Source organism: Gobius niger, assembly GCF_951799975.1.
Source record: "Gobius niger genome assembly, chromosome: 22".
NCBI classification, from domain to species: domain Eukaryota; kingdom Metazoa; phylum Chordata; class Actinopteri; order Gobiiformes; family Gobiidae; genus Gobius; species Gobius niger.
The window spans coordinates 21685565-21756445 of record NC_136873.1 but is presented as its reverse complement, the minus strand read 5'-3'; the positions used below and the strand labels follow the sequence as shown (position 1 = coordinate 21756445).

Sequence of the window (70881 nt, the reverse complement as noted above, 5' to 3'; positions counted from 1 at the left end):
TGTAATCGAGGAGTCGCCATCTTGTGCTCCGCCTTGTAATCGAGGAGACGCCATCTTGTGCTCCGCCTTGTAATCGAGGAGACGCCATCTTGTGCTCCGCCTTGTAATCGAGGAGACGCCATCTTGTGCTCCCGCCTTGTAATCGAGGAGACGCCATCTTGTGCTCCGCCTTGTAATCGAGGAGACGCCATCTTGTGCTCCGCCTTGTAATCGAGGAGTCGCCATCTTGTGCTCCGCCTTGTAGTCGAGGAGACGCCATCTTGTGCTCCGCCTTGTAGTCGAGGAGACGCCATCTTGTGCTCCGCCTTGTAATCGAGGAGACGCCATCTTGTGCTCCGCCTTGTAATCGAGGCGGCGCCATCTTGTGCTCCGCCTTGTAGTCGAGGAGTCGCCATCTTGTGCTCCGCCTTGTAGTCGAGGAGTCGCCATCTTGTGCTCCGCCTTGTAGTCGAGGAGTCGCCATCTTGTGCTCCGCCTTGTAATCGAGGAGTCGCCATCTTGTGCTCCGCCTTGTAATCGAGGAGGCGCCATCTTGTGCTCCGCCTTGTAATCGAGGAGTCGCCATCTTGTGCTCCGCCTTGTAATCGAGGAGACGCCATCTTGTGCTCCGCCTTGTAATCGAGGAGACGCCATCTTGTGCTCCGCCTTGTAATGGAGGTGGCGCCATCTTGTGCTCCGCCTTGTAATCGAGGAGTCGCCATCTTGTGCTCCGCCTTGTAATCGAGGAGACGCCATCTTGTGCTCCCGCCTTGTAATCGAGGAGGCGCCATCTTGTGCTCCCGCCTTGTAATCGAGGAGACGCCATCTTGTGCTCCCGCCTTGTAATCGAGGAGACGCCATCTTGTGCTCCCGCCTTGTAATCGAGGAGACGCCATCTTGTGCTCCGCCTTGTAATCGAGGAGACGCCATCTTGTGCTCCCGCCTTGTAATCGAGGAGACGCCATCTTGTGCTCCCGCCTTGTAATCGAGGAGACGCCATCTTGTGCTCCGCCTTGTAATCGAGGAGACGCCATCTTGTGCTCCGCCTTGTAATCGAGGAGTCGCCATCTTGTGCTCCGCCTTGTAATCGAGGAGTCGCCATCTTGTGCTCCCGCCTTGTAATCGAGGAGACGCCATCTTGTGCTCCGCCTTGTAATGGAGGTGGCGCCATCTTGTGCTCCGCCTTGTAATCGAGGAGACGCCATCTTGTGCTCCGCCTTGTAATCGAGGAGTCGCCATCTTGTGCTCCGCCTTGTAATCGAGGAGACGCCATCTTGTGCTCCCGCCTTGTAATCGAGGAGGCGCCATCTTGTGCTCCCGCCTTGTAATCGAGGAGACGCCATCTTGTGCTCCGCCTTGTAATCGAGGAGACGCCATCTTGTGCTCCCGCCTTGTAATCGAGGAGACGCCATCTTGTGCTCCGCCTTGTAATCGAGGAGTCGCCATCTTGTGCTCCCGCCTTGTAATCGAGGAGACGCCATCTTGTGCTCCCGCCTTGTAGTCGAGGAGACGCCATCTTGTGCTCCGCCTTGTAGTCGAGGAGACGCCATCTTGTGCTCCGCCTTGTAATCGAGGAGTCGCCATCTTGTGCTCCGCCTTGTAATCGAGGAGTCGCCATCTTGTGCTCCGCCTTGTAATCGAGGAGGCGCCATCTTGTGCTCCGCCTTGTAATCGAGGAGACGCCATCTTGTGCTCCGCCTTGTAATCGAGGAGACGCCATCTTGTGCTCCGCCTTGTAATCGAGGAGACGCCATCTTGTGCTCCGCCTTGTAATCGAGGAGACGCCATCTTGTGCTCTGCCTTGTAATCGAGGAGACGCCATCTTGTGCTCCGCCTTGTAATCGAGGAGACGCCATCTTGTGCTCCCGCCTTGTAATCGAGGAGGCGCCATCTTGTGCTCCGCCTTGTAATCGAGGTGGCGCCATCTTGTGCTCCCGCCTTGTAATCGAGGAGACGCCATCTTGTGCTCCGCCTTGTAATCGAGGAGACGCCATCTTGTGCTCCGCCTTGTAATCGAGGAGTCTCCATCTTGTGCTCCGCCTTGTAATCGAGGAGACGCCATCTTGTGCTCCGCCTTGTAATCGAGGAGTCTCCATCTTGTGCTCCGCCTTGTAGTCGAGGAGTCGCCATCTTGTGCTCCGCCTTGTAATCGAGGAGTCGCCATCTTGTGCTCCGCCTTGTAATCGAGGAGTCGCCATCTTGTGCTCCCGCCTTGTATTCGAGGAGACGCCATCTTGTGCTCCGCCTTGTAATCGAGGAGACGCCATCTAGTGCTCCCGCCTTGTAATCGAGGAGACGCCATCTTGTGCTCCGCCTTGTAATCGAGGAGACGCCATCTTGTGCTCCGCCTTGTAATCGAGGAGTCGCCATCTTGTGCTCCCGCCTTGTAATCGAGGAGACGCCATCTTGTGCTCCGCCTTGTAATCGAGGAGACGCCATCTTGTGCTCCCGCCTTGTAATCGAGGAGACGCCATCTTGTGCTCCGCCTTGTAATCGAGGAGTCGCCATCTTGTGCTCCGCCTTGTAATCGAGGTGGCGCCATCTTGTTCTCCGCCTTGTAATCGAGGCGGCGCCATCTTGTGCTCCGCCTTGTAATCGAGGAGACGCCATCTTGTGCTCCGCCTTGTAGTCGAGGAGACGCCATCTTGTGCTCCGCCTTGTAATCGAGGAGTCGCCATCTTGTGCTCCGCCTTGTAATCGAGGAGACGCCATCTTGTGCTCCCGCCTTGTAATCGAGGAGACGCCATCTTGTGCTCCGCCTTGTAATCGAGGAGACGCCATCTTGTGCTCCGCCTTGTAATCGAGGAGTCGCCATCTTGTGCTCCGCCTTGTAATCGAGGAGTCGCCATCTTGTGCTCCGCCTTGTAATCGAGGAGACGCCATCTTGTGCTCCGCCTTGTAATCGAGGAGACGCCATCTTGTGCTCCGCCTTGTAATCGAGGAGTCGCCATCTTGTGCTCCGCCTTGTAATCGAGGAGACGCCATCTTGTGCTCCCGCCTTGTAATCGAGGAGACGCCATCTTGTGCTCCGCCTTGTAATCGAGGAGTCGCCATCTTGTGCTCCGCCTTGTAGTCGAGGAGACGCCATCTTGTGCTCCGCCTTGTAGTCGAGGAGACGCCATCTTGTGCTCCGCCTTGTAATCGAGGAGACGCCATCTTGTGCTCCGCCTTGTAATCGAGGCGGCGCCATCTTGTGCTCCGCCTTGTAGTCGAGGAGTCGCCATCTTGTGCTCCGCCTTGTAGTCGAGGAGTCGCCATCTTGTGCTCCGCCTTGTAATCGAGGTGGCGCCATCTTGTGCTCCGCCTTGTAATCGAGGCGGCGCCATCTTGTGCTCCGCCTTGTAATCGAGGAGACGCCATCTTGTGCGCCGCCTTGTAATCGAGGAGGCGCCATCTTGTGCTCCGCCTTGTAATCGAGGAGACGCCATCTTGTGCTCCGCCTTGTAGTCGAGGAGACGCCATCTTGTGCTCCGCCTTGTAATCGAGGAGGCGCCATCTTGTGCTCCGCCTTGTAATCGAGGAGTCGCCATCTTGTGCTCCGCCTTGTAGTCGAGGAGACGCCATCTTGTGCTCCGCCTTGTAATCGAGGCGGCGCCATCTTGTGCTCCGCCTTGTAATCGAGGAGACGCCATCTTGTGCTCCGCCTTGTAGTCGAGGAGACGCCATCTTGTGCTCCGCCTTGTAATCGAGGCGGCGCCATCTTGTGCTCCGCCTTGTAATCGAGGAGTCTCCATCTTGTGCTCCGCCTTGTAATCGAGGAGACGCCATCTTGTGCTCCGCCTTGTAATCGAGGCGGCGCCATCTTGTGCTCCGCCTTGTAGTCGAGGAGTCGCCATCTTGTGCTCCGCCTTGTAGTCGAGGAGTCGCCATCTTGTGCTCCGCCTTGTAATCGAGGTGGCGCCATCTTGTGCTCCGCCTTGTAATCGAGGTGGTGCCATCTTGTGCTCCGCCTTGTAATCGAGGTGGTGCCATCTTGTGCTCCGCCTTGTAATCGAGGTGGTGCCATCTTGTGCTCCCGCCTTGTAATCGAGGAGGCGCCATCTTGTGCTCCCGCCTTGTAATCGAGGAGACGCCATCTTGTGCTCCGCCTTGTAATCGAGGAGACGCCATCTTGTGCTCCGCCTTGTAATCGAGGAGACGCCATCTTGTGCTCCCGCCTTGTAATCGAGGAGACGCCATCTTGTGCTCCGCCTTGTAATCGAGGAGGCGCCATCTTGTGCTCCGCCTTGTAATCGAGGAGGCGCCATCTTGTGCTCCGCCTTGTAATCGAGGAGACGCCATCTTGTGCTCCGCCTTGTAATCGAGGAGTCGCCATCTTGTGCTCCGCCTTGTAATCGAGGAGTCGCCATCTTGTGCTCCGCCTTGTAATCGAGGAGACGCCATCTTGTGCTCCGCCTTGTAATCGAGGAGGCGCCATCTTGTGCTCCGCCTTGTAATCGAGGAGTCGCCATCTTGTGCTCCGCCTTGTAATCGAGGAGTCGCCATCTTGTGCTCCCGCCTTGTATTCGAGGAGACGCCATCTTGTGCTCCGCCTTGTAATCGAGGAGACGCCATCTAGTGCTCCCGCCTTGTAATCGAGGAGACGCCATCTTGTGCTCCGCCTTGTAATCGAGGAGACGCCATCTTGTGCTCCGCCTTGTAATCGAGGAGTCGCCATCTTGTGCTCCCGCCTTGTAATCGAGGAGACGCCATCTTGTGCTCCGCCTTGTAATCGAGGAGACGCCATCTTGTGCTCCCGCCTTGTAATCGAGGAGACGCCATCTTGTGCTCCGCCTTGTAATCGAGGAGTCGCCATCTTGTGCTCCGCCTTGTAATCGAGGTGGCGCCATCTTGTTCTCCGCCTTGTAATCGAGGCGGCGCCATCTTGTGCTCCGCCTTGTAATCGAGGAGACGCCATCTTGTGCTCCGCCTTGTAGTCGAGGAGACGCCATCTTGTGCTCCGCCTTGTAATCGAGGAGTCGCCATCTTGTGCTCCGCCTTGTAATCGAGGAGACGCCATCTTGTGCTCCCGCCTTGTAATCGAGGAGACGCCATCTTGTGCTCCGCCTTGTAATCGAGGAGACGCCATCTTGTGCTCCGCCTTGTAATCGAGGAGTCGCCATCTTGTGCTCCGCCTTGTAATCGAGGAGTCGCCATCTTGTGCTCCGCCTTGTAATCGAGGAGACGCCATCTTGTGCTCCGCCTTGTAATCGAGGAGACGCCATCTTGTGCTCCGCCTTGTAATCGAGGAGACGCCATCTTGTGCTCCCGCCTTGTAATCGAGGAGACGCCATCTTGTGCTCCCGCCTTGTAATCGAGGAGACGCCATCTTGTGCTCCCGCCTTGTAATCGAGGAGACGCCATCTTGTGCTCCGCCTTGTAATCGAGGAGACGCCATCTTGTGCTCCGCCTTGTAATCGAGGAGGTGCCATCTTGTGCTCCGCCTTGTAATCGAGGAGACGCCATCTTGTGCTCCGCCTTGTAATCGAGGAGACGCCATCTTGTGCTCCCGCCTTGTAATCGAGGAGACGCCATCTTGTGCTCCGCCTTGTAATCGAGGAGTCGCCATCTTGTGCTCCGCCTTGTAGTCGAGGAGACGCCATCTTGTGCTCCGCCTTGTAGTCGAGGAGACGCCATCTTGTGCTCCGCCTTGTAATCGAGGAGACGCCATCTTGTGCTCCGCCTTGTAATCGAGGCGGCGCCATCTTGTGCTCCGCCTTGTAGTCGAGGAGTCGCCATCTTGTGCTCCGCCTTGTAGTCGAGGAGTCGCCATCTTGTGCTCCGCCTTGTAATCGAGGTGGCGCCATCTTGTGCTCCGCCTTGTAATCGAGGCGGCGCCATCTTGTGCTCCGCCTTGTAATCGAGGAGACGCCATCTTGTGCGCCGCCTTGTAATCGAGGAGGCGCCATCTTGTGCTCCGCCTTGTAATCGAGGAGACGCCATCTTGTGCTCCGCCTTGTAGTCGAGGAGACGCCATCTTGTGCTCCGCCTTGTAATCGAGGAGGCGCCATCTTGTGCTCCGCCTTGTAATCGAGGAGTCGCCATCTTGTGCTCCGCCTTGTAGTCGAGGAGACGCCATCTTGTGCTCCGCCTTGTAATCGAGGCGGCGCCATCTTGTGCTCCGCCTTGTAATCGAGGAGACGCCATCTTGTGCTCCGCCTTGTAATCGAGGCGGCGCCATCTTGTGCTCCGCCTTGTAATCGAGGAGTCTCCATCTTGTGCTCCGCCTTGTAATCGAGGAGACGCCATCTTGTGCTCCGCCTTGTAATCGAGGCGGCGCCATCTTGTGCTCCGCCTTGTAGTCGAGGAGTCGCCATCTTGTGCTCCGCCTTGTAGTCGAGGAGTCGCCATCTTGTGCTCCGCCTTGTAATCGAGGTGGCGCCATCTTGTGCTCCGCCTTGTAATCGAGGTGGTGCCATCTTGTGCTCCGCCTTGTAATCGAGGTGGTGCCATCTTGTGCTCCGCCTTGTAATCGAGGTGGTGCCATCTTGTGCTCCCGCCTTGTAATCGAGGAGGCGCCATCTTGTGCTCCCGCCTTGTAATCGAGGAGACGCCATCTTGTGCTCCGCCTTGTAATCGAGGAGACGCCATCTTGTGCTCCGCCTTGTAATCGAGGAGACGCCATCTTGTGCTCCCGCCTTGTAATCGAGGAGACGCCATCTTGTGCTCCGCCTTGTAATCGAGGAGGCGCCATCTTGTGCTCCGCCTTGTAATCGAGGAGGCGCCATCTTGTGCTCCGCCTTGTAATCGAGGAGACGCCATCTTGTGCTCCGCCTTGTAATCGAGGAGTCGCCATCTTGTGCTCCGCCTTGTAATCGAGGAGTCGCCATCTTGTGCTCCGCCTTGTAATCGAGGAGACGCCATCTTGTGCTCCGCCTTGTAATCGAGGAGGCGCCATCTTGTGCTCCGCCTTGTAATCGAGGAGTCGCCATCTTGTGCTCCGCCTTGTAATCGAGGAGTCGCCATCTTGTGCTCCGCCTTGTAATCGAGGAGACGCCATCTTGTGCTCCGCCTTGTAATCGAGGAGACGCCATCTTGTGCTCCGCCTTGTAATCGAGGAGACGCCATCTTGTGCTCCCGCCTTGTAATCGAGGAGACGCCATCTTGTGCTCCGCCTTGTAATCGAGGAGACGCCATCTTGTGCTCCCGCCTTGTAATCGAGGAGACGCCATCTTGTGCTCCGCCTTGTAATCGAGGAGACGCCATCTTGTGCTCCCGCCTTGTAATCGAGGAGTCGCCATCTTGTGCTCCGCCTTGTAATCGAGGAGTCGCCATCTTGTGCTCCGCCTTGTAATCAAGGAGTCGCCATCTTGTGCTCCCGCCTTGTAATCGAGGAGACGCCATCTTGTGCTCCGCCTTGTAATCGAGGAGACGCCATCTTGTGCTCCGCCTTGTAATCGAGGAGACGCCATCTTGTGCTCCCGCCTTGTAATCGAGGAGACGCCATCTTGTGCTCCGCCTTGTAATCGAGGAGTCGCCATCTTGTGCTCCGCCTTGTAGTCGAGGAGACGCCATCTTGTGCTCCGCCTTGTAGTCGAGGAGACGCCATCTTGTGCTCCGCCTTGTAATCGAGGAGACGCCATCTTGTGCTCCGCCTTGTAATCGAGGCGGCGCCATCTTGTGCTCCGCCTTGTAGTCGAGGAGTCGCCATCTTGTGCTCCGCCTTGTAGTCGAGGAGTCGCCATCTTGTGCTCCGCCTTGTAGTCGAGGAGTCGCCATCTTGTGCTCCGCCTTGTAATCGAGGTGGCGCCATCTTGTGCTCCGCCTTGTAATCGAGGCGGCGCCATCTTGTGCTCCGCCTTGTAATCGAGGAGACGCCATCTTGTGCGCCGCCTTGTAATCGAGGAGGTGCCATCTTGTGCTCCGCCTTGTAGTCGAGGAGACGCCATCTTGTGCTCCGCCTTGTAGTCGAGGAGACGCCATCTTGTGCTCCGCCTTGTAGTCGAGGAGACGCCATCTTGTGCTCCGCCTTGTAATCGAGGAGACGCCATCTTGTGCTCCGCCTTGTAATCGAGGAGACGCCATCTTGTGCTCCCGCCTTGTAATCGAGGAGACGCCATCTTGTGCTCCCGCCTTGTAATCGAGGAGACGCCATCTTGTGCTCCCGCCTTGTAATCGAGGAGACGCCATCTTGTGCTCCCGCCTTGTAATCGAGGAGACGCCATCTTGTGCTCCGCCTTGTAATCGAGGTGGTGCCATCTTGTGCTCCGCCTTGTAATCGAGGTGGTGCCATCTTGTGCTCCGCCTTGTAATCGAGGTGGTGCCATCTTGTGCTCCGCCTTGTAATCGAGGTGGTGCCATCTTGTGCTCCCGCCTTGTAATCGAGGAGGCGCCATCTTGTGCTCCCGCCTTGTAATCGAGGAGACGCCATCTTGTGCTCCGCCTTGTAATCGAGGAGACGCCATCTTGTGCTCCGCCTTGTAATCGAGGAGACGCCATCTTGTGCTCCCGCCTTGTAATCGAGGAGACGCCATCTTGTGCTCCGCCTTGTAATCGAGGAGGCGCCATCTTGTGCTCCGCCTTGTAATCGAGGAGGCGCCATCTTGTGCTCCGCCTTGTAATCGAGGAGACGCCATCTTGTGCTCCGCCTTGTAATCGAGGAGTCGCCATCTTGTGCTCCGCCTTGTAATCGAGGAGTCGCCATCTTGTGCTCCGCCTTGTAATCGAGGAGACGCCATCTTGTGCTCCGCCTTGTAATCGAGGAGGCGCCATCTTGTGCTCCGCCTTGTAATCGAGGAGTCGCCATCTTGTGCTCCGCCTTGTAATCGAGGAGTCGCCATCTTGTGCTCCCGCCTTGTATTCGAGGAGACGCCATCTTGTGCTCCGCCTTGTAATCGAGGAGACGCCATCTAGTGCTCCCGCCTTGTAATCGAGGAGACGCCATCTTGTGCTCCGCCTTGTAATCGAGGAGACGCCATCTTGTGCTCCGCCTTGTAATCGAGGAGTCGCCATCTTGTGCTCCCGCCTTGTAATCGAGGAGACGCCATCTTGTGCTCCGCCTTGTAATCGAGGAGACGCCATCTTGTGCTCCCGCCTTGTAATCGAGGAGACGCCATCTTGTGCTCCGCCTTGTAATCGAGGAGTCGCCATCTTGTGCTCCGCCTTGTAATCGAGGTGGCGCCATCTTGTTCTCCGCCTTGTAATCGAGGCGGCGCCATCTTGTGCTCCGCCTTGTAATCGAGGAGACGCCATCTTGTGCTCCGCCTTGTAGTCGAGGAGACGCCATCTTGTGCTCCGCCTTGTAATCGAGGAGTCGCCATCTTGTGCTCCGCCTTGTAATCGAGGAGACGCCATCTTGTGCTCCCGCCTTGTAATCGAGGAGACGCCATCTTGTGCTCCGCCTTGTAATCGAGGAGTCGCCATCTTGTGCTCCGCCTTGTAATCGAGGAGACGCCATCTTGTGCTCCGCCTTGTAATCGAGGAGTCGCCATCTTGTGCTCCGCCTTGTAATCGAGGAGTCGCCATCTTGTGCTCCGCCTTGTAATCGAGGAGACGCCATCTTGTGCTCCGCCTTGTAATCGAGGAGACGCCATCTTGTGCTCCGCCTTGTAATCGAGGAGACGCCATCTTGTGCTCCCGCCTTGTAATCGAGGAGACGCCATCTTGTGCTCCCGCCTTGTAATCGAGGAGACGCCATCTTGTGCTCCCGCCTTGTAATCGAGGAGACGCCATCTTGTGCTCCGCCTTGTAATCGAGGAGACGCCATCTTGTGCTCCGCCTTGTAATCGAGGAGGTGCCATCTTGTGCTCCGCCTTGTAATCGAGGAGACGCCATCTTGTGCTCCGCCTTGTAATCGAGGAGACGCCATCTTGTGCTCCCGCCTTGTAATCGAGGAGACGCCATCTTGTGCTCCGCCTTGTAATCGAGGAGTCGCCATCTTGTGCTCCGCCTTGTAGTCGAGGAGACGCCATCTTGTGCTCCGCCTTGTAGTCGAGGAGACGCCATCTTGTGCTCCGCCTTGTAATCGAGGAGACGCCATCTTGTGCTCCGCCTTGTAATCGAGGCGGCGCCATCTTGTGCTCCGCCTTGTAGTCGAGGAGTCGCCATCTTGTGCTCCGCCTTGTAGTCGAGGAGTCGCCATCTTGTGCTCCGCCTTGTAATCGAGGTGGCGCCATCTTGTGCTCCGCCTTGTAATCGAGGCGGCGCCATCTTGTGCTCCGCCTTGTAATCGAGGAGACGCCATCTTGTGCGCCGCCTTGTAATCGAGGAGGCGCCATCTTGTGCTCCGCCTTGTAATCGAGGAGACGCCATCTTGTGCTCCGCCTTGTAGTCGAGGAGACGCCATCTTGTGCTCCGCCTTGTAATCGAGGAGGCGCCATCTTGTGCTCCGCCTTGTAATCGAGGAGTCGCCATCTTGTGCTCCGCCTTGTAGTCGAGGAGACGCCATCTTGTGCTCCGCCTTGTAATCGAGGCGGCGCCATCTTGTGCTCCGCCTTGTAATCGAGGAGACGCCATCTTGTGCTCCGCCTTGTAGTCGAGGAGACGCCATCTTGTGCTCCGCCTTGTAATCGAGGCGGCGCCATCTTGTGCTCCGCCTTGTAATCGAGGAGTCTCCATCTTGTGCTCCGCCTTGTAATCGAGGAGACGCCATCTTGTGCTCCGCCTTGTAATCGAGGCGGCGCCATCTTGTGCTCCGCCTTGTAGTCGAGGAGTCGCCATCTTGTGCTCCGCCTTGTAGTCGAGGAGTCGCCATCTTGTGCTCCGCCTTGTAATCGAGGTGGCGCCATCTTGTGCTCCGCCTTGTAATCGAGGTGGTGCCATCTTGTGCTCCGCCTTGTAATCGAGGTGGTGCCATCTTGTGCTCCGCCTTGTAATCGAGGTGGTGCCATCTTGTGCTCCCGCCTTGTAATCGAGGAGGCGCCATCTTGTGCTCCCGCCTTGTAATCGAGGAGACGCCATCTTGTGCTCCGCCTTGTAATCGAGGAGACGCCATCTTGTGCTCCGCCTTGTAATCGAGGAGACGCCATCTTGTGCTCCCGCCTTGTAATCGAGGAGACGCCATCTTGTGCTCCGCCTTGTAATCGAGGAGGCGCCATCTTGTGCTCCGCCTTGTAATCGAGGAGGCGCCATCTTGTGCTCCGCCTTGTAATCGAGGAGACGCCATCTTGTGCTCCGCCTTGTAATCGAGGAGTCGCCATCTTGTGCTCCGCCTTGTAATCGAGGAGTCGCCATCTTGTGCTCCGCCTTGTAATCGAGGAGACGCCATCTTGTGCTCCGCCTTGTAATCGAGGAGGCGCCATCTTGTGCTCCGCCTTGTAATCGAGGAGTCGCCATCTTGTGCTCCGCCTTGTAATCGAGGAGTCGCCATCTTGTGCTCCGCCTTGTAATCGAGGAGACGCCATCTTGTGCTCCGCCTTGTAATCGAGGAGACGCCATCTTGTGCTCCGCCTTGTAATCGAGGAGACGCCATCTTGTGCTCCCGCCTTGTAATCGAGGAGACGCCATCTTGTGCTCCGCCTTGTAATCGAGGAGACGCCATCTTGTGCTCCCGCCTTGTAATCGAGGAGACGCCATCTTGTGCTCCGCCTTGTAATCGAGGAGACGCCATCTTGTGCTCCCGCCTTGTAATCGAGGAGTCGCCATCTTGTGCTCCGCCTTGTAATCGAGGAGTCGCCATCTTGTGCTCCGCCTTGTAATCAAGGAGTCGCCATCTTGTGCTCCCGCCTTGTAATCGAGGAGACGCCATCTTGTGCTCCGCCTTGTAATCGAGGAGACGCCATCTTGTGCTCCGCCTTGTAATCGAGGAGACGCCATCTTGTGCTCCCGCCTTGTAATCGAGGAGACGCCATCTTGTGCTCCGCCTTGTAATCGAGGAGTCGCCATCTTGTGCTCCGCCTTGTAGTCGAGGAGACGCCATCTTGTGCTCCGCCTTGTAGTCGAGGAGACGCCATCTTGTGCTCCGCCTTGTAATCGAGGAGACGCCATCTTGTGCTCCGCCTTGTAATCGAGGCGGCGCCATCTTGTGCTCCGCCTTGTAGTCGAGGAGTCGCCATCTTGTGCTCCGCCTTGTAGTCGAGGAGTCGCCATCTTGTGCTCCGCCTTGTAGTCGAGGAGTCGCCATCTTGTGCTCCGCCTTGTAATCGAGGTGGCGCCATCTTGTGCTCCGCCTTGTAATCGAGGCGGCGCCATCTTGTGCTCCGCCTTGTAATCGAGGAGACGCCATCTTGTGCGCCGCCTTGTAATCGAGGAGGTGCCATCTTGTGCTCCGCCTTGTAGTCGAGGAGACGCCATCTTGTGCTCCGCCTTGTAGTCGAGGAGACGCCATCTTGTGCTCCGCCTTGTAGTCGAGGAGACGCCATCTTGTGCTCCGCCTTGTAATCGAGGAGACGCCATCTTGTGCTCCGCCTTGTAATCGAGGAGACGCCATCTTGTGCTCCCGCCTTGTAATCGAGGAGACGCCATCTTGTGCTCCCGCCTTGTAATCGAGGAGACGCCATCTTGTGCTCCCGCCTTGTAATCGAGGAGACGCCATCTTGTGCTCCCGCCTTGTAATCGAGGAGACGCCATCTTGTGCTCCGCCTTGTAATCGAGGTGGTGCCATCTTGTGCTCCGCCTTGTAATCGAGGTGGTGCCATCTTGTGCTCCGCCTTGTAATCGAGGTGGTGCCATCTTGTGCTCCGCCTTGTAATCGAGGTGGTGCCATCTTGTGCTCCCGCCTTGTAATCGAGGAGGCGCCATCTTGTGCTCCCGCCTTGTAATCGAGGAGACGCCATCTTGTGCTCCGCCTTGTAATCGAGGAGACGCCATCTTGTGCTCCGCCTTGTAATCGAGGAGACGCCATCTTGTGCTCCCGCCTTGTAATCGAGGAGACGCCATCTTGTGCTCCGCCTTGTAATCGAGGAGGCGCCATCTTGTGCTCCGCCTTGTAATCGAGGAGGTGCCATCTTGTGCTCCGCCTTGTAATCGAGGAGACGCCATCTTGTGCTCCGCCTTGTAATCGAGGAGTCGCCATCTTGTGCTCCGCCTTGTAATCGAGGAGTCGCCATCTTGTGCTCCGCCTTGTAATCGAGGAGACGCCATCTTGTGCTCCGCCTTGTAATCGAGGAGGCGCCATCTTGTGCTCCGCCTTGTAATCGAGGAGTCGCCATCTTGTGCTCCGCCTTGTAATCGAGGAGTCGCCATCTTGTGCTCCGCCTTGTAATCGAGGAGACGCCATCTTGTGCTCCGCCTTGTAATCGAGGAGACGCCATCTTGTGCTCCGCCTTGTAATCGAGGAGACGCCATCTTGTGCTCCCGCCTTGTAATCGAGGAGACGCCATCTTGTGCTCCGCCTTGTAATCGAGGAGACGCCATCTTGTGCTCCCGCCTTGTAATCGAGGAGACGCCATCTTGTGCTCCGCCTTGTAATCGAGGAGACGCCATCTTGTGCTCCGCCTTGTAATCGAGGAGTCGCCATCTTGTGCTCCGCCTTGTAGTCGAGGAGACGCCATCTTGTGCTCCGCCTTGTAGTCGAGGAGACGCCATCTTGTGCTCCGCCTTGTAATCGAGGAGACGCCATCTTGTGCTCCGCCTTGTAATCGAGGCGGCGCCATCTTGTGCTCCGCCTTGTAGTCGAGGAGTCGCCATCTTGTGCTCCGCCTTGTAGTCGAGGAGTCGCCATCTTGTGCTCCGCCTTGTAGTCGAGGAGTCGCCATCTTGTGCTCCGCCTTGTAATCGAGGTGGCGCCATCTTGTGCTCCGCCTTGTAATCGAGGCGGCGCCATCTTGTGCTCCGCCTTGTAATCGAGGAGACGCCATCTTGTGCGCCGCCTTGTAATCGAGGAGGTGCCATCTTGTGCTCCGCCTTGTAGTCGAGGAGACGCCATCTTGTGCTCCGCCTTGTAGTCGAGGAGACGCCATCTTGTGCTCCGCCTTGTAGTCGAGGAGACGCCATCTTGTGCTCCGCCTTGTAATCGAGGAGGCGCCATCTTGTGCTCCGCCTTGTAATCGAGGAGTCGCCATCTTGTGCTCCGCCTTGTAGTCGAGGAGACGCCATCTTGTGCTCCGCCTTGTAATCGAGGAGGCGCCATCTTGTGCTCCGCCTTGTAGTCGAGGAGACGCCATCTTGTGCTCCGCCTTGTAATCGAGGAGACGCCATCTTGTGCTCCCGCCTTGTAATCGAGGAGACGCCATCTTGTGCTCCCGCCTTGTAATCGAGGAGACGCCATCTTGTGCTCCCGCCTTGTAATCGAGGAGACGCCATCTTGTGCTCCGCCTTGTAATCGAGGAGTCGCCATCTTGTGCTCCCGCCTTGTAATCGAGGAGACGCCATCTTGTGCTCCGCCTTGTAATCGAGGAGTCGCCATCTTGTGCTCCGCCTTGTAGTCGAGGAGTCGCCATCTTGTGCTCCGCCTTGTAATCGAGGAGTCGCCATCTTGTGCTCCGCCTTGTAATCGAGGAGTCGCCATCTTGTGCTCCCGCCTTGTATTCGAGGAGACGCCATCTTGTGCTCCGCCTTGTAATCGAGGAGACGCCATCTAGTGCTCCCGCCTTGTAATCGAGGAGACGCCATCTTGTGCTCCGCCTTGCAATCGAGGAGACGCCATCTTGTGCTCCGCCTTGTAATCGAGGAGTCGCCATCTTGTGCTCCCGCCTTGTAATCGAGGAGACGCCATCTTGTGCTCCGCCTTGTAATCGAGGAGACGCCATCTTGTGCTCCCGCCTTGTAATCGAGGAGACGCCATCTTGTGCTCCGCCTTGTAATCGAGGAGTCGCCATCTTGTGCTCCGCCTTGTAATCGAGGTGGCGCCATCTTGTTCTCCGCCTTGTAATCGAGGCGGCGCCATCTTGTGCTCCGCCTTGTAATCGAGGAGACGCCATCTTGTGCTCCGCCTTGTAGTCGAGGAGACGCCATCTTGTGCTCCGCCTTGTAATCGAGGAGTCGCCATCTTGTGCTCCGCCTTGTAATCGAGGAGACGCCATCTTGTGCTCCCGCCTTGTAATCGAGGAGACGCCATCTTGTGCTCCGCCTTGTAATCGAGGAGACGCCATCTTGTGCTCCGCCTTGTAATCGAGGAGTCGCCATCTTGTGCTCCGCCTTGTAATCGAGGAGTCGCCATCTTGTGCTCCGCCTTGTAATCGAGGAGACGCCATCTTGTGCTCCGCCTTGTAATCGAGGAGACGCCATCTTGTGCTCCGCCTTGTAATCGAGGAGACGCCATCTTGTGCTCCCGCCTTGTAATCGAGGAGACGCCATCTTGTGCTCCCGCCTTGTAATCGAGGAGACGCCATCTTGTGCTCCCGCCTTGTAATCGAGGAGACGCCATCTTGTGCTCCGCCTTGTAATCGAGGAGTCGCCATCTTGTGCTCCCGCCTTGTAATCGAGGAGACGCCATCTTGTGCTCCGCCTTGTAATCGAGGAGACGCCATCTTGTGCTCCGCCTTGTAATCGAGGAGACGCCATCTTGTGCTCCCGCCTTGTAATCGAGGAGACGCCATCTTGTGCTCCGCCTTGTAATCGAGGAGTCGCCATCTTGTGCTCCGCCTTGTAGTCGAGGAGACGCCATCTTGTGCTCCGCCTTGTAGTCGAGGAGACGCCATCTTGTGCTCCGCCTTGTAATCGAGGAGACGCCATCTTGTGCTCCGCCTTGTAATCGAGGAGTCGCCATCTTGTGCTCCCGCCTTGTAATCGAGGAGACGCCATCTTGTGCTCCGCCTTGTAATCGAGGTGGCGCCATCTTGTGCTCCGCCTTGTAATCGAGGAGGCGCCATCTTGTGCTCCGCCTTGTAATCGAGGTGGCGCCATCTTGTGCTCCGCCTTGTAATCGAGGAGTCTCCATCTTGTGCTCCGCCTTGTAATCGAGGAGACGCCATCTTGTGCTCCGGCTTGTAATCGAGGAGACACCATCTTGTGCTCCGCCTTGTAATCGAGGAGTCTCCATCTTGTGCTCCGCCTTGTAATCGAGGAGACGCCATCTTGTGCTCCGCCTTGTAGTCGAGGAGGCGCCATCTTGTGCTCCCGCCTTGTAATCGAGGAGTCGCCATCTTGTGCTCCGCCTTGTAATCGAGGAGACGCCATCTTGTGCTCCGCCTTGTAATCGAGGAGACGCCATCTTGTGCTCCGCCTTGTAATCGAGGAGTCGCCATCTTGTGCTCCGCCTTGTAATCGAGGAGACGCCATCTTGTGCTCCGCCTTGTAATCGAGGAGTCGCCATCTTGTGCTCCGCCTTGTAATCGAGGAGTCGCCATCTTGTGCTCCGCCTTGTAATCGAGGAGTCGCCATCTTGTGCTCCGCCTTGTAATCGAGGAGACGCCATCTTGTGCTCCGCCTTGTAATCGAGGAGACGCCATCTTGTGCTCCGCCTTGTAGTCGAGGAGACGCCATCTTGTGCTCCGCCTTGTAATCGAGGAGTCGCCATCTTGTGCTCCCGCCTTGTAATCGAGGAGACGCCATCTTGTGCTCCGCCTTGTAATCGAGGAGGCGCCATCTTGTGCTCCGCCTTGTAGTCGAGGAGACGCCATCTTGTGCTCCGCCTTGTAATCGAGGAGTCGCCATCTTGTGCTCCGCCTTGTAATCGAGGAGGCGCCATCTTGTGCTCCGCCTTGTAATCGAGGAGTCGCCATCTTGTGCTCCGCCTTGTAATCGAGGAGACGCCATCTTGTGCTCCGCCTTGTAATCGAGGAGACGCCATCTTGTGCTCCGCCTTGTAATGGAGGTGGCGCCATCTTGTGCTCCGCCTTGTAATCGAGGAGACGCCATCTTGTGCTCCGCCTTGTAATCGAGGAGTCGCCATCTTGTGCTCCGCCTTGTAATCGAGGAGACGCCATCTTGTGCTCCCGCCTTGTAATCGAGGAGGCGCCATCTTGTGCTCCCGCCTTGTAATCGAGGAGACGCCATCTTGTGCTCCGCCTTGTAATCGAGGAGACGCCATCTTGTGCTCCCGCCTTGTAATCGAGGAGACGCCATCTTGTGCTCCCGCCTTGTAATCGAGGAGACGCCATCTTGTGCTCCGCCTTGTAATCGAGGAGACGCCATCTTGTGCTCCCGCCTTGTAATCGAGGAGACGCCATCTTGTGCTCCGCCTTGTAATCGAGGAGTCGCCATCTTGTGCTCCGCCTTGTAATCGAGGAGTCGCCATCTTGTGCTCCCGCCTTGTAATCGAGGAGACGCCATCTTGTGCTCCGCCTTGTAATGGAGGTGGCGCCATCTTGTGCTCCGCCTTGTAATCGAGGAGACGCCATCTTGTGCTCCGCCTTGTAATCGAGGAGTCGCCATCTTGTGCTCCGCCTTGTAATCGAGGAGACGCCATCTTGTGCTCCCGCCTTGTAATCGAGGAGGCGCCATCTTGTGCTCCCGCCTTGTAATCGAGGAGACGCCATCTTGTGCTCCGCCTTGTAATCGAGGAGACGCCATCTTGTGCTCCGCCTTGTAATCGAGGAGACGCCATCTTGTGCTCCGCCTTGTAGTCGAGGAGACGCCATCTTGTGCTCCCGCCTTGTAATCGAGGAGACGCCATCTTGTGCTCCGCCTTGTAATCGAGGAGTCGCCATCTTGTGCTCCCGCCTTGTAATCGAGGAGGCGCCATCTTGTGCTCCCGCCTTGTAATCGAGGAGTCGCCATCTTGTGCTCCGCCTTGTAATCGAGGAGACGCCATCTTGTGCTCCGCCTTGTAATCGAGGAGACGCCATCTTGTGCTCCGCCTTGTAATCGAGGAGTCGCCATCTTGTGCTCCGCCTTGTAATCGAGGAGACGCCATCTTGTGCTCCGCCTTGTAATCGAGGAGTCGCCATCTTGTGCTCCGCCTTGTAATCGAGGAGTCGCCATCTTGTGCTCCGCCTTGTAATCGAGGAGTCGCCATCTTGTGCTCCGCCTTGTAATCGAGGAGACGCCATCTTGTGCTCCGCCTTGTAATCGAGGAGACGCCATCTTGTGCTCCCGCCTTGTAGTCGAGGAGACGCCATCTTGTGCTCCGCCTTGTAGTCGAGGAGACGCCATCTTGTGCTCCGCCTTGTAATCGAGGAGTCGCCATCTTGTGCTCCGCCTTGTAATCGAGGAGTCGCCATCTTGTGCTCCGCCTTGTAATCGAGGAGGCGCCATCTTGTGCTCCGCCTTGTAATCGAGGAGACGCCATCTTGTGCTCCGCCTTGTAATCGAGGAGACGCCATCTTGTGCTCCGCCTTGTAATCGAGGAGACGCCATCTTGTGCTCCGCCTTGTAATCGAGGAGACGCCATCTTGTGCTCTGCCTTGTAATCGAGGAGACGCCATCTTGTGCTCCGCCTTGTAATCGAGGAGACGCCATCTTGTGCTCCCGCCTTGTAATCGAGGAGGCGCCATCTTGTGCTCCGCCTTGTAATCGAGGTGGCGCCATCTTGTGCTCCGCCTTGTAATCGAGGAGTCTCCATCTTGTGCTCCGCCTTGTAATCGAGGAGACGCCATCTTGTGCTCCGCCTTGTAATCGAGGAGTCTCCATCTTGTGCTCCGCCTTGTAATCGAGGAGACGCCATCTTGTGCTCCGCCTTGTAATCGAGGAGGCGCCATCTTGTGCTCCCGCCTTGTAATCGAGGAGTCGCCATCTTGTGCTCCGCCTTGTAATCGAGGAGTCGCCATCTTGTGCTCCGCCTTGTAATCGAGGAGACGCCATCTTGTGCTCCGCCTTGTAATCGAGGAGACGCCATCTTGTGCTCCGCCTTGTAATCGAGGAGTCGCCATCTTGTGCTCCGCCTTGTAATCGAGGAGACGCCATCTTGTGCTCCGCCTTGTAATCGAGGAGTCGCCATCTTGTGCTCCGCCTTGTAATCGAGGAGTCGCCATCTTGTGCTCCCGCCTTGTAATCGAGGAGACGCCATCTTGTGCTCCGCCTTGTAATCGAGGAGACGCCATCTTGTGCTCCGCCTTGTAATCGAGGAGACGCCATCTTGTGCTCCCGCCTTGTAATCGAGGAGACGCCATCTTGTGCTCCGCCTTGTAATCGAGGAGTCGCCATCTTGTGCTCCCGCCTTGTAATCGAGGAGACGCCATCTTGTGCTCCGCCTTGTAATCGAGGAGACGCCATCTTGTGCTCCCGCCTTGTAATCGAGGAGACGCCATCTTGTGCTCCGCCTTGTAATCGAGGAGTCGCCATCTTGTGCTCCCGCCTTGTAATCGAGGAGACGCCATCTTGTGCTCCGCCTTGTAATCGAGGAGTCGCCATCTTGTGCTCCGCCTTGTAGTCGAGGAGTCGCCATCTTGTGCTCCGCCTTGTAATCGAGGAGTCGCCATCTTGTGCTCCGCCTTGTAATCGAGGAGTCGCCATCTTGTGCTCCCGCCTTGTATTCGAGGAGACGCCATCTTGTGCTCCGCCTTGTAATCGAGGAGACGCCATCTAGTGCTCCCGCCTTGTAATCGAGGAGACGCCATCTTGTGCTCCGCCTTGTAATCGAGGAGACGCCATCTTGTGCTCCGCCTTGTAATCGAGGAGTCGCCATCTTGTGCTCCCGCCTTGTAATCGAGGAGACGCCATCTTGTGCTCCGCCTTGTAATCGAGGAGACGCCATCTTGTGCTCCCGCCTTGTAATCGAGGAGACGCCATCTTGTGCTCCGCCTTGTAATCGAGGAGTCGCCATCTTGTGCTCCGCCTTGTAATCGAGGTGGCGCCATCTTGTTCTCCGCCTTGTAATCGAGGCGGCGCCATCTTGTGCTCCGCCTTGTAATCGAGGAGACGCCATCTTGTGCTCCGCCTTGTAGTCGAGGAGACGCCATCTTGTGCTCCGCCTTGTAATCGAGGAGTCGCCATCTTGTGCTCCGCCTTGTAATCGAGGAGACGCCATCTTGTGCTCCCGCCTTGTAATCGAGGAGACGCCATCTTGTGCTCCGCCTTGTAATCGAGGAGACGCCATCTTGTGCTCCGCCTTGTAATCGAGGAGTCGCCATCTTGTGCTCCGCCTTGTAATCGAGGAGTCGCCATCTTGTGCTCCGCCTTGTAATCGAGGAGACGCCATCTTGTGCTCCGCCTTGTAATCGAGGAGACGCCATCTTGTGCTCCGCCTTGTAATCGAGGAGACGCCATCTTGTGCTCCCGCCTTGTAATCGAGGAGACGCCATCTTGTGCTCCTGCCTTGTAATCGAGGAGACGCCATCTTGTGCTCCCGCCTTGTAATCGAGGAGACGCCATCTTGTGCTCCGCCTTGTAATCGAGGAGACGCCATCTTGTGCTCCGCCTTGTAATCGAGGAGGTGCCATCTTGTGCTCCGCCTTGTAATCGAGGAGACGCCATCTTGTGCTCCGCCTTGTAATCGAGGAGACGCCATCTTGTGCTCCCGCCTTGTAATCGAGGAGACGCCATCTTGTGCTCCGCCTTGTAGTCGAGGAGACGCCATCTTGTGCTCCGCCTTGTAGTCGAGGAGACGCCATCTTGTGCTCCGCCTTGTAATCGAGGAGTCGCCATCTTGTGCTCCGCCTTGTAGTCGAGGAGACGCCATCTTGTGCTCCGCCTTGTAGTCGAGGAGACGCCATCTTGTGCTCCGCCTTGTAATCGAGGAGACGCCATCTTGTGCTCCGCCTTGTAATCGAGGCGGCGCCATCTTGTGCTCCGCCTTGTAGTCGAGGAGTCGCCATCTTGTGCTCCGCCTTGTAGTCGAGGAGTCGCCATCTTGTGCTCCGCCTTGTAATCGAGGTGGCGCCATCTTGTGCTCCGCCTTGTAATCGAGGCGGCGCCATCTTGTGCTCCGCCTTGTAATCGAGGAGACGCCATCTTGTGCGCCGCCTTGTAATCGAGGAGGCGCCATCTTGTGCTCCGCCTTGTAATCGAGGAGACGCCATCTTGTGCTCCGCCTTGTAGTCGAGGAGACGCCATCTTGTGCTCCGCCTTGTAATCGAGGAGGCGCCATCTTGTGCTCCGCCTTGTAATCGAGGAGTCGCCATCTTGTGCTCCGCCTTGTAGTCGAGGAGACGCCATCTTGTGCTCCGCCTTGTAATCGAGGCGGCGCCATCTTGTGCTCCGCCTTGTAATCGAGGAGACGCCATCTTGTGCTCCGCCTTGTAGTCGAGGAGACGCCATCTTGTGCTCCGCCTTGTAATCGAGGCGGCGCCATCTTGTGCTCCGCCTTGTAATCGAGGAGTCTCCATCTTGTGCTCCGCCTTGTAATCGAGGAGACGCCATCTTGTGCTCCGCCTTGTAATCGAGGCGGCGCCATCTTGTGCTCCGCCTTGTAGTCGAGGAGTCGCCATCTTGTGCTCCGCCTTGTAGTCGAGGAGTCGCCATCTTGTGCTCCGCCTTGTAATCGAGGTGGCGCCATCTTGTGCTCCGCCTTGTAATCGAGGTGGTGCCATCTTGTGCTCCGCCTTGTAATCGAGGTGGTGCCATCTTGTGCTCCCGCCTTGTAATCGAGGAGGCGCCATCTTGTGCTCCGCCTTGTAATCGAGGTGGTGCCATCTTGTGCTCCCGCCTTGTAATCGAGGAGGCGCCATCTTGTGCTCCGCCTTGTAATCGAGGTGGTGCCATCTTGTGCTCCCGCCTTGTAATCGAGGAGGCGCCATCTTGTGCTCCCGCCTTGTAATCGAGGAGACGCCATCTTGTGCTCCGCCTTGTAATCGAGGAGACGCCATCTTGTGCTCCGCCTTGTAATCGAGGAGACGCCATCTTGTGCTCCCGCCTTGTAATCGAGGAGACGCCATCTTGTGCTCCGCCTTGTAATCGAGGAGGCGCCATCTTGTGCTCCGCCTTGTAATCGAGGAGGCGCCATCTTGTGCTCCGCCTTGTAATCGAGGAGACGCCATCTTGTGCTCCGCCTTGTAATCGAGGAGTCGCCATCTTGTGCTCCGCCTTGTAATCGAGGAGTCGCCATCTTGTGCTCCGCCTTGTAATCGAGGAGACGCCATCTTGTGCTCCGCCTTGTAATCGAGGAGGCGCCATCTTGTGCTCCGCCTTGTAATCGAGGAGTCGCCATCTTGTGCTCCGCCTTGTAATCGAGGAGTCGCCATCTTGTGCTCCGCCTTGTAATCGAGGAGACGCCATCTTGTGCTCCGCCTTGTAATCGAGGAGACGCCATCTTGTGCTCCGCCTTGTAATCGAGGAGACGCCATCTTGTGCTCCCGCCTTGTAATCGAGGAGACGCCATCTTGTGCTCCGCCTTGTAATCGAGGAGACGCCATCTTGTGCTCCCGCCTGTTAATCGAGGAGACGCCATCTTGTGCTCCGCCTTGTAATCGAGGAGACGCCATCTTGTGCTCCCGCCTTGTAATCGAGGAGTCGCCATCTTGTGCTCCGCCTTGTAATCGAGGAGTCGCCATCTTGTGCTCCGCCTTGTAATCGAGGAGTCGCCATCTTGTGCTCCCGCCTTGTAATCGAGGAGACGCCATCTTGTGCTCCGCCTTGTAATCGAGGAGACGCCATCTTGTGCTCCGCCTTGTAATCGAGGAGACGCCATCTTGTGCTCCGCCTTGTAATCGAGGAGACGCCATCTTGTGCTCCGCCTTGTAATCGAGGAGACGCCATCTTGTGCTCCGCCTTGTAATCGAGGAGTCGCCATCTTGTGCTCCGCCTTGTAGTCGAGGAGACGCCATCTTGTGCTCCGCCTTGTAGTCGAGGAGACGCCATCTTGTGCTCCGCCTTGTAATCGAGGAGACGCCATCTTGTGCTCCGCCTTGTAATCGAGGCGGCGCCATCTTGTGCTCCGCCTTGTAGTCGAGGAGTCGCCATCTTGTGCTCCGCCTTGTAGTCGAGGAGTCGCCATCTTGTGCTCCGCCTTGTAGTCGAGGAGTCGCCATCTTGTGCTCCGCCTTGTAATCGAGGTGGCGCCATCTTGTGCTCCGCCTTGTAATCGAGACGGCGCCATCTTGTGCTCCGCCTTGTAATCGAGGAGACGCCATCTTGTGCGCCGCCTTGTAATCGAGGAGGTGCCATCTTGTGCTCCGCCTTGTAGTCGAGGAGACGCCATCTTGTGCTCCGCCTTGTAATCGAGGAGACGCCATCTTGTGCTCCGCCTTGTAATCGAGGAGACGCCATCTTGTGCTCCGCCTTGTAATCGAGGAGACGCCATCTTGTGCTCCCGCCTTGTAATCGAGGAGACGCCATCTTGTGCTCCCGCCTTGTAATCGAGGAGACGCCATCTTGTGCTCCCGCCTTGTAATCGAGGAGACGCCATCTTGTGCTCCCGCCTTGTAATCGAGGAGACGCCATCTTGTGCTCCGCCTTGTAATCGAGGTGGTGCCATCTTGTGCTCCGCCTTGTAATCGAGGTGGTGCCATCTTGTGCTCCGCCTTGTAATCGAGGTGGTGCCATCTTGTGCTCCGCCTTGTAATCGAGGTGGTGCCATCTTGTGCTCCCGCCTTGTAATCGAGGAGGCGCCATCTTGTGCTCCCGCCTTGTAATCGAGGAGACGCCATCTTGTGCTCCGCCTTGTAATCGAGGAGACGCCATCTTGTGCTCCGCCTTGTAATCGAGGAGACGCCATCTTGTGCTCCCGCCTTGTAATCGAGGAGACGCCATCTTGTGCTCCGCCTTGTAATCGAGGAGGCGCCATCTTGTGCTCCGCCTTGTAATCAAGGAGGTGCCATCTTGTGCTCCGCCTTGTAATCGAGGTGGTGCCATCTTGTGCTCCCGCCTTGTAATCGAGGAGACGCCATCTTGTGCTCCGCCTTGTAATCGAGGTGGTGCCATCTTGTGCTCCGCCTTGTAATCGAGGAGTCGCCATCTTGTGCTCCGCCTTGTAATCGAGGAGTCGCCATCTTGTGCTCCGCCTTGTAATCGAGGAGTCGCCATCTTGTGCTCCGCCTTGTAATCGAGGAGACGCCATCTTGTGCTCCGCCTTGTAATCGAGGAGTCGCCATCTTGTGCTCCGCCTTGTAATCAAGGAGGTGCCATCTTGTGCTCCCGCCTTGTAATCGAGGAGACGCCATCTTGTGCTCCGCCTTGTAATCGAGGTGGTGCCATCTTGTGCTCCGCCTTGTAATCGAGGAGTCGCCATCTTGTGCTCCGCCTTGTAATCGAGGAGACGCCATCTTGTGCTCCGCCTTGTAATCGAGGAGTCGCCATCTTGTGCTCCGCCTTGTAATCGAGGAGTCGCCATCTTGTGCTCCGCCTTGTAATCGAGGAGACGCCATCTTGTGCTCCGCCTTGTAATCGAGGAGGCGCCATCTTGTGCTCCGCCTTGTAATCGAGGAGTCGCCATCTTGTGCTCCGCCTTGTAATCGAGGAGTCGCCATCTTGTGCTCCGCCTTGTAATCGAGGAGACGCCATCTTGTGCTCCGCCTTGTAATCGAGGAGACGCCATCTTGTGCTCCGCCTTGTAATCGAGGAGACGCCATCTTGTGCTCCCGCCTTGTAATCGAGGAGACGCCATCTTGTGCTCCGCCTTGTAATCGAGGAGACGCCATCTTGTGCTCCGCCTTGTAATCGAGGAGACGCCATCTTGTGCTCCGCCTTGTAATCGAGGAGTCGCCATCTTGTGCTCCGCCTTGTAATCGAGGAGACGCCATCTTGTGCTCCGCCTTGTAATCGAGGAGACGCCATCTTGTGCTCCGCCTTGTAATCGAGGAGTCGCCATCTTGTGCTCCGCCTTGTAGTCGAGGAGACGCCATCTTGTGCTCCGCCTTGTAGTCGAGGAGACGCCATCTTGTGCTCCGCCTTGTAATCGAGGAGACGCCATCTTGTGCTCCGCCTTGTAATCGAGGCGGCGCCATCTTGTGCTCCGCCTTGTAGTCGAGGAGTCGCCATCTTGTGCTCCGCCTTGTAGTCGAGGAGTCGCCATCTTGTGCTCCGCCTTGTAGTCGAGGAGTCGCCATCTTGTGCTCCGCCTTGTAATCGAGGTGGCGCCATCTTGTGCTCCGCCTTGTAATCGAGGCGGCGCCATCTTGTGCTCCGCCTTGTAATCGAGGAGACGCCATCTTGTGCGCCGCCTTGTAATCGAGGAGGTGCCATCTTGTGCTCCGCCTTGTAGTCGAGGAGACGCCATCTTGTGCTCCGCCTTGTAGTCGAGGAGACGCCATCTTGTGCTCCGCCTTGTAATCGAGGAGGCGCCATCTTGTGCTCCGCCTTGTAATCGAGGAGTCGCCATCTTGTGCTCCGCCTTGTAGTCGAGGAGACGCCATCTTGTGCTCCGCCTTGTAATCGAGGAGGCGCCATCTTGTGCTCCGCCTTGTAGTCGAGGAGACGCCATCTTGTGCTCCGCCTTGTAATCGAGGAGGCGCCATCTTGTGCTCCGCCTTGTAATCGAGGAGTCGCCATCTTGTGCTCCCGCCTTGTAATTGAGGAGACGCCATCTTGTGCTCCGCCTTGTAGTCGAGGAGACGCCATCTTGTGCTCCGCCTTGTAATCGAGGTGGTGCCATCTTGTGCTCCGCCTTGTAATCGAGGCGGCGCCATCTTGTGCTCCGCCTTGTAGTCGAGGAGTCGCCATCTTGTGCTCCGCCTTGTAATCGAGGTGGCGCCATCTTGTGCTCCGCCTTGTAATCGAGGAGTCTCCATCTTGTGCTCCCGCCTTGTAGTCGAGGAGACGCCATCTTGTGCTCCGCCTTGTAATCGAGGCGGCGCCATCTTGTGCTCCGCCTTGTAATCGAGGAGACGCCATCTTGTGCTCCCGCCTTGTAGTCGAGGAGTCGCCATCTTGTGCTCCCGCCTTGTAATTGAGGAGACGCCATCTTGTGCTCCGCCTTGTAGTCGAGGAGACGCCATCTTGTGCTCCGCCTTGTAATCGAGGAGACGCCATCTTGTGCTCCGCCTTGTAATCGAGGAGACGCCATCTTGTGCTCCGCCTTGTAATCGAGGCGGCGCCATCTTGTGCTCCGCCTTGTAGTCGAGGAGTCGCCATCTTGTGCTCCGCCTTGTAGTCGAGGAGTCGCCATCTTGTGCTCCGCCTTGTAATCGAGGTGGCGCCATCTTGTGCTCCGCCTTGTAATCGAGGCGGCGCCATCTTGTGCTCCGCCTTGTAATCGAGGAGACGCCATCTTGTGCTCCGCCTTGTAATCGAGGAGACGCCATCTTGTGCTCCCGCCTTGTAATCGAGGAGACGCCATCTTGTGCTCCGCCTTGTAATCGAGGAGGTGCCATCTTGTGCTCCGCCTTGTAATCGAGGAGGTGCCATCTTGTGCTCCCGCCTTGTAATCGAGGTGGTGCCATCTTGTGCTCCTTCTTGTAATCGAGGTGGTGCCATCTTGTGCTCCCGCCTTGTAATCGAGGAGACGCCATCTTGTGCTCCCGCCTTGTAATCGAGGTGGTGCCATCTTGTGCTCCTTCTTGTAATCGAGGAGGTGCCATCTTGTGCTCCCGCCTTGTAATCGAGGAGACGCCATCTTGTGCTCCGCCTTGTAATCGAGGTGGTGCCATCTTGTGCTCCTTCTTGTAATCGAGGTGGTGCCATCTTGTGTTCCGCCTTGTAATCGAGGAGACGCCATCTTGTGCTCCGCCTTGTAGTCGAGGAGACGCCATCTTGTGCTCCGCCTTGTAATCGAGGAGACGCCATCTTGTGCTCCGCCTTGTAATCGAGGAGACGCCATCTTGTGCTCCGCCTTGTAGTCGAGGAGACGCCATCTTGTGCTCCGCCTTGTAATTGAGGAGTCGCCATCTTGTGCTCCGCCTTGTAATCGAGGAGGCGCCATCTTGTGCTCCGCCTTGTAATCGAGGAGTCGCCATCTTGTGCTCCGCCTTGTATTCGAGGAGACGCCATCTTGTGCTCCGCCTTGTAATCGAGGAGACGCCATCTTGTGCTCCGCCTTGTAGTCGAGGAGTCGCCATCTTGTGCTCCGCCTTGTAATCGAGGCGGCGCCATCTTGTGCTCCGCCTTGTAGTCGAGGAGTCGCCATCTTGTGCTCCGCCTTGTAATCGAGGAGACGCCATCTTGTGCTCCGCCTTGTAATCGAGGTGGTGCCATCTTGTGCTCCCGCCTTGTAATCGAGGAGGCGCCATCTTGTGCTCCGCCTTGTAATCGAGGTGGTGCCATCTTGTGCTCCCGCCTTGTAATCGAGGAGGCGCCATCTTGTGCTCCGCCTTGTAATCGAGGTGGTGCCATCTTGTGCTCCCGCCTTGTAATCGAGGAGGCGCCATCTTGTGCTCCCGCCTTGTAATCGAGGAGACGCCATCTTGTGCTCCGCCTTGTAATCGAGGAGACGCCATCTTGTGCTCCGCCTTGTAATCGAGGAGACGCCATCTTGTGCTCCCGCCTTGTAATCGAGGAGACGCCATCTTGTGCTCCGCCTTGTAATCGAGGAGGCGCCATCTTGTGCTCCGCCTTGTAATCGAGGAGGCGCCATCTTGTGCTCCGCCTTGTAATCGAGGAGACGCCATCTTGTGCTCCGCCTTGTAATCGAGGAGTCGCCATCTTGTGCTCCGCCTTGTAATCGAGGAGTCGCCATCTTGTGCTCCGCCTTGTAATCGAGGAGACGCCATCTTGTGCTCCGCCTTGTAATCGAGGAGGCGCCATCTTGTGCTCCGCCTTGTAATCGAGGAGTCGCCATCTTGTGCTCCGCCTTGTAATCGAGGAGTCGCCATCTTGTGCTCCGCCTTGTAATCGAGGAGACGCCATCTTGTGCTCCGCCTTGTAATCGAGGAGACGCCATCTTGTGCTCCGCCTTGTAATCGAGGAGACGCCATCTTGTGCTCCCGCCTTGTAATCGAGGAGACGCCATCTTGTGCTCCCGCCTGTTAATCGAGGAGACGCCATCTTGTGCTCCGCCTTGTAATCGAGGAGACGCCATCTTGTGCTCCCGCCTGTTAATCGAGGAGACGCCATCTTGTGCTCCGCCTTGTAATCGAGGAGACGCCATCTTGTGCTCCCGCCTTGTAATCGAGGAGTCGCCATCTTGTGCTCCGCCTTGTAATCGAGGAGTCGCCATCTTGTGCTCCGCCTTGTAATCGAGGAGTCGCCATCTTGTGCTCCCGCCTTGTAATCGAGGAGACGCCATCTTGTGCTCCGCCTTGTAATCGAGGAGACGCCATCTTGTGCTCCGCCTTGTAATCGAGGAGACGCCATCTTGTGCTCCGCCTTGTAATCGAGGAGACGCCATCTTGTGCTCCGCCTTGTAATCGAGGAGACGCCATCTTGTGCTCCGCCTTGTAATCGAGGAGTCGCCATCTTGTGCTCCGCCTTGTAGTCGAGGAGACGCCATCTTGTGCTCCGCCTTGTAGTCGAGGAGACGCCATCTTGTGCTCCGCCTTGTAATCGAGGAGACGCCATCTTGTGCTCCGCCTTGTAATCGAGGCGGCGCCATCTTGTGCTCCGCCTTGTAGTCGAGGAGTCGCCATCTTGTGCTCCGCCTTGTAGTCGAGGAGTCGCCATCTTGTGCTCCGCCTTGTAGTCGAGGAGTCGCCATCTTGTGCTCCGCCTTGTAATCGAGGTGGCGCCATCTTGTGCTCCGCCTTGTAATCGAGACGGCGCCATCTTGTGCTCCGCCTTGTAATCGAGGAGACGCCATCTTGTGCGCCGCCTTGTAATCGAGGAGGTGCCATCTTGTGCTCCGCCTTGTAGTCGAGGAGACGCCATCTTGTGCTCCGCCTTGTAATCGAGGAGACGCCATCTTGTGCTCCGCCTTGTAATCGAGGAGACGCCATCTTGTGCTCCGCCTTGTAATCGAGGAGACGCCATCTTGTGCTCCCGCCTTGTAATCGAGGAGACGCCATCTTGTGCTCCCGCCTTGTAATCGAGGAGACGCCATCTTGTGCTCCCGCCTTGTAATCGAGGAGACGCCATCTTGTGCTCCCGCCTTGTAATCGAGGAGACGCCATCTTGTGCTCCGCCTTGTAATCGAGGTGGTGCCATCTTGTGCTCCGCCTTGTAATCGAGGTGGTGCCATCTTGTGCTCCGCCTTGTAATCGAGGTGGTGCCATCTTGTGCTCCGCCTTGTAATCGAGGTGGTGCCATCTTGTGCTCCCGCCTTGTAATCGAGGAGGCGCCATCTTGTGCTCCCGCCTTGTAATCGAGGAGACGCCATCTTGTGCTCCGCCTTGTAATCGAGGAGACGCCATCTTGTGCTCCGCCTTGTAATCGAGGAGACGCCATCTTGTGCTCCCGCCTTGTAATCGAGGAGACGCCATCTTGTGCTCCGCCTTGTAATCGAGGAGGCGCCATCTTGTGCTCCGCCTTGTAATCAAGGAGGTGCCATCTTGTGCTCCGCCTTGTAATCGAGGTGGTGCCATCTTGTGCTCCCGCCTTGTAATCGAGGAGACGCCATCTTGTGCTCCGCCTTGTAATCGAGGTGGTGCCATCTTGTGCTCCGCCTTGTAATCGAGGAGTCGCCATCTTGTGCTCCGCCTTGTAATCGAGGAGACGCCATCTTGTGCTCCGCCTTGTAATCGAGGAGTCGCCATCTTGTGCTCCGCCTTGTAATCGAGGAGACGCCATCTTGTGCTCCGCCTTGTAATCGAGGTGGCGCCATCTTGTGCTCCGCCTTGTAATCGAGGAGACGCCATCTTGTGCTCCGCCTTGTAATCGAGGAGTCGCCATCTTGTGCTCCGCCTTGTAATCAAGGAGGTGCCATCTTGTGCTCCCGCCTTGTAATCGAGGAGACGCCATCTTGTGCTCCGCCTTGTAATCGAGGTGGTGCCATCTTGTGCTCCGCCTTGTAATCGAGGAGTCGCCATCTTGTGCTCCGCCTTGTAATCGAGGAGACGCCATCTTGTGCTCCGCCTTGTAATCGAGGAGTCGCCATCTTGTGCTCCGCCTTGTAATCGAGGAGTCGCCATCTTGTGCTCCGCCTTGTAATCGAGGAGACGCCATCTTGTGCTCCGCCTTGTAATCGAGGAGGCGCCATCTTGTGCTCCGCCTTGTAATCGAGGAGTCGCCATCTTGTGCTCCGCCTTGTAATCGAGGAGTCGCCATCTTGTGCTCCGCCTTGTAATCGAGGAGACGCCATCTTGTGCTCCGCCTTGTAATCGAGGAGACGCCATTTTGTGCTCCGCCTTGTAATCGAGGAGACGCCATCTTGTGCTCCCGCCTTGTAATCGAGGAGACGCCATCTTGTGCTCCGCCTTGTAATCGAGGAGACGCCATCTTGTGCTCCGCCTTGTAATCGAGGAGACGCCATCTTGTGCTCCGCCTTGTAATCGAGGAGTCGCCATCTTGTGCTCCGCCTTGTAATCGAGGAGACGCCATCTTGTGCTCCGCCTTGTAATCGAGGAGACGCCATCTTGTGCTCCGCCTTGTAATCGAGGAGTCGCCATCTTGTGCTCCGCCTTGTAGTCGAGGAGACGCCATCTTGTGCTCCGCCTTGTAGTCGAGGAGACGCCATCTTGTGCTCCGCCTTGTAATCGAGGAGACGCCATCTTGTGCTCCGCCTTGTAATCGAGGCGGCGCCATCTTGTGCTCCGCCTTGTAGTCGAGGAGTCGCCATCTTGTGCTCCGCCTTGTAGTCGAGGAGTCGCCATCTTGTGCTCCGCCTTGTAGTCGAGGAGTCGCCATCTTGTGCTCCGCCTTGTAATCGAGGTGGCGCCATCTTGTGCTCCGCCTTGTAATCGAGGCGGCGCCATCTTGTGCTCCGCCTTGTAATCGAGGAGACGCCATCTTGTGCGCCGCCTTGTAATCGAGGAGGTGCCATCTTGTGCTCCGCCTTGTAGTCGAGGAGACGCCATCTTGTGCTCCGCCTTGTAGTCGAGGAGACGCCATCTTGTGCTCCGCCTTGTAATCGAGGAGGCGCCATCTTGTGCTCCGCCTTGTAATCGAGGAGTCGCCATCTTGTGCTCCGCCTTGTAGTCGAGGAGACGCCATCTTGTGCTCCGCCTTGTAATCGAGGAGGCGCCATCTTGTGCTCCGCCTTGTAGTCGAGGAGACGCCATCTTGTGCTCCGCCTTGTAATCGAGGAGGCGCCATCTTGTGCTCCGCCTTGTAATCGAGGAGTCGCCATCTTGTGCTCCCGCCTTGTAATTGAGGAGGCGCCATCTTGTGCTCCGCCTTGTAATCGAGGAGACGCCATCTTGTGCTCCGCCTTGTAGTCGAGGAGACGCCATCTTGTGCTCCGCCTTGTAATCGAGGTGGTGCCATCTTGTGCTCCGCCTTGTAATCGAGGCGGCGCCATCTTGTGCTCCGCCTTGTAGTCGAGGAGTCGCCATCTTGTGCTCCGCCTTGTAATCGAGGTGGCGCCATCTTGTGCTCCGCCTTGTAATCGAGGAGTCTCCATCTTGTGCTCCCGCCTTGTAGTCGAGGAGACGCCATCTTGTGCTCCGCCTTGTAATCGAGGCGGCGCCATCTTGTGCTCCGCCTTGTAATCGAGGAGACGCCATCTTGTGCTCCCGCCTTGTAGTCGAGGAGTCGCCATCTTGTGCTCCCGCCTTGTAATTGAGGAGACGCCATCTTGTGCTCCGCCTTGTAGTCGAGGAGACGCCATCTTGTGCTCCGCCTTGTAATCGAGGAGACGCCATCTTGTGCTCCGCCTTGTAATCGAGGAGACGCCATCTTGTGCTCCGCCTTGTAATCGAGGCGGCGCCATCTTGTGCTCCGCCTTGTAGTCGAGGAGTCGCCATCTTGTGCTCCGCCTTGTAGTCGAGGAGTCGCCATCTTGTGCTCCGCCTTGTAATCGAGGTGGCGCCATCTTGTGCTCCGCCTTGTAATCGAGGCGGCGCCATCTTGTGCTCCGCCTTGTAATCGAGGAGACGCCATCTTGTGCGCCGCCTTGTAATCGAGGAGGTGCCATCTTGTGCTCCCGCCTTGTAATCGAGGAGACGCCATCTTGTGCTCCGCCTTGTAATCGAGGTGGTGCCATCTTGTGCTCCTTCTTGTAATCGAGGTGGTGCCATCTTGTGTTCCGCCTTGTAATCGAGGAGACGCCATCTTGTGCTCCGCCTTGTAGTCGAGGAGACGCCATCTTGTGCTCCGCCTTGTAATCGAGGAGACGCCATCTTGTGCTCCGCCTTGTAGTCGAGGAGACGCCATCTTGTGCTCCGCCTTGTAATTGAGGAGTCGCCATCTTGTGCTCCGCCTTGTAATCGAGGAGGCGCCATCTTGTGCTCCGCCTTGTAATCGAGGAGTCGCCATCTTGTGCTCCGCCTTGTATTCGAGGAGACGCCATCTTGTGCTCCGCCTTGTAATCGAGGAGACGCCATCTTGTGCTCCGCCTTGTAGTCGAGGAGTCGCCATCTTGTGCTCCGCCTTGTAATCGAGGCGGCGCCATCTTGTGCTCCGCCTTGTAGTCGAGGAGTCGCCATCTTGTGCTCCGCCTTGTAATCGAGGAGACGCCATCTTGTGCTCCGCCTTGTAATCGAGGAGACGCCATCTTGTGCTCCGCCTTGTATTCGAGGAGACGCCATCTTGTGCTCCGCCTTGTAATCGAGGAGACGCCATCTTGTGCTCCGCCTTGTAGTCGAGGAGTCGCCATCTTGTGCTCCGCCTTGTAATCGAGGCGGCGCCATCTTGTGCTCCGCCTTGTAGTCGAGGAGTCGCCATCTTGTGCTCCGCCTTGTAATCGAGGAGACGCCATCTTGTGCTCCGCCTTGTAATCGAGGCGGCGCCATCTTGTGCTCTGCCTTGTAGTCGCCATCTTGTGCTCCGCCTTGTAGTCGAGGAGTCGCCATCTTGTGCTCCGCCTTGTAATCGAGGAGACGCCATCTTGTGCGCCGCCTTGTAATCGAGGAGGTGCCATCTTGTGCTCCCGCCTTGTAATCGAGGAGACGCCATCTTGTGCTCCGCCTTGTAATCGAGGTGGTGCCATCTTGTGCTCCGCCTTGTAATCGAGGTGGTGCCATCTTGTGCTCCGCCTTGTAATCGAGGTGGTGCCATCTTGTGCTCCGCCTTGTAATCGAGGTGGTGCCATCTTGTGCTCCGCCTTGTAATCGAGGTGGTGCCATCTTGTGCTCCCGCCTTGTAATCGAGGTGGTGCCATCTTGTGCTCCGCCTTGTAATCGAGGTGGTGCCATCTTGTGCTCCGCCATGTGCCCGTGAGAGATCGTGAGCAAAGCATTCGTCATGTTCATGGTTAAAAGATCATATTTGTTTTTATTGATTTAAGGAAATAATTTGTCCTATTTTGATAAAAAACTACTGTTTTATTTTTTACAAGAATGTACATTTTATTTCACTAGAAATATTGAAAAGGAAAATAAGTGTTTGACAGCAATGCTCATGTTTTTACATTTTCACTTTTATGTTTAATTGTAAACACGGTTAATGTTACAATAAGTGCTTTTTCGAGCTAACAAATGGTAAAATGTGATTATTTAGAGATTCATTGTATTTTATGATGCTGTTGTTGACAGGTCAGGTTTGAAGATGACGTTGGTGAACTTTGAAGACGAGCCGATCCCCTTGAAGAGCCAGTCGACTTCTACCACGTGGTCCAGTGTGGTCAGCCGCAACAGAGTTTCAGCCATTCTGACACCGTTTTAAGCCCAGGGGTTTATTCATCTGAAAAACTAACCCAGCGACTAAAAAGTCCTCAGAAAATCCAGATTAAAGACATACAGCATGTTTATATTGAGGGAAAATGAGCTGCAGCAGAACAATGAAAACGCTGTAGCTACTCGCTAAGTTACTACAAACACACGAGAAAATCTACAGGAGCTGAAGTAAAGACGAAAAGAGACCATTTAAGTAACATCTCAACACTATTGTTAAATAAAAATACATAAATGAATACAGGGCTCCAGACTAACTTTTATTTTAGCAGCGCTGGTGCCACCAACTTTTTCATTTGGTCGCACAGACTCGAGACACAATATCAAAATTCATCATTTTATTAAATTAAAACAAGAACATTTAAACATTTAAACATGTCCAAAATCAAACAAGTTTTCTTAATTGAAGTCATACCAGCTCTTATAGTGGGGCCTCCTTTTATGCTGGCCAGACTTCCTCCATGTCTTCACTTCTTCTTTGGCCTCATAGTCAGCCAGCTCTGGTCCCTCTGATACAGGGGTGCCCAAAGTGGGCCAGAGGGTGACCTACTTTTGCGCCGCATCTGGTTAATAACTCTCTCTCCCGTTCATTCTCAATGGTGAATATGGATGCAGTTCACTTTTTGTCCACCAGCGTCAAATTGGGGGCGCTGTTTCTCTCCTTTCACAAAGTTAAGGAAACACTGTTCTGGTGTCTTGGTGTCTATCAGTCACAGCGTCGTAGCATCAACTTTCACAGTTTAACAACATAAAAATGACTAAAAAATGACAAAAAATGACTAAAAAATGACAAAAAAATGACAAAAAAATGACAAAAATGTGACAAAAAATTGTCAAAAAATGAGAAAAAATGACAAAAAAATGACAAAAAAATGACAAAAAATGACAAAAAAATGACAAAAAATGACAAAAATGACAAAAATGTGATGAAAATGTGATGAAAAATCGACTAAATTTTGACAAAAAATGACAAAAATGTGACAAAAAAATGACAAAAAATGACAAAAAAATGACTAAAAAATGACTAAAAAATGACAAAAATGTGACAAAAATGTGACAAAAAAATGACAAAAATGTGACATAAAAGATACATAAAAGTTACATAAATGAGTTGAATACCAAACAAAACAATGATGGAATAAAACTGTGATGACGTGAAGAAAAGGATCCTCTCGGTTCAGGCGGGAGTTAAGAGGTTAAATGCATAGATTGAATTAAAAGCAAAGCTAAACCAAAAAAGAAAATAAAGTCACTTTTATTATTTGCAGTCACATGTTTCACGCTGACATGGCCGTGTTTGGCCCGCGACCCACAGGCACTTTTTCATTTTGGCCCCGGAGACAAAAAGTCTGAGGATCTAATACAACATCCATCATAAACTAAAGGTCAACATGTTCTAGTCGTAGAAATGTTTTGTCCCCGTGAGAAAGTTATTATTATTTACAGTTTATGGCAGGACATTCAGACACATATAGTGAGGGCCTGTGTGGTGAGTGTGGGACGAGGGTGGACATTCAGACACATATAGTGAGGGCCTGTGTGGTGAGTGTGGGACGAGGGTGGACATTCAGACACATATAGTGAGGGCCTGTGTGGCGAGTCTGGGACGAGGGTGGACATTCAGACACATATAGTGAGGGCCTGTGTGGTGAGTGTGGGACGAGGGTGGACATTCAGACATATAGTGAGGGCCTGTGTGGCGAGTCTGGGACGAGGGTGGACATTCAGACACATATAGTGAGGGCCTGTGTGGTGAGTGAGGGGGACGAGGGTGGACATTCAGACACATATAGTGAGGGCCTGTGTGGTGAGTGAGGGGGACGAGGGTGAACGTTCAGACACATATAGTGAGGGCCTGTGTGGTGAGTGAGGGGGACGAGGGTGGACATTCAGACACATATAGTGAGGGCCTGTGTGGTGAGTGTGGGACGAGGGTGGACATTCAGACACATATAGTGAGGGCCTGTGTGGCGAGTCTGGGACGAGGGTGGACATTCAGACACATATAGTGAGGGCCTGTGTGGTGAGTGAGGGGGACGAGGGTGGACATTCAGACACATATAGTGAGGGCCTGTGTGGTGAGTGAGGGGGACGAGGGTGAACGTTCAGACACATATAGTGAGGGCCTGTGTGGTGAGTGAGTGACGAGGGTGGACATTCAGACACATATAGTGAGGGCCTGTGTGGTGAGTGAGGGACGAGGGTGGACATTCAGACACATATAGTGAGGGCCTGTGTGGTGAGTGAGGGGGACGAGGGTGGACATTCAGACACATATAGTGAGGGCCTGTGTGGTGAGTGAGGGGGACGAGGGTGAACGTTCAGACACATATAGTGAGGGCCTGTGTGGTGAGTGAGGGGGACGAGGGTGGACATTCAGACACATATAGTGAGGGCCTGTGTGGTGAGTGAGGGGGACGAGGGTGGACATTCAGACACATATAGTGAGGGCCTGTGTGGTGAGTGAGGGACGAGGGTGGACATTCAGACACATATAGTGAGGGCCTGTGTGGTGAGTGAGGGGGACGAGGGTGGACATTCAGACACATATAGTGAGGGCCTGTGTGGTGAGTGAGGGGGACGAGGGTGGACATTCAGACACATATAGTGAGGGCCTGTGTGGTGAGTGAGGGACGAGGGTGAACGTTCAGACACATATAGTGAGGGCCTGTGTGGTGAGTGAGGGACGAGGGTGGACATTCAGACACATATAGTGAGGGCCTGTGTGGTGAGTGAGGGGGACGAGGGTGGACATTCAGACACATATAGTGAGGGCCTGTGTGGTGAGTGAGGGGGACGAGGGTGGACATTCAGACACATATAGTGAGGGTCTGTGTGGTGAGTGAGTGACGAGGGTGAACGTTCAGACACATATAGTGAGGGCCTGTGTGGTGAGTGAGGGACGAGGGTGGACATTCAGACACATATAGTGAGGGTCTGTGTGGTGAGTGAGGGACGAGGGTGGACATTCAGACACATATAGTGAGGGCCTGTGTGGTGAGTGAGGGGGACGAGGGTGGACATTCAGACACATATAGTGAGGGCCTGTGTGGTGAGTGAGGGGGACGAGGGTGGACATTCAGACACATATAGTGAGGGCCTGTGTGGTGAGTGAGGGGGACGAGGGTGAACGTTCAGACACATATAGTGAGGGCCTGTGTGGTGAGTGAGGGGGACGAGGGTGAACGTTCAGACACATATAGTGAGGGCCTGTGTGGTGAGTGAGGGACGAGGGTGGACATTCAGACACATATAGTGAGGGCCTGTGTGGTGAGTGAGGGGGACGAGGGTGAACGTTCAGACACATATAGTGAGGGCCTGTGTGGTGAGTGAGGGGGACGAGGGTGGACATTCAGACACATATAGTGAGGGCCTCTGTGGTGAGTGAGGGACGAGGGTGGACATTCAGACACATATAGTGAGGGCCTGTGTGGTGAGTGAGGGGGACGAGGGTGAACGTTCAGACACATATAGTGAGGGCCTGTGTGGTGAGTGAGGGACGAGGGTGGACATTCAGACACATATAGTGAGGGCCTGTGTGGCGAGTCTGGGACGAGGGTGGACATTCAGACACATATAGTGGGGCCTGTGTGGTGAGTGAGGGGGACGAGGGTGGACATTCAGACACATATAGTGAGGGCCTGTGTGGTGAGTGAGGGGGACGAGGGTGAACGTTCGGACACATATAGTGAGGGCCTGTGTGGTGAGTGAGGGACGAGGGTGGACATTCAGACACATATAGTGAGGGCCTGTGTGGTGAGTGAGGGACGAGGGTGGACGTTCAGACACATATAGTGAGGGCCTGTGTGGTGAGTGAGGGACGAGGGTGGACATTCAGACACATATAGTGAGGGCCTGTGTGGTGAGTGAGGGGGACGAGGGTGGACATTCAGACACATATAGTGAGGGCCTGTGTGGTGAGTGAGGGGGACGAGGGTGGACATTCAGACACATATAGTGAGGGTCTGTGTGGTGAGTGAGTGACGAGGGTGAACGTTCAGACACATATAGTGAGGGCCTGTGTGGTGAGTGAGGGGGACGAGGGTGGACATTCAGACACATATAGTGAGGGCCTGTGTGGTGAGTGAGGGGGACGAGGGTGGACATTCAGACACATATAGTGAGGGCCTGTGTGGTGAGTGAGGGGGACGAGGGTGAACGTTCAGACACATATAGTGAGGGCCTGTGTGGTGAGTGAGGGGGACGAGGGTGAACGTTCAGACACATATAGTGAGGGCCTGTGTGGTGAGTGAGGGACGAGGGTGGACATTCAGACACATATAGTGAGGGCCTGTGTGGTGAGTGAGGGGGACGAGGGTGAACGTTCAGACACATATAGTGAGGGCCTGTGTGGTGAGTGAGGGGGACGAGGGTGGACATTCAGACACATATAGTGAGGGCCTCTGTGGTGAGTGAGGGACGAGGGTGGACATTCAGACACATATAGTGAGGGCCTGTGTGGTGAGTGAGGGGGACGAGGGTGAACGTTCAGACACATATAGTGAGGGCCTGTGTGGTGAGTGAGGGACGAGGGTGGACATTCAGACACATATAGTGAGGGCCTGTGTGGCGAGTCTGGGACGAGGGTGGACATTCAGACACATATAGTGGGGCCTGTGTGGTGAGTGAGGGGGACGAGGGTGGACATTCAGACACATATAGTGAGGGCCTGTGTGGTGAGTGAGGGGGACGAGGGTGAACGTTCGGACACATATAGTGAGGGCCTGTGTGGTGAGTGAGGGACGAGGGTGGACATTCAGACACATATAGTGAGGGCCTGTGTGGTGAGTGAGGGACGAGGGTGGACGTTCAGACACATATAGTGAGGGCCTGTGTGGTGAGTGAGGGACGAGGGTGGACATTCAGACACATATAGTGAGGGCCTGTGTGGTGAGTGAGGGACGAGGGTGGACGTTCAGACACATATAGTGAGGGCCTGTGTGGTGAGTGAGGGGGACGAGGGTGGACATTCAGACACATATAGTGAGGGCCTGTGTGGTGAGTGAGGGACGAGGGTGGACGTTCAGACACATATAGTGAGGGCCTGTGTGGTGAGTGAGGGACGAGGGTGGACATTCAGACACATATAGTGAGGGCCTGTGTGGTGAGTGAGGGGGACGAGGGTGGACATTCAGACACATATAGTGAGGGCCTGTGTGGTGAGTGAGGGACGAGGGTGGACGTTCAGACACATATAGTGAGGGCCTGTGTGGTGAGTGAGGGGGACGAGGGTGGACATTCAGACACATATAGTGAGGGCCTGTGTGGTGAGTGAGGGACGAGGGTGGACGTTCAGACACATATAGTGAGGGCCTGTGTGGTGAGTGTGGGGGACGAGGGTGGACATTCAGACACATATAGTGAGGGCCTCTGTGGTGAGTGAGGGGGACGAGGGTGGACATTCAGACACATATAGTGAGGGCCTGTGTGGTGAGTGAGGGGGACGAGGGTGGACATTCAGACACATATAGTGAGGGCCTGTGTGGTGAGTGAGGGGGACGAGGGTGGACATTCAGACACATATAGTGAGGGCCTCTGTGGTGAGTGAGGGACGAGGGTGGACATTCAGACACATATAGTGAGGGCCTGTGTGGTGAGTGAGGGACAAGGGTGGACATTCAGACACATATAGTGAGGGCCTGTGTGGTGAGTGTGGGCTTAAGGTCCTCAGAGCAGGAGGAACAGGTCAGTGTGTGGTGAGTGTGGGATTGTAACCAGTGAAGAGGAGCTGCTGAAGATGTTCACAGATGTTCTACTCGGGCCCTTCATGGCGTCTCGTGTGGTGGAGACACAGCCAGCCTCGTGCTGATTGGCTAAAAGGAGAGTCATGTGATCTTCCATCAGAGCCAGAACGGTCCTGGCTCTGATTGGTCGGCTCTGATCTGAGCGACTGGGATGAAGAGGAGCAGAGACGACACGTCACTCTGGGATGAAGAGGTTTTGTTCAGTTTTATTGTTTTTTTTTGTCTAATACATGAATCAACTCATAAAAGTCAAATATTATAAAAGAAGCAGAATCAGCAGGAAATACGTCATCAGTGAAAGATACAAGATTAAAAGTATAAACTGAGGATTAACATCAGGAAATAAATGACACCGTTTCAAAAAACTTTGGTTATTTACAAAATCTCTCATTTCTGCTGTTTTTGATCAGTTCAGACGGGGCTGGTCGTCAATAAAACGGCTTCAAATACTGATGTCGCCACAAAAAAACTATAAATTATAATTTCAAAAACTGATCGTTTTAAGTCCTGGTTTAACAGAGTTTAAATAATTCAACTTTGATTCATTTTCATGTTACATCAAAGTCTTGTTACTGACGTTTATTCTGTGGAAATATTTTTTTAAGGAAGAGTTTTTTTTTATTTAAAATGATGTTTCTCGATAAGAAATCACAATGACTCGTGAACTCATAAAGTACTTATAAAGTAGTACTAATAAAGTACTTATAAAGTACTGATAAAGTACTGATAAAGTACTTATAAAGTACTTATAAAGTACTCATGTACTTGATGAACTCAGTACAGACTCTTGTCTTGCCCATATATGGATGTTTAGAGGCGTGTCTTTGTGCATCGTCAATAGATACAGACGACATGGCGTCATAGAAGGGGGCGTGGCCTCACCGAGGGGGAAACACAGTTTTTTACTCATGTTTTCATCTTCTGACGAGAAATAAACTCATTTATCACGTACAAACTAAGTCAGAAGCAAAAAACTAGCTAACTCTGGCTATTTATGGGCTGCTGAACCTCTTTGCTCTTTGTCTCCATGTCTTTGTATCTTTATTTAGTAGAAACTATTTTCATAACTGAGCGTTTGTTAAAGCAGTTTCTGAATAATTAGAGAAAGTTTCGGTTTTTCGCCGCTTCAAAGGAAGAGACTTCCTGTTCCGTCTGTGCGACTCTTGTGGGACGTTTTGTGGATGAGAATTAGACTGGAGTCTAAACAAGTGTGACGACCAGCCCCGCTCTCTCTCCCCTAATGCACGTTTCAATCTGTCACAAACCAAACGTTTCACAGCAGAAAACACTTCAACATCAGTAACACACAAAAGTCAAACTCTTAAAGCCGTAAAACTCCATTCACATCATGACCACTGCATCTGAGTCTAGACCAGGGGTTCCCAAAGTGTGGCCCGCGGGACAAATGTGGCCAGAACAATCCCATTGTCCAGAGAGTGACCTCCTTTTGAGCCTCATCTGCTTAAGGCCAACTCTCTCCCATTCATTCTCAATGGTAAATGTGGGTGCAGTACACTGTTTGGCCACCAGCGTCATATTGGGGGCGCTGTTTCACTCCTTTGTGGCGTCTTGGTGTTTATCACAGAGCGTTAGTGTAGCATCGACATCAGACATGACTTATAAAATAATGTTGATAATGATCTAATGTGGCTTTTTCTTTGAGGTCAGTGAATGAGGTCAAGTCACTGTCGCTGCTGTAGATACAGGCTGTTGATTCTGTTCCACTAAAACCAGGCTTTTGCCAGAGTTAAAGGGACTGGATGAGTGTTGGTCCTTTTGATGCTCACTACTGCCCCCTCAGGTCTTATGTGTAACTGCAGCTTCTATGTTAAGGGGAGGAACATACTTCACCTGAACATGTAGGGGAGGAACATACTTCATCTGAACATGTAGGGGAGGAACATACTTCATCTGAACATGTAGGGGAGGAACATACTTCACCTGAACATGTAGGGGAGGAACATACTTCATCTGAACATGTAGGGGAGGAACATACTTCATCTGAACATGTAGGGGAGGAACATACTTCATCTGAACATGTAGGGGAGGAACATACTTCATCTGAACATGTAGGGGAGGAACATACTTCATCTGAACATGTAGGGGAGGAACATACTTCATCTGAACATGTAGGGGAGGAACATACTTCATCTGAACATGTAGGGGAGGAACATACTTCATCTGAACATGTAGGGGAGGAACATACTTCACCTGAACATGTAGGGGAGGAACATACTTCATCTGAACATGTAGGGGAGGAACATACTTCATCTGAACATGTAGGAGAGGAACATACTTCACCTGAACATGTAGGGGAGGAACATACTTCATCTGAACATGTAGGAGAGGAACATACTTCACCTGAACATGTAGGGGAGGAACATACTTCACCTGAACATGTAGGAGAGGAACATACTTCATCTGAACATGTAGGAGAGGAACATACTTCATCTGAACATGTAGGGGAGGAACATACTTCATCTGAACATGTAGGAGAGGAACATACTTCATCTGAACATGTAGGAGAGGAACATACTTCATCTGAACATGTAGGAGAGGAACATACTTCATCTGAACATGTAGGGGAGGAACATACTTCATCTGAACATGTAGGGGAGGAACATACTTCATCTGAACATGTAGGAGAGGAACATACTTCATCTGAACATGTAGGAGAGGAACATACTTCATCTGAACATGTAGGGGAGGAACATACTTCATCTGAACATGTAGGGGAGGAACATACTTCACCTGAACATGTAGGGGAGGAACATACTTCATCTGAACATGTAGGAGAGGAACATACTTCACCTGAACATGTAGGGGAGGAACATACTTCATCTGAACATGTAGGAGAGGAACATACTTCACCTGAACATGTAGGGGAGGAACATACTTCATCTGAACATGTAGGGGAGGAACATACTTCATCTGAACATGTAGGGGAGGAACATACTTCATCTGTGGCCTCGGAGACTAACAGTTTGGGCCCCCCTGATCTGACCTGATGCAGTGGCTGAAAACAAAGGATCCTAAAAGTGAATAAAACGTCTAAAGTTATTTACAATATTTATCCGTGTGTCTCTGTCGTCTCCTTCTGTATCAGCCGTGAAAGTTACTCTGAACTTTTCACAAAGAACCAGGAAAACACACAGTGATAAATCTCTATGACCCGCTCGGTCGTACAGAAGGATGTTCAGTCTTCGTCTGGACTCTGCAGTTTGTGAGAATAAAGAGGCGGGACCAGGACGGGTCACTTTACTGTGGCCGACCGAGAGGCTTCAACTGCAGAGTCCAGACGACAACTCAAGAACCTTCGACAATTCTACATCAGTGTTTGTATTTGGTAATAATGATAATAATAATAGTAATAATAATAATGATAATAATGATAATGATAATAATAATAATAATAATAATAATAATAATAATAATAATAATAATAATAAACATGTCTTTATCTCTATAGATCTAAAACCACTAAAACTAAATATCCAGTTTTGCTTCCTGATTCTCCAAGTGAACTCACCCTTAGCCCCTCCCACTCCCCTCCTCTTAACCCTTGTGTCGTCCCCAGGGCCACTTTGTCGATGTGTTTCTCTGTCATAGTTTTATCAAATGGTCTGAGTTTTCGGATATGCGTTAACATCCATGACTTGTACCAGTAATTTTTTTTTGCATTTTTTGATGAAGTGATTACAATGTTATGAGAAAGAGTTACACTCGTGGTCACCTGGGGTCATTTTGTTTCTCTAATATCTCAGCCATAAAATATCATTTTTCAATAAGTTTGGGTTCTATCTCTAGTGTAGCTTCAGACTAATGGCCTGATACAAAAAATGTGGGTTTTTTATGTAAAAATGTTTATGTAAAAAAACAAAACAAATCCTGAACAAACAACTGTCATAAAATATCAAAAATCTACTTCTGAGGATAACTCGGACTCTCTGGTCAGTTTCCAAGTGGAAATAGTCAAACTTTTGTGTTAATGCAATTTTTGAATTTTCTCATTCATTTGAATGAGAACAAATAGTTACACTCGTGGTCACCATTTTGTTTCTCTAATATTTCACTCATAAAATCACATTTTGAAATAAATGTGGTTCTATCTTTAGTTTGACTTCATAAAAATGCACTGATAGTAAATTTACCAGTTTTTATTATGTTTTGAGTCGGTGGAACATGTTTATGTAAAAAAAGTCAAATTTTGAGCCAAAAATGTCCCTGTAACACTGAAAATCCTGAAGTGGATGTAACTGGAAGTATTTGGTGACTTGGGCACTGGGAGAGGCTCAAAGGTAGAGCAGGTTCTGTTTCTGAAAAATGTTTCATTTTTGAATGAGAGCAAATAGTTACACTCGTGGTGTAACTATTTGATGATTTTGTATAAATAAATGTGCATTTGTTTGGTGTTTATAGAATATCAGTTGTTTGTATAACTTTTACAGCTTTGTTTTTCCAAACACATTCTGCTCTACTGTACTTTACTTTCACTGTCAAACTGCACTGAACATTTAATATTTTGATAAAAGTTCATGAAATAAGATGTACGAGTGTAACTATTTGCTCTCATTCAAAAATGAAACATTTTTCAAAAACAGAACCTGCTCTACCTTTGAGCCTCTCCCAGGGCCCAATTCACCAAATACTTCCAGTTACATCCACTTCAGGATTTTCAGTGTTACAGGGACATTTTTGGCTCAAAATGTGACTTTTTTTACATAAACATGTTCCACCGACTCAAAACATAATAAAAACTGGTAAATTTACTATCAGTGCATTTTTATGAAGTCAAACTAAAGATAGAACCACATTTATTTGAAAATGTTATTTTATGAGTGAAATATTAGAGAAACAAAATGGTGACCACGAGTGTAACTCTGCTTTATGGGGCAACAAGGGTTAAATAAAGGGTGTTTTAAATAAACGTTCTGCTCTTGGTGACAGAACACATTTATGACCCGGGGAAAGCTCTGACCTTTGACCCTGTTCTGAAAGAGTAAAAGTCTAATGATTATTGATCTGCTGTGAGAAGTTTGTCCGTCACATCTGGTCGAAGACGACGTCAGTGCGTTCTTCTTCTTCAGGGCGGGCTCTGCGTCTCCTGGCTCTCTGGTTCCTCTCGCGCCCCCTGGTGGCCTGAAACCACAGCGCACAGGAGAGTTAGGCTTCGGTTTTAGTGTGTAACCACGGTAACGAGGGTCAGGAGTGAGGACGTGAGCTCGTACCCGGCGGTAGAAGAAGTACGGGATGAAGTTCAGCGGCATCAGCAGGAGGAGGACCAGAACTCGGACCAAGGTCTGGAGTCCGGACACTGGAACACACGGGACACACGTCACTGAAGCGGGAGGAACCGGGAGGAACCGGGACAAACCGGGACAAACCGGGACCAACCGGGACCAACCGGGACAAACCGCAGTAATATCTGAGTGGTATCAGGGTTTCACTGATCGTCCTGTGACGGCGCTGACACTGATAAACTGCAGCCTCAGTTCCACTTTAAAGAGAAATGCTGTGTTTTACAGATGGAGCAACATCTGCGTCACTGAGGAGGTTAGCGCCCCCTGTGGGTGAGACAGAAAACCCCGTCCATTGACATGAATGGGCAGAGATGGTCTGAGCACTTCATTTACAGATTGTTTTGTTTCTTTCTGTGAAAAGGAAGCCATGGAAGTGACCTGTGGCTTCAGATCATTCACAGACGTTTCTCTTTAATGTCACTGCAGCTTCAGCTTTGATTCTGTCCCTTTAAGTTGTTATTAAAGCAAACGTCTGCAGCCCATGAGGTGGTTTGGTTTCTTCTGAGAGCAGATGGTTCAGGTTCTGCTGCTGCTGTCACAGACGTCTGAGGGTCAGGCTGAGGAACGGCAGATGTGATGGAAGTTGTTTCACTCACACTGATCTTACACATCCTTTTAGAAACTAGAAGGTCTTGGCTTTCAAATGAGGATCACACTGGCATATAGGCTGTAAAGTCTCAGGTCAAAACACTTTTAGACTTGGATATGCACAGTTACTAACCCTAACCCTAACCCCGTGATCAGGGGACGGCAAGTGTGAGAAGTAAAGGCCCTGATACACTCGCCTGGCCCGACAGAAACACTTCTTTATCTTTATGTTTCAAACATGACTGGCCAGGCTAATGACACACGGCCACCAGGGGGAGCTCTTCCCCCATAATGACTGGACAGAGTGGAGTTTATATACAGTATATCTGCTCATAGCGTGTAACGTTACCCCGGACCCCTTACCTCCTGGGTGGATGTAGAGGGAGCTGTTGGAGGTGAAGCTGTGGTTGAACACCTGCAGGAGGTAAACACAGGTGTAGTTCCCTTTGTGGGCGGGGCTCACGTCAGTAAACAGGAAGTGGGCGGAGTGATTGACGGCCGGCATGGTGAGGTTGAGAGTGGGAGAGAGCAGCTGGAAGGAGCCTCCCGGGTACTGCGGCTCCACGGAGCATTTGACCCGGAAATGTGCCCCCATCTGCACCCAGGCCCCGCCCTCTCCCGGCGACGCCCACTCACCCTCCTGTGCCCACGGCCCCAAGAGCTCGCCCTCTGCCCGCGGAGCCCACACCCCCTCAGACACAGACACCTCCGGGACCTTCAGCAGATCTGAGGAGACAAAGGGGGAGACGCTCAGAGCGTCAGGGAGACCAGGATTTATGTTTCAGTTTGAGGGAAAAACCAATAATCCATAAACACTGGTCAGAGAGAAGAAGATCAGATACACAATAACTACTGTACAAGTAAAAGTACTGCGTGATTCACTACTTAAGCCCCGCCTCAACCCAGCACAGCTTCTCCACTTTGGCTTTACCCAAATCTAAAGCTTCAACAGCGACAAAACAGAGACAAAAATCAGATGAAAAAGAACTTTAAAAAAGTGGCGACGACTCAACAACAACGAAAAGATGAAGATCAGTTAGTTCTTAGCTTTCAAATGAGGCGTTACTCTTGCCTATAGGCTGTGATCTCCAGTCCTGAAGCTTTAGATTTGGGTAAAGCCGAGCTGGTGAACATGTGCTGGGTTAAAGCAGGGGGTAAGAGGTTAAATAAAAGTACTGGAGTAAAAGTAAGTGAGTACTCCCCGCCTCGGCCAATGGGAGCAGAGGATTATCTGTGTCCTCCTCTAGGGGGCGTCGCCACATTCAGTGAACTGACTCTGAGCAGAGACTGAGAGAAGAAGAGACTCTGGATTCAAACCAACCTGAACAAACCACGAGGCGGCGGGAATCAGATAAGTAATAATAGCGGAGACAGTCTCTCACAGCAGATCTTTTCTTCACACAGTCAGTCTCGACCAACCACACTTCACTCCACTTAAACCCGTCTCTCTTTTCTGCATAAACAGTTGATCCACAGTCCAGGCCTCGACACACGGCGGCCGCCGCCTCCAGGTCCCAGGGGTCAAAGGTCACCACTGGTCTCCACTCTCCTCCGAGCTCCGCCTCCACCGTCCCCTCACAGCGACTGGCCCCTCCCACCAGCCTCAGCGGCTCTGGACACAAACACAGGTGAGCCCCGCCGCTCTACAGGCCCCGCCCCTGGCCCCGCCCCTTACCTGCACAGGTGAGGTTGAGAGTGGGGCAGGTCTCTGGGCCGGTCCTGGTCCGGGGACAGTCCATCAGCTTAGACTCGTTGCCCTCACAGTGGAACGTCTGCCCCAGAGGAGAGAGCGCCCCCTGGAGGAGAGGAGCCCCACAGCCCAGCTCCCTGCACAGCACCTCTGCCCCGCGACGGTCCAAGGCCCCTTCACAGACCCCGGCCCAGGACTGGTTCTGGATCTGAGGAGATCCTGAACACAGGCTCCGCCCCCCGACCAGCCGCGCCGAGTCTGTGTATGAAGATGAGGTCACAGTCTGAACCGCTCTGCAGGAAGTCTCTCCTTTATGTAGCACCATTCACTCACACCTTTCTTTATGTCTTTATGTCTAAATGTTCTTGTTCCCATTGACTTCCATTAGAAACACATTCAGGACTTCCACTTTTCTTTGCTCTCCTGTCTCCGTATAAAAGTCACATGTTTTCCAAAGATCTTAGACATTACAATAAGAAAACACATACATGAAGAATTCAATCTAAATGATGCCTGACCGACAGGGGTTTAGGCTGAAGCTGAGACTTATTCTGCCTCTAAACCCTTTTACAAACTGTGACTCTGTGTCCAAAGAGACACATTATACACTTTCTCTAATACCAACGATGGAAACACTTAAGCACAAAACTTAAACTTCAACAATCACAAATGATGCTTTGTTTCCTCGATCCACTTCTTTTCTAATGCTCTTCATTCAAGTGTTCTATACTTCTCCATCATGTTTAACTTATACATTTTCTTAAAGGCTTTAATAGTTTTGGAGCCTTAAGTTGAATAAACCGTTCCATAGATCAACGCCTTTGACTGATACATTTGGAAGAACAAGAGTCAGGTTTGACATTTTGACTGTATTTCTTCAGTTTGGACCTTGTTCCTGTCGTCCAGATCAATGAAATCCTGTTATTTTCCCATGAGGATATAATGGAGCCATGGCAGAACCTGGACTTTTCTCACATCAAACTTCACATTTTAAATCTCACTGTAATACAGGAAAAAGTCTCATATCTGTGATGTCAGCGTTTCATTTGGAAGAAAAGGAGCTGAACTTCACATTTTCACTGCATTTCAGACTTTTCCACTTTTCTAACATTGTAACAGACGCTGTATCTTCAGTCAGCTCATACTGAAGCCCAGGGGAAACTACAGGATTAGTTATATATGAATATTATAAAAGTAACAAGTGATTTATCCACAGTAATGTTTAGTCACAGTCAGTGAGGTAACACAGACACAGCCTCAGCTCCACATGTGATTATTACAAACATCATCACACTCAAGTGTTCATGTGGTTTATGCAAAAAGAAGTGGAACAAAATCTGTAAAAATGTAGATGTTATGTCTGTTTTTAGGCGTGTACATGTTTGTCCACTAGGGGGCGCACGTGAGCAAAGTTATAAATCTGTCACTACAGAAAAACTACAAATGATTCAAATCCATTTTTGTTTCATGTTTGACTCGTCCAAGGCCCTAAAATCCAGCGAAGTCCAGCTCTGACCTGCTCATTATTGAAAGAGAATCAGGTTTTTATGTTGTTTTGTAACAAACAAAGGGTTCAAATCCCCAAATCAAAACATGTTTGGGAGTTTTGAGAAGGTGAGAAGTGATTCTGGAGATTTATGAACAAAATGAAAGTCTGTGTTTTTTATAGCAGTTTGAAAAGCATGTACATGTTTGTCCACTAGGGGGCGCACGTGTAGAAAATGCTCCAAAATAAAAGACATGGGAGAAAAACAAACTCTGGATTCAGAGAATTTGGCTCGAAAGAACATTTTGAGTTTTTTCATCAAATGAAGAAACAAAACATGTCCATTGGGCGACACAGGCTCTGCAGACACGTCTTTATGTGGGAACTTCAGAGACACTTTCATATTTTAAACTTTACATTGTTTGTTTTGTTTGTAAAACAAGTTAAAAAGTCATATTTTAATCATTTTCTTATTATTCCAGTTTGCACATCAGATATATTTTGTAATAACTTTACCCATAATGCATCATTTCTGTCTAAATGTGTAAATAATGTGACACATGTTGTATTTTAAGTGATGTCTTTAAACATATGTTTCCGCTTGGCCTGCACGGCCTCGTGTTCTTCCTGAAGCACAAACTTAAAACTTTATTCATTGTGAGATAAACAATGTTCCAGTCTCAGAGAAAGAGATGAAGCTACAGCCGGATCAGCCCTCGCTCAGCCCTCGCTCAGCCCTCGCTCCGCCCTCGCTCAGCCCTCGCTCAGTCTCGCTCAGCCCTCGCTCAGCCCTCGCTCAGCCCTCACTCAGCGCTCGCTCAGCCCTCGCTCAGCCCTCGCTCAGCCCTCGCTCAGTCTCGCTCAGTGCTCGCTCAGCCCTCGCTCAGTCTCGCTCAGTCTCGCTCAGTCTCGCTCAGCCCTCGCTCAGCCCTCGCTCAGCCCTCGCTCAGTCTCGCTCAGTCTCGCTCAGCCCTCGCTCAACCCTCGCTCAGCGCTCGCTCAGCCCTCACTCAGCCCTCGCTCAGCCCTCGCTCAGGCCTTGCTCAGCCCTCGCTCAGCCCTCGCTCAGTCCTCGCTCAACCCTCGCTCAGCCCTCGCTCAACCCTCGCTCAACCCTCGCTCAACCCTCGCTCAGCGCTCGCTCAGCGCTCGCTCAGCGCTCGCTCAGCGCTCGCTCAGCGCTCGCTCAGCCCTCGCTCAGCCCTCGCTCAGCCCTCGCTCAGCCCTCGCTCAGTCTCGCTCAATCCTCGCTCAGCCCTCGCTCAGCGCTCGCTCAGCGCTCGCTCAGCCCTCGCTCAGCCCTCGCTCAGTCCTCGCTCAGCCCTCGCTCAGCCCTCGCTCAGTCCTCGCTCAGCCCTCGCTCAGCCCTCGCTCAGCCCTCGGTCAGTCTCGCTCAGCCCTCGCTCAGCCCTCGCTCAGCCCTCGCTCAGTCTCGCTCAGTCTCGCTCAGTCCTCGCTCAGCCCTCACTCAGCCCTCGCTCAACCCTCGCTCAGCCCTTGCTCAGTCTCGCTCAGTCTCGCTCAGTCCTCGCTCAGTCTCGCTCAGTCTCGCTCAGCCCTCGCTCAGCCCTCGCTCAGCCCTCGCTCAGCCCTCGCTCAGCCCTCGCTCAACCCTCGCTCAACCCTTGCTCAGTCTCGCTCAGCCCTCGCTCAGTCTCGCTCAGACCTCGCTCAGCCCTCGCTCAGTCTCACTCAGCCCTCGCTCAGCGCTCGCTCAGTCTCGCTCAGTCTCGCTCAGCAACGACCCCTCTCCCCCAACGACCCCTCTCCCCAACGACCCCTCCCCCTCTCAAATACTGTGACTTTTACTGAAAGTACTTATGAAAGTAGGTACTTGGATACTTTTACTTCAGTGAAGTATTTTCTCCTGTGTCTGGTCGCCATGGTTACTGTCCTTTAAGTCACTGAAAACTATGAGTAGGATTATTTATGACTGTGGTGTTTCAGACTCACCTGAACAGGTCAGATCCAGAGTGAAGGGAGAGCGACGAGTGTCAGACTCAAAACAGGTGATCAGTGAAGAGTCGACACAGCGACGATCGAGATCAACGACTTCTCTGTATGAACCTCTTTTGTACTTCTGACTCACAATTGACCCACAATCCAGCTCCAAACACACTCTGTTTAAAAACCACAGAGGGGGGTAGTACCGAGGAAACACATCAGTCCAGTCCTGTCCCGCCCTCTGCACCTGCAGCCGCCCCTGACACCGACTCTGACCATCGACCAACCTCAGACTGGACGACTCTGAAACAACAGGCAGTGGCACAGTGGTTAGTGAGTGTGTTAGGAGAGAGAGAGAGAAGTGTGAGGAGAGAGAGAGAGAGAAGTGTGAGGAGGAGAGAGAGAGAAGTGTGAGGAGAGAGAGAGAGAGAGAAGTGTGAGGAGAGAGAGAGAGAGAAGTGTGAGGAGAGAGAGAAAGAAGTGTGAGGAGGAGAGAGAGAGAAGTGTGAGGAGAGAGAGAGAGAGGTTTGAGGAGAGAGAGAGAAGTGTGAGGAGAGAGAGAGAGAGAGAGAAGCGTGAGGAGAGAGAGAGAGAAGTGTGAAGAGAGAGAGAGTCGCTATGCTACAGTGGCTATGATAGTTAGCACCAGAGGTCCTGATGCTAAGGTGGCTATGATAATTAGCATTAGAGGTCCCTATGCTACAGTGGCTATGATAGTTAGCACCAGAGGTCCTGATGCTAAGGTGGCTATGATAATTAGCATTAGAGGTCCATATGCTAGAGTGGCTATGATAGTTAGCATCAGAGGTCCCTATGCTAAAGTGGGTATGATAGTTAGCATCAGAGGTCCCTATGCTAAAGTGGCTATGATAGTTAGCATCAGAGGTCCTTATGCTAAAGTGGCTATAGTAGTTAGCACCAGAGGTCCTGATGCTAGAGTGGCTATGATAATTAGCATTAGAGGTCCCTATGCTAGAGTGGCTATGATAGTTAGCATCAGAGGTCCCTATGCTAAAGTGGGTATGATAGTTAGCATCAGAGGTCCCTATGCTAAAGTGGCTATGATAGTTAGCATCAGAGGTCCCTATGCTAAAGTGGCTATGATAGTTAGCACCAGAGGTCCCTATGCTATAGTGGCTATGATAGTTAGCATCAGAGGTCCCTATGCTAAAGTGGCTATGATAGTTAGCACCAGAGGTCCCTATGCTAAAGTGGCTATGATAGTTAGCACCAGAGGTCCCTATGCTACAGTGGCTATGATAGTTAACACCAGAGGTCCCTATGCTAAAGTGGCTATGATAGTTAGCACCAGAGGTCCCTATGCTACAGTGGCTATGATAGTTAGCACCAGAGGTCCCTATGCTAAAGTGGCTATGATAGTTAGCATCGAGGCTCCTTTTCCTAACTACTTCTAGCCTCTATTTTCCACTTATTTACTACGTCACAAAGCACTTTAACTCATCGCACTCGTAGTTTCATTTGATTTCATTCTTTTTTCAAGGCAATGCAACCTAAAATAAAGCAACAATCCAACAAAAAAGAAACAATACATTCCATGAAAAAAAAGAACAGGAGTTGGATGAAGAAAAAACAATCTTATAAACTCCTACCCCATTCTTGAAAATAAAAAAAAATTACAAACTAGATGGCCTACCGATGTAAAAAACAACAACAAAAAACAACAACAATTACATATACACGTACACACATATACATATACACACATATACACACACACACACACACACACACACACACACACACACACACACACGCACACATACGCATGCATAGGTATATGCCACACAACCAGACACTTATTCACTACGTCACAAAGCTCTTGAACTCATCGCACTCGTAGTTTCCTCTTATTTACTATGTTACAAAGAACTTGAACACATCGCACTCGTAGTTTCCACTTATTTACTACGTCACAAAGCACTTGAACACATCGCACTCGCAGTTGAGCAGCACCGACGGGACAGAGAAAAACAAAATGGCTCCGATCAGAGGAAAAACAAAATGGCTCCGATCAGAGGAAGGCGGAGGCGGAAACGGAGCTTTGAAAGTCACATTAAAGCTGATTTAGAACTCATGACGTGTGTTTTTGAAGTTTTTGAAACTCTTGACTGATCTTTTATCGCCTCTAAACATATTCAGGAAGGTCATTACTCTTTATAAATGATGAACAAAGTCGTAGAAATGAGGAAATGATGATTTACAAATGCTTGGACAGCGGGACGTTTTATCAGATTATAGTGAGTTATGGCAGAATGTGTCTTTGTTAGACAAAGAGGGGCTTTAATGATACTATTAAAAATGTATTTGTACTCACCGAGCGTGCAGAGCATCGCGGCGAAGACGAGCACGAAGAGAGACATGTTTGAAAGACGTCTCCGAGCAGATCTGAGGCAGGACAACGCTGAGCTTCCTGTTTTCTGCTCTGTCTTATCTCCTCATCTGTGGCTTTTCGTCTGAACAGAAGAACTGCGTCACTTGCAGAGACTTGAAGCCGAAGCTCAGGCTCAGAAATGATAAAGTGAATATGGTCAAAATGAGGCCATTTTAAAAAGATCCCGTCTGGAGTCATGTGTGGGGATGGTTTCAATCATATCAGTCCGCGCGGCGGCCGTGGATTCTTTCGCTAAACAGCCCTAAACAGGCCCCATTCATTTTCAATGGTAGTGCTAAACCACTGCCCTCCTTGCAATACCACCTTTGGCCTGCGGCGTCGCTGTTTCGGCGGCTCCGTTTTCCTGGTAATTTTCCATTTTCTGGCATTGATGTCCCATCCTTCGGAGTGACAACAAGGTAAACAACTTTTCTCCCCAGAATTGTTAATCTTTTCAATGTTTTAGGCATTTAAGTTAACAAATCACTCTGATAGATTGGCTTTTAGAACTGACGTTTGAGTAGTTGAGTGGTTAAGTTACTGTCATGCTGTATCAACCTAGCTTTTTCTTGCGTTTTGTTCGATGCTTTATTCAGTGTAGCGTGCATTTCTTATCATTACTATTTTATCATTACTCCTCTGTACCTCTTGACACGTAAGTTGTGTGTGTTTAGTTGTTTACAATTAACGCGGTTGTGATGCATTGATTGCCTCAGACCAGTCACACGTAGTAATTGTACGCTAAAGCTAGCACTTTTTACTGGATGATGATTTTGTTTTTTTGCGCTCAAATCAATAAATACGTGCGTAAACAATGCTAGAGTTGTCCCAAAGTCGGAGTTTCATTCATTGTTGTTCACTCGACTGCAACTTGGATAAAAAGTTTTAGTGCTACGTTTATATATTGGTTTATTTCTGTCTTATGTACTGTAAAGTTATGAGTGTGAGCAATAGAATATAAAGCTACTCACAAATCACGTTGATGTGATTGTTTTGATGTGTAATGTTGAAATTGAGGCATATTTTTTGTATATGGTATAATACTTATAATATTTGGTTGAGTGGTAACATGATTAACAACTGATCTAATGGAATTCTTGTTGATAGCATTATTGGTCCCCAAATATATTACTTGCACTTCCACAGTTAACATAACTATCTTATAATGATGTCATTATCCACATTATATAGTCGTTTGATTGGTGAATTATTTCACACTAGGTTCTTTCAGTAGTTATTTATGTTTTTCCATGGTTTCTGATTACAATTTATTGTGTCATTTCAGAGAATATGAAGAAGACTATTTTTTATCCTGGCCGAGTCAGTGTGGTCTTCCGTAAGGGCCCACTGGGATTCCTGAGGCAAGACCCTTCTGATGAGGCCAGAAGAATCAAGGACGACCCGTCCATGAGGGACCGGAGTGCCCCTGTGAAGGAGGAGACTGTGAGGCAGAACGCTCTCACTGTGGTGCGAGTGAGAGGAGGAGATGTCACTGACCCCAAAGAGCTGCTGGGAGAGTACATCTTACAGTTCGGGAAGTTTAAGGGGAAGTCGTTTCGGTGGCTCCTTGAGAACGACGTGGGCTACACATTGTACCTCATTCAGAGCCACCAGAGAGAGGAGGCTGCTGGCACTGTGGTGTCTGAGGGGCACAGCAAAGACAGCCTGATGTCTTTCATCCGCTATGCCCTCAGCTTCCAGGAGATCAACTCTCTCCTTCAACATGAGGCACAAAAAAGACCTGTACCCACTCCAGCAGCAGAGGACGACCAGCAGGTGGGGTTCGGTGCCCGGGCCAGCAGCACCTGGAGGGAGGTCTGGGAGAGCAGGGCCGACGGCTATGCGGCCTTCATCCTTAAAAAGAAGTGCGCTCCGGGGACCAAGATGCACAAGCTGCAGCAGTACCTCCAGAAGAGACAGGAGCTCTCGTCCTCCTCTGTCTCCTCCTCACCTGTCCCCTCCACTCCTGCCCTTCCCTCCTCTGCCTCTTCTGCTGAACCCATGGGTGAGTAGCTGCTTCAAATTGCTGAAATGCATTTTGCCTATTCATTGAAATAATTATTGTAGTCAATAAATAGCCTGAAACAGTCCCACTATACATATGTGATAATACTTGCTAGATTTCAAAGTGGCATTAATTTCCAAACTGATGTCACCACAATTTCCCCTAGGGTAGTAATAAGACATGTATTAATTTTTCGCAGAAATGGAAGATGATGAGGAGCTTGAGAGGGCAATGCTCAGCATCTCCTCAGCCACAGAGCCTACGGATATTCGTAAGTACTAAGTGTGAGGCCTTAGAGTAGACTTTGGTGTGTTATGTAACATATTTGTGATTTGTTTTTCAGCTTTGTCTACACCAGCACCAGTTCCAGAGTTGCAGAAGCCCTCAGGTTTAGAGAGATGTTCGCTGGTGTCATGCCCTAGAAGATCGTTTTTGGACACGTTCTGGTCCTTTGCATGAGTTCAATTGTTCTTGACCACGTTCCGGTCACTTTCTGCTTTGTTCCTTTCGTGTGTTCTGCCAAAAGTCCAAGTGACTATGAATTGATACCATCTGCGATGAGGGTAAGTGACATTTTCATTATGCATGGCTGTGAATATGTGTGAAGTGGTGAGTGATGTTTTGTATTTTAACATTTGACGTGAGTGCTTCCCCTGCTCAAATTATTGTTATTCTGGATAATGTGAACTAACACTTGCCTGACACGTTAAATAATCTCATAACATAACATAACAAGTCAGCAAACGAGCAGGAGAAGTAACAGTTGAATGCTGTTTGTTCATTTTACTAACATCTGGTTAAACTGTAAATGATTTAACAAAAATACAAACTAATTACAGTTTCTTCTCTACAGCTGCTCAGTCCGTGCCCACTGTCCTGGAGGAATCAGGAGATGGTACACCCAAAGCACTTTACAATAACTCAGTGTACTCTATAGAATTAGAACTCAGCCTTTACAGTGGATACTTCAACACCTCTCTCCTCTCTCCAGCTGTTCCCGCAGCCGTGCCTCTGAAGTCCCCTCTGCCTCTTCCACAAGAGCTTAAGTTTCTGCTTCCTGAGGCCAGAAACCCTTCAGCTCCAGGTCTGTTTTTGTAATACATTTATTCTTACATACCACTATGCACCTAATTTATTTTTTTGTTTGTTTTTATTCTCAGAAACTCCTGGTACTCCTCCTGCAGCGCTCATTCAGCCTGACTCAGAGCCTTCAAGTGAGGAGAGACCCCAAAGTGAGTAATGCAGTCCATCCATCCATCCACCCACCCACCCATCCATCCATCCGTCCATCGGATTTTATTTCTTAAGTGCTTCACAGCCAAAGCTGTGCTGTGCACAAAGTATCATATTGATATAATACAATTTAAAGAACAGTGCATTATCACATTAACAACAACGTGTTTACTGCCCTAATTAACAAGTTAGTCAGTATAACCTTATCATACAATAATGAGTTATTGACACATTTAATAACAAACCCAAGTTAAACATGAGGTAGAGTGTTGCAGGAGACACATTGCCTTCTGCTGGTGTTCATGTGTGGCCTTTATCCATAAGGTGGAGGTGTGAGAAAATGTTAGAAGTTTTCAGACAAGTATAACTGGAATAAAGCTTTTTTTTTTTCATCATCTAGCTCATCCAGCCATCCAGCCTCTAGTCCAGCCCACAGCTGCAGTCAATAGGCCACCTCCTCCGCCCCTTCCCACTGACCAGGAGCTCAGCCAGTGGAACTGCTCCCATCAGCAGAAGATGTGGATGAAGGTGGAGCTGGAGTCCATGGGTCTGTGGCCAGGTTCCCGTCCTGTCACCAACCTGATGAAGACCTTCTCCTTGTGGCGCCTACCTCCCCAGCCTGAGCTCATTGACAGTGTCCATGTTTTGCCATCCCCAAAATATTTTCAGCTGCACCCCTTTTTCATTTGGAAGCCGGAGAGCGACTACTTGATGGCGCGGTTGAAAAATAACTAATCCCTGCCCTGCTCTGGAGACTGCGCGCAGCCCAGTGTTGTGTCTGCTGGTGTGGGGAGACCGAGAGTGATAGTGGGCCTCACTGGGCAGTACTACCTGCTGTCCTCCAGGCTGTGCTGTCAGAGGTGCCGGAGGAGGTGGTACGCCGACAACCCTCTCTGGTTGGAAAAACTTCCTCAAAGATTCACCAACCTGTTGCCAGCTGTACTGACTTACAAGAAGGCCATTTGTAAGTCAGTCCTGGATGAACTGAGGAGGACTGGGAAATCTCCCAATGACATGGCCAACCAAATAACAGAGATGCTGAACCTCAAATATGAGCGCGCCAACCTGGCATATCTCCTAAGCTGCCAGAACGTGATGGATGGTGAGGCAGGTGCTTATGGACAGAAGACCATCACCCAGTTCTTGAGGCAGGAGACCACGCCAGTGCCGGAACCATTTGGGGGCTACAGTGACTCTGACGGCTGGAGGGGGGTGTCTGTGTCCTCTCACTACCTCACGGACTGCCTGCTGCACGAGTTCAAGCACCAGAAGGACATCATCCAGAGGCTGCTGCAGGGGACATTTGGACAGGCTCTGCGCTCAGACCACACCCGCAAAGTGGCCAGGAAAGTCACCTTCTCCTCCGGCGCTATGTCATCCTACGCCGTGATGAATGAGAACTGGATGATCCTGTCCTGGGCCATGGTGCAGTCTGAGACGGACAAAAGCCTAACACCGATGTACCAGGGCCTAGCGAATCGCTACAGCAGGGCTGGCATTGATAAGGCCCAGTATCAGTGGGTGGACAGGTGAGATACCAGTATTGTATTTATTATCTTATGTACCAAGGCCCAAGTACACGCTGCTCAATGTTGCATACATTTTAATATATGCACAATGTATTTATAATGTTGATACAGTATTTCTTCATCTTAGTTGCACAGGAAGGTGTGAAGCTGCGTCGTATCTGCATATCTGCGCCTATTACATACTGTATACATGTAATGATGGTGTTTTTTACTTTGCCTTTAGGGATTGCTGTGCGGCGTTCAGGGTGGCGGAGTCTGTGGCTGGGGAACATTTGACCTGGGCCGCGTGGGGGACAACAGATGCCATTGTTGCTGAGGCCACTTCAGGGAACCTGTTGAATACATGTGGATCAAGAACACACTACAACAGCGGTATTACCATCAAGCTGGACTTGTTCCACTGCATGAGACGGTTCCTCCGTGAGTGTGTCTCTGAACATCACCCTCTGTACAGCTCCTTTGCCCAGTTCCTGTCCGCTGCCTTCTCTGTGGTGGACCAGGATGACCTGCAGAGGCTCAAAGATGCTTATGCCTTCTGTGGCATCCAGCCTGCAAATCCAACCAAGCAGCACATCCGCGAGCACTGCAGAGTGAAGATTCCTCAGCCCGGGGAGCTGGTCCAGAGAGTGGAGGGGGTGTTCAAGCACTTCCACACGGCCACAGACCCAAATGGTGTCGCTCTCTTCAAGCCCTCGATGCTGAAGACATGGAGGATCCAGCGGGTCCACATCCTCCGCGGGTGCCTCAGTGATCCAGAGGTGGAGGGGGGCACCCTGTACCGCCATGGGGGAACTATTCAGCTCAACCATATGGCGGGTGAGCCTGCCAGAGTCCCTGTCTGGATCCCCATCAGAGGCACCTCTCAGCAGGAGGGATACCACTTCCACCAGGCTCAGTGGGTGACAGGAACACAGGTGTCCCCAGAGTTGTTCCAGGCGCAGGGCCTTACCGGAGTGTGCCGCTGGAACTATCAGCGCCTGGTGGACATGAAGCAGCCCGGTGTATGTCTCCCACCTGTGTTTGATCCCGCTCTGATTCACTCCTTAAACGCAGTGTCCAAACGCGTTGTAGGAGTGGAGAAGTACCCAGCGCTGCATCTCTCTGCTGAAGACACAGGGGAGAGGTTTGGCCTGGAGTACACGGAGCCAGACTGTCGCCCTGTTCCGTTAGACTGGGACAAACACAAGAGCAGGAAGGAGGGTGGCCTTACCACAACAACGCCCTCTACCTCTGCTGCAGCATCAGAGCCTGGCCCGTCATCCTCCTCTGCTCCCTCCAGGCTCTTCAGTTTATCATCTCTCAATCCTGTGCCCCGTAGTACTGTGACAGCAACCTCCACCACTGCTGCAGTTACTGCTACTCCTGCTACTGCTCCCACCAGGCTCTTCAGCTTCTCTTCTCTGATTCCTGTGCCATCTACCACTACTGCAACAGCTACCACAGCCGCTGCTGCTCTGGCTTCCACAGCCAAGTCAGGTAAGTCAGTAGCTATGTTATTACAATGTATAGCAATAGTTAATCAAATATAAAATAGATGACACTTGTATTCTATTTTTCTTTCTGCTTAGAGCCCAAACCTCTGCTGCTCCCGCTGCCCATCAAGCCTTCTCCATCCGCAGCCCGTACCGGACCAGTGAAGACAGGAGGGAGGGTCTTTGTGTTGGACCACAAGCGCTGGCCTGCTCCCATGAAGGCAGTTATTGATGGTCTTCTCAATAAACACCACGGACAGAAGGACATGCTGAGACTTGTGGATCAGGAGTATGCCACACTTGTCCACAACTCCAGCTCCGATCCCAACAGCCTGCTGCACCCAACCACCAGACTACACATTTCACAGTACATCAAACACACCTGCAAACAACTAAACACATCCTCGTCACTGAAAACCAGTCCTGAAAAACTGGAGGAAACACAAGCACTGTGGCAGTCTCTCACAGCGGGTAGCATGACCACAACTGTGCCTGTAGTCACCATGCCACCTGCCACTGTGAATCCCCCCCCTCCTGCTCTCTCAGTCGCCTCATCTCTCACTCACCACGCCATTGAGACGATTGTTCTGGGCATCATGGAGAAGCAGCAGCAGCAGAAGCAGCAGCAGCCAGCCCCTGAGCTAAAGAAGCCCCACACCAAAAAATGTCTGTCCTGCGGCCAGCCCAAATCAAAATACGAGGGCGATGGGAGCTCCATCCACGAGTTCTACCAAAAAGGTCCTGTGAGGTATTTCTACTGCTCCAAAAAAGTATTTGATGCTTACGGAGCAGAGGGCCTGACAGACCCCAGGATGCCTTTTAGGAACTTTGTGGACACGGAGTTCTTCCAGAGGGAGCTGGAGGCCACAAGGCAGAGAGTGGAGGAAAAGCAGCAGCAGAAGAGGAAGAGAGAGGAGGAACAACAGAAGAGGAAGAGGGAGGAGTCACCTGCACCAGGAAGAAAATGTCGGTTCTGCAAACATGAACTAAAACAAGGTCCAAACAGCCCCCACATCCACACAGGCTTCCCCGGGGTGCCAGGGAAATATGTTTACTGCCCTGCCAAAGTATTCTCCCTCTACCGAGAGCAGGGAATGGAGAGAGAGATGAGCTGGGAGGAGTTTAAGCTGTGTCCTTTCTTTGAGAGGGAGAAGCAAAGATGGATCACAAAATAAAAATTGTTATTGCTTTATATATTTTTATATATATATTTGTTTCTATTATTACACATACCTTTTATTATTATAGTCTTATATAGCCTGAAATGGGTGCTATACTATATTATATATACCTACTTAGAAAAGGTTGTAAAATTAATGTTGATTAGTATATAATTATAACCTATTATACATACCTCTCTATAATATGTTTCAAAACAAGTCTATTATAACAAATATGTTCATAATATTGTCTGAAATGACACATTATTATTATTGTTCCATATTTTTTCATATGTATATGTGTATATATTAATGTAAATACCTTGTATATAATATCTGTGACAAAATAAAGATCCTTGCATTGATTTCTTATTCTTTTTTTTTTTTAACTTTCTCAGTTGTGCAACAATATCACTTAATAATATACTAAAACATGTTAATGACAATCGATTGTCAAACAGCATATGTTTTATAGATTAGAGAAAACACCTTTTTGTCAAATCTGTCCAATTCATCCCACTAATAACAGTAGTGTGAAAGGCTGTCCACTGTCAGCTACTGCTGTATTCGAACGCACTCACGAGCTGCATCACGTTATGAATGAGCATTCATCCTTGCTTTCTGATTGGCTGGAGCTCCGTGCCTCCACGTGTGGCTGAGAGGCTCTTTGTGATTGGCTGACGCTCTATGCCAACAATGCGCGACTGGCCCCCGCGTGACAGGCGGAGATACTGACCACTATACTAACGAGGATCGATAACCAGGATATTTTCTGTTTAAAAAAAAAGAAAAATCCTCAGTGTTTACAATAGGATGAAGAATTTACCGATGTCCGTCTTTCGGGTCTTTGACTCTCCAGGAGACAAAAGCCTTTCGTCCAATCACACTTTGTTGCTTCCATATTGAAGATTCAGACAGCCAATCGTTCAGAACCCACATTTGCAACAGTATCTTTATGTGCTGCACATTGGAGATGAAGCTGCATGTTTCTGCCCGGTTTCGAACCGGGGACCTTTCGCGTGTTAGGCGAATGTGATTACCACTACACTACAGAAACCGTGAATACTTATCAGAGGAACTATACCAAAAGAAACTCAAGAGCAGAAAAAAAAGAGTCTTCTTTATGCTTAGAATGGCCTAGCAATTCAAGGCGCAAGAATGAAAGTTAACTTCCTGAATGCAGTCTGGCCTACAAGCGGGGTAAAGGTACAAATCCCGATCTGAATGTTTCACTTTTGGTTTCTGAAATGCACAACTCTTGGCATGTTCACAATCACCATTTCACTAGCATAGACTCAATGAACAAGTCCATTGAGTCTCTTTCCTTCTGCATCCCAGTTGCGTACAGTAGATGCATCCGAGCGCTTCCCCTTCAGTTGAGCTCAGGCGTAGACGTACTAGATGAAGTGTGGCACTCATTGAAATACTTTTGAGTTGAATTTTTAATTGAAGAGTGTTGTTGGGGGACATAACACAAGTCTAGCTCTGTTGTAACATTTTTCACAATGTTTCAATATCACGCAGAAAATCAATGTGAGCTAAGTTGCCATATTTGGTTCCTTGCCCTTCAGTGGTAAAACAAAATGACTGTAAACAAAGTTACCGTATTTACTTGATTGAAATGTACCATGCATTTAGCCTGACTTCGTTTTTTGTCAGACTTCAGAGAAAACAGTAAGTTTTCTTGGTCAAATGCCACGGAGGTGGGATCTGTGCTGTCGGGTGATCTCCTCTGATTGGCTGAGTGAGGACCGCGCGCTTCTTTACATTACTGATGTGCAGCAGAGGCCATATGTAAAGTGTGCAGAGATGACCAAAAGTAGTCACTTACCCTATAAAGGGTTAGTGACGCTTGCCCGGCTAGCTCAGTCGGTAGAGCATGAGACTCTTAATCTCAGGGTCGTGGGTTCGAGCCCCTCGTTGGGCGCTTGTAGTTTTGGAAGGTGTGGAGTTCATATCCCAACAAGTCGTAATAAATGTAAAACATTGCACGATCTTTCAACCAAACTGTTTGTTCAAAGGATGCCTCCATTTGGCTTTTGAGTGCTACAGACTTGTCCTCTGTTTGAAAACTGTACCTTAAATTGACTATGCAGAAACCATATTTTCTAGTCAAAAGGATGTTTGTAACGGCCTTCTGAGATGCACAGCTGCTACTTGTGCTGTTAATTGGCTTCAATCCTAGTACTTCACAAAATATGCAAATTCCAATGCCAAAAGCAGTGTAAGCTGTCAGGATGGCCGAGCGGTCTAAGGCGCCAGACTCAAGGTGAAGGCTTTCCCAAGCAAGGGGACTTCTGGTCTCCGAATGGAGGCGTGGGTTCAAATCCCACTCCTGACACAGAGATCTTGTGGCTCACAGTAGAGCATTATGCCAGAGCCTTTCATGTGCGTTGGCTATTGGATCAGCGTTACTCAGAAGGACATGTATTTCATGAGGCGTTAAGCTTGCTTGGAATCTCCTCATCGGTTTTTGGTGACAAGTAATCACATAGACAGACGCCCAAATCTTTGAATGTTCTGATGATCCTTGTCCAGTTTGCTAGGAATCTCCCTGCTAGTTTTCTATTGCATTGGATTGCCTGTGATGATCAAAGAGACAGAGCAAGCTTGGGGCACATCAAAGTCTTTGCAGAATATCCTTTCCCTCACTGCATCAAGGCCTTTCAGATTACCAGCGCCAAGTCGCAGCCAAATGCCTACGAAAATGTTTCTGCCCAGTTTCGAACTGGGGACCTTTCGCGTGTGAGGCGAACGTGATAACCACTACACTACAGAAACTGTGGATGACAGTTATGTGATAAATTCACCATAATGCTCACTTTGCATCATCACTATTTGAAAGAGCAGATGCATAAGTCACTTTAAATGCTGGTTAAGTACTGCCAACCTCCCCGTCGGGGAATCGAACCCCGGTCTTCCGCGTATACTAACGAGGATCGATAACCAGGATATTTGCTGTTTAAAAAAAAAGAAAAATCCTCAGTGTTTACAATAGGATGAAGAATTTACCGATGTCCGTCTTTCGGGTCTTTGACTCTCCAGGAGACAAAAGCCTTTCGTCCAATCACACTTTGTTGCTTCCATATTGAAGATTCAGACAGCCAATCGTTGGGAACCCACATTTGCAAGAGTATCTTTATGTGCTGCACATTGGAGATGAAGCTGCATGTTTCTGCCCGGTTTCGAACCGGGGACCTTTCGCGTGTTAGGCGAATGTGATTACCACTACACTACAGAAACCGTGAATTCTTATTAGAGGAACTATACCAAAAGAAACTCAAGAGCAGAAAAAAAAGAGTCTTCTTTATGCTTAGAATGGCCTAGCAATTCAAGGCGCAAGAATGAAAGTTCACTTCCTGAATGCAGTCTGGCCTACAAGCGGGGTAAAGGTACAAATCCCGATCTGAATGTTTCACTTTTGGTTTCTGAAATGCACAACTCTTGGCATGTTCACAATCACCATTTCACTAGCATAGACTCAATGAACAAGTCCATTGAGTCTCTTTCCTTCTGCATCCCAGTTGCGTACAGTAGATGCATCCGAGCGCTTCCCCTTCAGTTGAGCTCAGGCGTAAACGTACTAGATGAAGTGTGGCACTCATTGAAATACTTTTCAATTACTAATTCAACTCAAGAGTGTTGTTGGGGGACATAACACAAGTCTAGCTCTGTTGTAACATTTTTCACAATGTTTCAATATCACGCAGAAAATCAATGTGAGCTAAGTTGCCATATTTGGTTCCTTGCCCTTCAGTGGTAAAACAAAATGACTGTAAACAAAGTTACCGTATTTACTTGATTGAAATGTACCATGCATTTAGCCTGACTTCGTTTTTTGTCAGACTTCAGAGAAAACAGAAAGTTTTCTTGGTCAAATGCCACGGAGGTGGGATCTGTGCTGTCGGGTGATCTCCTCTGATTGGCTGAGTGAGGACCGCGCGCTTCTTTACATTACTGATGTGCAGCAGAGGCCATATGTAAAGTGTGCAGAGATGACCAAAAGTAGTCACTTACCCTATAAAGGGTTAATGACGCTTGCCCGGCTAGCTCAGTCGGTAGAGCATGAGACTCTTAATCTCTTTTTTGTCAGACTTCAGAGAAAACAGAAAGGCTCAATCCGAAACCATCAAATTGTAGCCTCTAAGCACTAACACTAGCAACTAACTCCTTAACCTTTCATGGGGTCAACTGTTAGACCTCTATGTAGTTAGTGAACTAGACCTTCAGCAGCATTTGAACAATCCGTCCGTCCTTAAACAGAGGAAAGGGAAGTGACATCACCAACAGCTGCTTTTCTTCTTCTTTAAAGTTATTGGTGGAGTGCAGGCCAAACAAAAGTGCATGTCGCCCCCTACTGTGTCCAACAACAACATAGTGTCCAAACAAAGACATTTGAGGAGAAAAATAAATCCAAATGATCCATACATTTCCCTTTAGTGTTATTTTATTTCAACAGCTGTTTCATAAAGCTACATTATGCAAATGATCCATGTGGCTCAAGTTTCTACTAAATGAAAACAAAAGCATTTAATCTGTTTCCTGAGTTTCCTCTTTAACACTGACATGTGACTGAGCTGTGGGGACGACAACATGGATTTATCACTTTTATAAAGTTTGGCTTGTGCAGAATCTTGTTTTTTTATCATTATTATTTTTATTATTAAATGTGCTCCTTTCAATCAACAGTGGTTGCGCATGAATCACTCGAGGGTGGGGGCGAGGGGGGTGGGGGGATTTGGCGCAGTGGCTTGTGGGATGGCACATAGCTCCTAATCACTGGTTAGTTAGCATCAGAGGTCCCTATGCTAAAGTGGCCATGATAGTTAGCATCAAGGGTCCTTTTCCTAACTACTTCCTAACTGACTTACCAATTCGGAGGCAACTTGCCATGGCGGACGCTGACGCACATCCGGTTTGGCGTAAGAGCTCTTAGCAATCTGCCCGTTTCGGAAGCAGCCAAAGTTTTCTTGGTCAAATGCCACGGAGGTGGGATCTGTGCTGTCGGGTGATCTGCTCTGATTGGCTGAGTGAGGACCGCGCGCTTCTTTACATTACTGATGTGCAGCAGAGGCCATATGTAAAGTGTGCAGAGATGACCCAAAGTAGTCACTTACCCTATAAAGGGTTAATGACGCTTGCCCGGCTAGCTCAGTCGGTAGAGCATGAGACTCTTAATCTCAGGGTCGTGGGTTCGAGCCCCACGTTGGGCGCTTGTAGTTTTGGAAGGTGTGGAGTTCATATCCCAACAAGTCGTAATAAATGTAAAACATTGCACGATCTTTCAACCAAACTGTTTGTTCAAAGGATGCCTCCATTTGGCTTTTGAGTGCTACAGACTTGTCCTCTGTTTGAAAACTGTACCTTAAATTGACTATGCAGAAACCATATTTTCTAGTCAAAAGGATGTTTGTAACGGCCTTCTGAGATGCACAGCTGCTGCTTGTGCTGTTAATTGGCTTCAATCCTAGTACTTCACAAAATATGCAAATTCCAATGCCAAAAGCAGTGTAAGCTGTCAGGATGGCCGAGCGGTCTAACCCCCAGATTCCACATTCTCCGTGCTCGCCCCGCTCCGCTCCGTTCCACTCCGCCCCGACCTCCGCAGCAAATGCGTTGCTATGTTGAACGTTCAGAAACATTCCACATCGTCCGCTCCGAGGGGCCTACGCCGCCTCTCCGCCTCGCCACGATAAAAATACGGATCGACCCTATTTTCAGGTCCGTCTGCGCCGCGTCAGCTCCGGCCGGATCAAGCTCCACAGTTCAGACGCACCAAACGGGAAAGAGAACGACAACAATATCCGTATTTTCAAAGTAAATTCCCTCCGAGCGGACTTTATTTTAACGAAAATGTCACTATTTCACACAAAGTGACCTCGATAATTCCCTCTGGGGAGTTTGTTATCACAAAAACAATCACACGACCCGATTAAGCTTCTGTTGCTTTCGTTCACGTAACTTTTTTCCTGCCTCTCTCTCCCTCGCGCATGAGGGGGGCACAGGCTTCATGCTTCAACGCGGTATAGCTCGCATGCTCATTAATAGTTGTTTATTATTTTATTGGGAGTTTTATTTCTCAAAGTCGTTGCTTTGTGCGCGTGCTCCTCGTGGAGCTGGAGCACTGGCGGAGAGGACCGGGGCGGACTGAAGCGGAGACAGTGGGTGTTGATGTCGCAGCCGTTCGGAGTCGGGGCGGAGCGGAGTGGAGCTGAGCGCACAGGCGGATGATGTGGAATCCCGGGGTAAGGCGCCAGACTCAAGGTGAAGGCTTTCCCAAGCAAGGGGACTTCTGGTCTCCGAATGGAGGCGTGGGTTCAAATCCCACTCCTGACACAGAGATCTTGTTGCTCACAGTAGAGCATTATGCCAGAGCCTTTCATGTGCGTTGGCTATTGGATCAGTGTTGCTCGGAAGGACATGTATTTCATGAGGCGTTAAGCTTGCTTGGAATCTCCTCATCGGTTTTTGGTGACAAGTAATCACATAGACAGACGCCCAAATCTTTGAATGTTCTGATGATCCTTGTCCAGTTTGCTAGGAATCTCCCTGCTAGTTTTCTATTGCATTGGATTGCCTGTGATGATCAGAGACAGAGCAAGCTTGGGGCACATCAAAGTCTTTGCAGAATATCCTTTCCCTCACTGCATCAAGGCCTTTCAGATTACCAGCGCAGCCAAATGCCTACGAAAATGTTTCTGCCCAGTTTCGAACTGGCGAACGTGATAACCACTACACTACAGAAACTGTGGATGACAGTTATGTGATAAATTCACCATAATGCTCACTTTGCATCATCACTATTTGAAAGAGCAGATGCATATGTCACTTTAACCCTTTCTTGTTTAGGGCCCTTTTCTCAAAAATGCTATATATGTGTTTATTGGGGTTTAACTCAGCCTCTACAAGGGGTAGATGGCTAATCCAAAATAAAGCTTATACTTGGGGCTTTTTGTTGAAGTGACAAATAATCTAAAAAAAGACAGTTTGTCAGCAAAAATGAGTTTGAAACATAAAAATCAAAATTCCGCCTGAATAAAAAAACATATTTGCACCTAAAAATGCTCTTTCTCTGTCTGTGCTGAAGCAAATAAGAACAGAAATGGAAAATATCAATATACTGTGTGGTCCCTGCAGTCAACAAAACACCAGTAGGTCAAAACACTAATAATATACATGCTTTATATTATAAAAAGTCCAGGCGGAATCTAACTGTGCCAAATTTGGCACAATTTGGCACAATTTTTTTAATATGGATTTTTTTTACAGAAAAGAAATATTTTAGCTATAGGGACATATTGGGTCACAAAATTGTATTCCCTGTCTAAAAATGAACACCATTTTTTTCAAAAACATTTCACAATAGAATTTATTTGTCAATGACCATAAAATATGTACAACCAATTACGAAAGAATGAAAAACAAACAGTATCCTACCGTGGATTAACCAGGGCAAAAATGTAACTGAACAAACATAAATGTACAAGCTCTTACTCCTAGGTGCGGTCAATATGACCGTTTTATGACTTTTTCAACTAAAGTAGAAGTGCTTTCGTCTAGGTTGATGGTATTTTTTCCTCTGGAAAAAGTACCATCAACAGAGACAAAGGTACTTTTACTTTAGTGCACACATGAGGCGCACTCCTCCAAACGCCTCCACGGCAGCAGGCGTGGCTATCCTGACAGTTTTAGGACTTCTGTCAGGATAGCCACGCCTGCCGCAGTGTGGTGGCGTTTGGAGGAGTGCGCCTCATGTGTGTGCAAAGGTAAAAGTGCCTTTATGGTACTTTTCCTCCGCTTCCATGACCTTGAAATCTGAAGGTCAGGAAGCAGGGGAAAAGTACCATCAACAGAGACGAAGGCACCACATATTAGAGACACCTCTGGAGAGGAGTAAAGCATCTCCCTTGAAACATGTCAGGTAATAAGCTAACATCTTGCTAAAGCACCCAATCTCATACCCAGAACTTCAAATAAGAATATCTCAATAAGACATACTGAACATTGTAAACGATCAAACATCAGATAAAAGGGTCCTACTTTGAGTCATTCCAAGCTATAAAGATTTGTTTTTTGGCAGAAAGACACAGTAGGACAAATCATTAGCGGCAATACATCACAGTGCTTACATCGGAGGACCACAAGTACCATCGATAGAGGCGAATGCACTTTTACTTTAGTGCACACATGGGGCACACTCCTCCACCACACGGCAGCAGGCGTGGCTATCCTGACAGTTTATGACTTCTGTCAGGATAGCCACGCCTGCCGCCGTGTGGTGGTGTTTGGAGGGGTGCGCCTCATGTGTGTGCAAAGGTAAAAGTGCCTTTATGGTGAAATCTGAAGGTCAGGAAGCAGGGGAAAAGTACCATCAACAGAGACAAAGGCACCACATATTACAGACACCTCTGGAGAGGAGTAAAAAAAACATGTCAGGTAAAAAGCTAACATCTTGCTAAAACACCCAATCTCATAACCAGAACCTCAAATAAGAATATTTCAACAAGACATACTGAACATTGTAAACTATCAAACATCAGATAAAAGGGTCCTACTTTGAGTCATGCCAAGCTGTAAAGCAATTTTTCTTGGCAGAAAGACACAGTGGGACAAGGCATTTGCGGCAATACACTGCAGTCCTCACTTTTTTCAGGCCAGAGTCCGAGCACCTCTGGCAGAATCTCCTCTTTTCTTTTACCGTCTCCGCATAGAACACGGGCATACACGTGGTTGCCACTTCAGAGGTGGATGGTAACGAGTCTGTAGCGTGCATGAGCATCTCTTTCACCAGCTGCTCCCTGAACTCTTTCTGGGTGAGTGCTTTGGTCCCATCTGCCTTGCCCTTTACCAGCTTTTTGTGTATGATGTGGCTGTTTACAATGGCAACGTCCACAAAGTGATAGAAAAATGTTTTGTACCATTTCATGGTTTTTTGTTGTACACGATAATATTTGAAAAGGGCGTCAGACAGATCAACTCCGCCCATCCACTTATTATAGTCGTCAACTGCATCAGGACATGGGACTTGTGCCGTCTGCCACACACCTTGCTCTTTCACCTTGCGCTTTATGGTTTTGCCACTGTACGCTTTGTGCATCGAGGAGCACAGAGTCACTTCTCTTTTGTCCATCCACTTCAGGAACAGCAGTTTGTCCTTTCTCAGCCACTGCACTTCACCCCTTTGGGCTTTTTTGGGCATGTCATTCTGCGCCGTCAATGGGAAGCCTGAGCGGGTTTTTCTAATTGTCCCACATGCTGCAGTGTTCTTGGCAGACAAGTCCAAGAACAACAACGGACTCGTATAAAAGTTATCCACATAAAGTTTATAACCTCTACCGAGGAGACCAAAGGGCCTTCGATGAAACCATACGCTCATCGACACTGATGTGTTGATATGGCTGGAAATAGGCCTGGCAAGCTGTTACTATCTCCAAGTAGAGAGGTTTCGCTCACAAGAACCACAACCTCAGGTATGATGTACGAAAAGATGTTTATTTTAGAACGTTGTCGTTGTCGTTTTGGGGCTTCAGATAGGGAAGCTCACGGGCTCTCGTCCCCTATCTGTAGAAATAGCAGAAAAATATTAGAAGGGAGGGAGGGTGGGGCCGGAAACTCCGAACGAGAGGACGAGGTTAGTAGTCGGGGGCTTAAATAGGCCGGCGGGCGGAAGAGGCGTATAGGAGGTGTGGTCCGGCTCTCGAACCTTGATAAATATAAATACTTATCTCCATTTCGCTCACAAGAACCACAACCTCAGGTATGATGTACGAAAAGATGTTTATTTTAGAACGTTGTCGTTGTCGTTTTGGGGCTTCAGATAGGGAAGCTCACGGGCTCTCGTCCCCAAAGAAGTCTAAGAGAGAAGCGTGGAATGAGCTTCCTGTCGATCGCCAAGGTTGTGGCGTGTGTAGACCTCGTATGCTGTGGATGACCAACGGACTAAGATCTTGATTAGGCGGTCGGGCACGCCTCGGCTGTCACCCACGTGAGGAAGCCTAGCCGAGCTGTGCACGAGGGAAGGCGGGGCAAACTCTGAGCAACGAAGAAAGCCGAAGAAAGCCAGCAAGAACATGGACTCGAGCGTGCACGATATGTGCGGGGGCAGCACGTTAGAGCGGATAGAAGCTAAGCATTGCCCAAGCAGGTCCGACGTGAGAGGGAGTTGGCGGCGGGTAGCTTGTGGAGCTTGCCGCTGTAAGCCTTTAAGGACCTGACTCACCTGGTAGAGGATAGATGCCGAAAGAGGCATGCCGGTTAGTGCTTTAGCGAAGAAGCCGATTCCACTAAGGTATGCCTTAATCGTGCTAATGGATAGTGATTGATGACCAAAAGCGTGGGAGACGAAACTTGTTAGAGTGAGGACGTCTAGGAGGGGAACGGCAACCCATAGTGCTCGTGGAAGGAGCGAAATTTAACCTCGGTGGTTCGATAAGCTGCCTGAGTCCGGGGTGCCAGACTATCGAGGATGGCGGACTGGGAAATCTGCAGAAGGTCGGCTAGGGCTGGTCACAAGACGAGGATCGTAGCTAAGAATTGTGGCACAGGAGTCGGAAGAGGCTCTGCATAGGGGGCCAGCATCCTGAAGGTCGGAAATGCAAAACGAGAGAGGGAGTCAGCTATGCTGTTGTGGTGACCCGGAACGTGCTTGGCTCTAAGGATAAACTGGTTAGATATGGAGTGCCAAACTAAGTGACGCAAGAACGGCATGATTCGCTAGGCCATGAAGCTGCGAACCATCTGCCCCAGTAGAAACCCCCAAAACCGGCTGAAGGGGCAGCGTCGGTATACAACCGGGACGTTGGCGGGACGGATATCAGTGAGGGAGACGACGCGGCAAGGACCAGAAGATACGAAACGAAAGCGCGACCCTGGGGAATAATCCTTATGGCGAATTCAAGTGACCGAAAAGGGACAAAAGCTGCCGCTTAGAACATGAGGGGCGACGAGGAAATAACGCTGCAGGAGCGCGATGCGATCCCGGTTCTCGGTCGGAAGCGAAGCCTGGAACGCAACGGCATAGAGGGTAATGCCCAGGAACTCCAAGGAGGTGGAAGGACCCAGCGTCTTCTCCTCCGAAAGAGGGACGCCGAGCGAGGCGAACACGCGCTTGAGAACGGCCAGGTCTCGGGCCAGGGGGGAAGAGCCGGGCGAGGCGAGCAGGGAATCGTCCA

At 51.2% G+C, this 70881-nt stretch overlaps 2 protein-coding genes across 2 annotated transcripts; one reads left to right on the top strand and one right to left on the bottom strand.

Moving 5' to 3' along the window:
* Window positions 1-45158: 45158 nt before the first annotated feature.
* On the bottom strand, window positions 45159-46814 carry LOC306981266 (scavenger receptor cysteine-rich domain-containing protein SCART1-like; the record flags this gene model as incomplete). The annotated part of the gene is made up of 4 exons (XM_079580826.1): window positions 45159-45200; window positions 45263-45525; window positions 46121-46411; window positions 46475-46814. 4 exons carry the CDS (start codon window positions 46812-46814, stop codon window positions 45159-45161), a joined length of 936 nt encoding a protein of 311 aa, XP_079436952.1.
* Window positions 46815-53601: 6787 nt separating this feature from the next.
* Window positions 53602-55400, top strand: LOC306981265 (uncharacterized protein; the record flags this gene model as incomplete). Its single annotated transcript, XM_079580825.1, has 5 exons — window positions 53602-54316; window positions 54516-54587; window positions 54660-54879; window positions 55170-55211; window positions 55308-55400. 3 exons carry the CDS (start codon window positions 53602-53604, stop codon window positions 54773-54775), a joined length of 903 nt encoding a protein of 300 aa, XP_079436951.1. The 3' UTR covers window positions 54776-54879; window positions 55170-55211; window positions 55308-55400.
* Between the last annotated feature and the right edge of the window lie 15481 nt (window positions 55401-70881).